The sequence below is a fragment of the Vulpes vulpes genome, chromosome 6 (genome assembly GCF_048418805.1).
Source record: "Vulpes vulpes isolate BD-2025 chromosome 6, VulVul3, whole genome shotgun sequence".
Classification (NCBI taxonomy): Eukaryota; Metazoa; Chordata; class Mammalia; order Carnivora; family Canidae; genus Vulpes; species Vulpes vulpes.
In genome coordinates, this window is record NC_132785.1 from 104,581,979 (window position 1) to 104,654,067 (window position 72,089).

The window sequence follows — 72,089 nt, forward strand, 5'->3', positions numbered from 1 at the left end:
AAAGGTGGCACTAAACCGCTGAGCCACCTGGGCTGCCCTAAAATCAGGATTTTAATACTGATACAATACTACTATCTATTTCATAGACTATATTCATCAACTGTTCCCTAAATGGCCTTTACATCTTATATTTCCCTGTCCAAAGTCCAAGAGTCAGACTCACTTTAGTTGCCATATCTTTAATCTCCTTTAAGCTGGATCAGCTCCTTAAGTCTGTCTCTCATGACAAGAATATAGAACAATCATCTTGTAGAAATCCCATCAGTTGTACTTTAATTTTTTTTAAAAGGTTTTATTTATTCATGAGAGACAGGCAGAGACATAGGCGGAGAGAGAAGCAGGCTCCATGCAGGGAGCCCGATGTGGGACCCAGTCCCAGGACTCCAGGATCACGTCCTGGGCTGAAGGCAGATGTTTAACTGTTGAGCCAGGTGTCCCAATTGTAGTTTAGCTTTAGAAGCAGCACTATAAAAGTGATGTTATGTCTTTCTCAGTCCATATTATCAGGCACAAAATGTTGGTCAGTCCTATTACTGGTTATGTTACCTTTGAACACTTAGTTATAATGCTGTCCAGTAGATGGCTCTACTGAAAAGTGACTGTATTTCTTTTTATAATTAATAGGAAGTTTATGGAGAATTACTTTTAAGATCATGTAAATTATTCTTTCCTCCATCAAATTTTTACCCAGTTGTTTCAGCATTCATTGATTACCCTCCACTGAAACAGTTAACTGTAAAGTCTGTCAAATGATCTTTTTTTACCCATTATTCCATCTACATGTATTATTTGGCATTCTGTTATAAAGAACAGCTTTCCCCTTTCCCTTATTTCATTTATTATCATCAGTATGGATTCCTGAATTTCAATATAATTAAATGGTTTATAATCTATTATTTATTTTTTAAAAGATTTTTTAAAAGATTTTTAAATTTATTTATTCATGAGAGACAGAGGGAGAAGCAGGCTTCTTGTGGGAAGCCCAATGTGGGACTTGATCCTGGGACTGCAGGATCACACCCTGAGCCAAAGGCAGGTGCTTAGCCACTGAGCCACCCAGGTGTCCCTCTCATTTATTTATTTTAAAGCTAAATTGTCTTGGATTTGACCCATGGGAGCACCTTTAAGCTTGCATCTGTGTCCTTTCAACCTATCTCTATCATTCCTCGAGCACTGCATTATTTTTTGCCACAAAATGTTTTAGGCTTCTCTTGTATTTCACTGGTGCCAGTCCTGGAATTACCATTTTCTCCAAGGATCTCTGGTGTTTTTGAGCAGACAGTATTATTTATGAGACAAGATCTGAGGACTAAGTGTGCTCATTATTACTGGGGTATAATTGCTCCTAGTCCCTCTCAGAAGACTGAATCAGAGAATACATTTATCTATTATATGGACGTTTCTATATCTTTATCTCTTGGGAGACAATTCTCCATGGATTGCTTATTACATTTGTATATATCTTACATGCAGAAGTACTGACAGATATTATTCCAGAGTTATCTTTTCAAGGGTGTTTGTATAGTGGACCAATTTGGAAAACCTGCCCTGGAAAACCTGGTTTGTTTACTGTCCAGTTTAATAAAGGTAATGTCTTCCTCCAGGGCAGAAATTGGGCAGATTCGTGAGCAACATATCATAAAAGGTGTGGTTTCCCAAAGCTCACAGTTCCTTAGCTATGTTGTAAAATCATTATATGTGCAGTATCCTCAGGACTTCTCTACATTGCCCCCATGAGACTTTGGAATACATTAAATTGACAAGAGCATGCTCTTTGCCCTGCCATGAGAAATAAAGTCCTTTGTCTCTGAACCAGGCATCTCATCTTCTGCTACTATCCATGAAACTTAGGCCACTTTTAGGCAACAAGCCTGAGCAATGGAAACCTTTAAGGTAAAAGGGCCCACAGTGGCCACCAAGCTGAATGCAAATAGGCAGTGCAAACCGGCTTGTTAAATAATCCATGCTGAAATAGCGATAGGCCCTAACTGACCAGGCACAGTTCCTAAGATTAATAAAAAAAGGGAAATTGCACATGTTCCCATACCTCCTCACTCTGCCCCCTACCTGTGGCCCCTCACTGTTGCCTTGTCCCAGTCTCCTTTGCTGTTCTGCCTACAGCTCCCTTACAGTATATTCAGTAAAATTCTATCTCCTATTTTGCCTTGGGTGAATCTTTCACCATCCCCCCCTACTGGATCCCACCCAATTGGGACACCTCACATTTGGTGGCCCACCCATCCAATCAAGTGTCCTACAAAACTGTGGCATGCTCACTTGTTAGCTTGCACATAGGGTAAAATCTTAGACTGATCACATTTCTTGACCATTTTTGGTGACAAAGATGTGATGGTAACAAAAACATGCTTTTTGTAAATGGAGAATGAAGGTCTACACAGGCCAGATTAAAGGATAAAAGAGGACTCCCCAGGATCCACTACTGAGTGCTCTGCTCTTGATCAAATAGTGGGCAAGAAGGGGGTAAGGGTTCTTCTCTGCCCTATTGTCAATAGATGCTTAGAGGCTGGGCAATGAGTTAGGATTAAGTAAGTCAATCAAATGCTCCTTCGATTGTTCATTCTCCAAAGTGGGATGGGGAAAGGATGTCATTATAACAAAAGGCGGAAATCCCTGCAGCCTTAGCCAAAATGCAGTACGGCTGTAGCTGCTGAGTCAAGGCATCCTTAAAGCAGAAAAAAAATGATGTCCACAATGAAGATTTAGAAATTGAGTGGCCAAGAATATTAGAAGCTAATTTGGTTGAGCCTTAAGCAGAGTGGTCAGGGTTTATTTAGCGCAGGTGCCTCTATCCTCTGGTGTAGTTTTGAAAGAGGACTTCAACTACCTCCACTCTGACCTCAACCTTTCTAACTGATCAAGTTCTTTCCAGCTTATCTCTTAAATCTGGCAAAAGACTTGTGGGCAAAGTGTCACAACTATGCCCTCAAGTAGTAAGGGCTGCCCTGAGCCAGCAAGACCCCACCCATGACAATGATGATCTGCACTGCCCACCTGCATGTACCCACTGACCCCTATCCCACATTTTCCTTGTATAAACCTAAGTATTTTCAGTACTTGGGAAACTGTCTTTGAGATGCTAGGCCGCTGTCTTCCTAGTTTTGGCCTCACTGAAATAAACTACTTTCTTGTTTCACCATCATTTGTCTCTCTGCCTTTGGATTTCATCAGCAGAAAGTGGCTGAACCTAGTTTGTTTGGGATTGCTCCCCCTTTCCCCCCACCTCCTTCGCCAGAGCTGGTGCTCTTACACCTCTGTGCCTTGGCTATTCTTCTCTTGATTCTTCCCTATCGCCAATGGCCTGGCTGTTTGCTACTTAGAAACACAACAGACTGGCACATTAATGACACCCCTTTGGGGCCATGAACCCTGGAAACAAATTGTAGGGACTGAACCATCCAGGTCACTCATGTAGATGTCCTTGGTAAAGATTGGTTTTCTAATGAGACCAACAGGAATAAAACTGATGGAAAACTTTGTACTACTATCGTGGCAAAACCTGTACCATCATATATTGAGCACAAATTTATGGTTCAGGAATTACAAGCATATAGCATCAATTTCTACTATATGACCCGCCTCTTCCTCTCTCCTTGCGGATCCTGCGCCGGAGGAGACGCGCGCAGCTAACCCGGTCTCCTTCACGCAACCCTTACAGCCGCTGGTCTCGGGGCACAATGGCAACTCTTAAGGAAAAACTGATTGCACCAGTTGCAGAAGAGGCTGCAATCCCAAACAATAAGATCACTGTAGTGGGTGTTGGACAAGTTGGTATGGCATGTGCCATCAGCATTCTGGGAAAGTCTGTGGCTGATGAACTTGCCCTTGTGGATGTTTTAGAAGATAAACTCAAAGGAGAAATGATGGATCTACAGCATGGGAGCTTATTTCAACAGACACCTAAAATTGTGGCAGATAAAGATTACTCTGTGACTGCCAATTCTAAGATTGTGGTGGTGACTGCAGGAGTCCGCCAACAGGAGGGAGAGAGCTGCCTCAATCTGGTGCAAAGGAAAGTTAATGTCTTCAAATTCATTATTCCTCAGATAGTCAAGTACAGTCCTGATTGTATCATAATTGTGGTTTCCAACCCAGTGGATATTCTTACATATGTTACCTGGAAACTAAGTGGACTACCCAAGCACCGTGTGATTGGAAGTGGGTGTAATCTGGATTCTGCTAGATTTTGCTATCTTATGGCTGAAAAACTTGGCATTCATCCCAGCAGCTGCCATGGATGGATTTTGGGAGAACATCGTGACTCAAGTGTGGCTGTGTGGAGTGGAGTGAATGTGGCAGGTGTTTCTCTTCAGGAACTGAATCCAGAAATGGGAACAGACAACGACAGTGAAAATTGGAAGGAAGTGCATAAGATGGTGGTTGAAAGTGCCTATGAAGTCATCAAGCTAAAAGGATATACGAACTGGGCTATTGGATTAAGTGTGGCTGATCTCATTGAATCCATGTTGAAAAATCTCCAGGATTCATCCAGTGTCAACAATGGTGAAGGGCATGTATGGTATTGAGAACGAAGTCTTCCTGAGTCTTCCGTGTATCCTGAACGCTCGGGGCTTAACCAGTGTGATCAATCAGAAGCTGAAAATGATGAGGTTGCCCAGCTCAAGAAAAGTGCAGATACTTTGTGAGATATCCAGAAAGACCTAAAAGATCTGTGACTTCTGACTTCTAGGCTGTAGAAATTTAAAACCATGATGTGATTAACTGTGAGCCTTTAGTTTTTCATCCATATACATGGATCACAGTTTGCTTTTATCTTCCTAAATATGTGAATCTGGGCTCACAGAATCAAAGCCCATGCTTGGTTTAATGCTTGCAATATGAGCCTTGAACAAATAAAATTAACTACCGTAAAAAAAAAATTCTACTATATGAGGCAGAAAATAAGACTTTCTGATGCAGAGCCTGCCACTGCCTGCTAGGTTTGTGATTCCTGCCAAAAGCTTATGTTTCAAGGTAAGAGAGCCCAGGTTGCATGGGTGCTGCCTCTGCAAGCTCCTGGCCAACTGACATCAGAACTTTGATCCTTTTTGGGGGCCACCAGTGGTACTTTGCCACTGTTGACACTTTCTGAAGCTACAGTATTGCTGTTTTAATCTGATCAACCAACCTCAGCCGCACAGTTGGGGCCTTTGAAACTAATATGGGTCATGTGTTCAGCTTTCTGAACCATTTGTAGCCTGACAATAGTACACATTGTAGTTTAAGTGCCTGACAGTAAACTTTTGATTGCTGAGCCACTCACTTCAAAGATATCCATCTCAAATAAACATATTCTTAGCTACACAAATAGATAAAGAGCCAGGCCACTCTACCCATCATGTTCCCCTTTTGGAAAGCCCTGGGTAATCTAGATAACTGATCCCTTGAATGCTTTTCCTTTCCTGCACTTTTATTCCCACTCTTTTGTTTTAAATTCACCAATAAAGAGTAAACAGGACACCCTCAACCCCAATAAAGATAGAACCCGAGATACATGCACTGTCCCTCAATCCTAACCTGGCTATGTGGTCCCAGTTGTGCAACGTACCCCTGTAGGACTTGTGAGTAATAAACCTTGCTTTTTCAACGTTTCCTGATGCTTGTTGCTAAGGTGTGTCTTGTGGTCATAATAAGAACCACCACATTGGCTCTGGTGGGGGAAATGTAAAGTCACCAGAAGTGGTACACGTGCAAGTGAGTGCCCCCAGGCATTCCTAGCTAATAGTATCAATAGGGACAGACCAAGATCTACACAAAGCACACATTTTATCCCTAAAACCACTCAATGATTAGCTGACAGTAAAGGTAGTCCACAAACCTTCAACATCCATAGCCATGGTAGTATTCAAGTTTTGGAAGCATCTCCAAGAATTCAACTCAAAAAGATGGATGCTTCTGCCTCCCTCACCTATTGACTTGCACACAGTGTAAGATGATTTCATCACTCAATGAAGCTATTTCTAAAAAGGGATCATTGCCTTTTTGTTAGAGTTGGCAGTTAATTAGACTTTAACAGGACACCTGGAGGCCAGCCAAGGGGCGGGGGGGGCGGGGAGCCCTGGCCCGCTATTGGGAAAGTCAAGTGCTGGCAGCACTCCCAAAGACAAAGCTACAAGAAGCTGGACTGTTAAACAGGCAGGCCGAAGGCAAGGGACAAAACCCTGCTCTCGAAAAGCTCTCCTCTCCAAGTAATAACTATTCCACCCCATAGTTAACAACTATCAAGAAAAGATAGAAACCCACACCCGGGGGTATGCAACTTGCCCTTGAGAGAACATGTCTCACATCTCTGGAGTGTACTCCCACTTTAAAAAAATGCTTCACTTGCATTGCTTGTTTAGTCTATCATCATCCTTTTTTCCACAAGACAAAGAGCCTCCAGCAACACTGGGGACTGGTTGGCCAGAGGAGGCCTTAGGGCCTCGGGGTCTCCCTAGTCTTCACAGCACCATCTTGGCTATTTCTTTCCTTGGTAATGATAAGGACACAAGGGGTGGGAAGTAATATAGCACTATTTTAAAAGTTCTGGATTCTGCTGTGACCATTCCTAGGCATGATGCATCCTTTATTCCCCTGGTATATATATCACCATGGCAGTACATCCTCTGGAAGGCAGCCTGACTAGAAGGAGGTTTAGGGAATTTAAACCAAAATCTTTTTAAAATTTTTTAAAAATATATTTTATTTATTCATGAGAGACACAGAGAGAGGCAGACACACCGGCAGAGGGAGAAGCAGGCTCCATGCAAGGAACCAGGCGTAGGACTCAATCCTGGGTCTCCAGGATCAGGCCCTGGGCTGAAAGCAGATGCTCAACTGCTGGGCCACCCAGGCGCCCCCCTTAAATCGAATTCTTACTGAATTTTATGAAAGTGCCATGGAATCACCCGTACCAGTCCCTTCCAGAGCCAAGGGCTAGTTACGAGTAGGAGATTTTAGAAAGATTTTAGGGGTACCTAGAAGTCTTAGATGGTAGATCATATGACTCTTGGTATCAGAGTCATGAGTTTGACCCCATGTAGGCCATAGAGCCTACTTAATTAAAAAAAGAAACATGTTATGGTGCCTAGGTGGCTCAGTTGGTTAAATGTCTACCTTTGGCTTAGGTCATGATCCCAGGGTCCTGGAATCCAGTCCTGTATCAGGCTTTCTGCTCAGCAGGGAGTCTGCTTCTCCCTCTCCCTCTATGCCTCCCCACTGCTCGTTCTCTCTCTCTCTCTCAAATCTTTTTTTTTTAAACAAAGAAACATTTTTAAATGAAATTTTTTATCTACAGGGATGACAAATAACAATTTTGTGGCAGCAGAAAGAGAAAACCCTGGAACTGGAGGAGGGAATACCTCAGACCTGGGGGAAAGAGGGACATTAAAGATTTTTTTTATCTTTCAGAACTTCACTGGAACCTTCCTCATGAAGGTCATTGCCCTGATGCAGCATTGCCAAACTCCTGCAGGCATCTAAAATTTAACCAACTATTGAGTCTGGCGTCCTCTATCAGACAGCTCTGGCCATGATTTGACTATCTTACTTAACCTTACTGTGAAGTAATTGGAAAAAAAATAGGAGTGGCCCCAGTTCCTGCACCATGCAAAACACTGAAGAAACCTTCAGGTGCCTTTGTCATCCGCATTCTATAGCTAGCCCTCATTCTTGGAGGTGGACGAATACCACCTGACTGATGGGGTAGACAAATATGACAAATCAGAGAGCTGTCTTTGATCCCTGTAAGTACAAGGGCTATATTATTTTATTTGAATGGAATGCAGAAACACAAGGCTATCAGCTTTTAGAAAATCATACTGGAGCTACTCTCAACCTATACGCTATGATTGATTGAAGTACCTCAATGGTCCTTTTACACAATGCAACATTTTGGGGGCATTTTGTGTACCTTCCTGGCATAATTTTTGTGAATACCAGGCATAACTGTCCTGTCACCTGAAAACACGTTCATCTTAGGAATACTCATAAGGGGTCTCCAAGTGTTTAAGGATACATGACCAGTAGACCAGGTAGCCTTCAAATGACTGCAGAGCTTTCCCCAAAATGAGGAAAGATTACCAGAGAGATAACTGACTCATTACTGCACATATTAAAGGCAGCTTCTATACAATGCTGAGAAATTTGTTCCAACTTTTAGCTAAAGTGAGCAATGACTGGGCAGCCCGGGTGGCTCAGCAGTTTAGCACCACCTTCAGCCCAGGGCCTGATCCTGGAGACCCAGGATTGAGTCCCACATCGGGCTCCCTGCATGGAGCCTGCTTCTCCCTCTGCCTGTGTCTCTGCCTCTCTCTCTCTCTATCTCTCTCTCTCATGAATAAATAAAATCTTTTTAAAAATTAAAAAAAAATAAAGTGAGTAAGGACACCACCAAAGCACTGGAAGATAAAACCCACCAGCTGGATATGTTTCCTAGGACGGCCCAGAGGTACTCTACTGAATTGGTAAGGAACGGCTGGTGAAAGGGACACTGATACCCCTGAGCAGCTCTGTCATGGCTGTCTTCTAGCAGATCTGGGTTGATGCTGCCACAGACCTGGACTCCATCTCTCACTGGATATGACAGGATTCCAGAATGGCAGGGTCCACAAGGCAGCATTGAGCCATCGGAGGCAAAGTGTCTGTAATTAATGTGACATTGCTCAAATTGGAATGTCCACCCAGTAACCTTTCAGCCACAGGGGAAGAAGATGTCTCTAGAACATGTTGCTATGAGAGAGACAGATGAGTATCTGAGGGCAAGCACGATTTGTGCAAGCAAAAAAGCTGTCAAGAACAATGTTAGTGGCTGCAATGGGAAATTGTGACCCTCTCACCCCAGTGTCCAGACCAGGACCAGTTCTCAGACCCAGACTCACTGACTGAAGTGGAAGTAAGATCACCTCAAGCAAAGACTCTGAAGGCAATCGTACATGTATTCATAGAACCCATTCCCTCACTCCTTCCTCAAATGATACTGAGATCCTGAAGAAAGGGAAGTACTCCAATATTAGCAGCAGTTCTCTGATACAGGGTCTGCTGAGCTGCCATTGATAACAGAGCAGATAATGTGATGGTGATCATCCATTAGCGCGGGGACAGACAGAGGCAAGGTAACAAACATTGCTGGCACACGTCCTCCTCGTGACTTATGCCATGCATGGTGTCCTCTTCCTGGCCCTTGGCTGAAGAATCAACAGATCAACTAAGCAGCTGGCGGAATCCTCTCACCGGTTCCCTGACAGAGGGAGACGGAGTCACTACAGTAGCCAAGGCTACTCCTAACTGCCTTCCGTCAAAAGCCCCTCTCAACTGTCTTCTCCACCAACACAGGAGCAATACACAACTAAGGTAGGAACAGAAGTAATGTTTACCCAAAGGACTTAAGAATGGTGGGCCACGTTTCTTCCCAATTGAGATCCCTTTGTGGGCCCCTGAAAAATCCTTCCTTACTATGGCAGTTGCTTGTTCTGTGACCTCGGGTCACCCTTCAGGGGAATCATCTGAGACAGGGAGCAAGGCTCATCGACACCCTCCAGTTATCTTACCTTTGTGGCTGTAAGAAATTCACCCCAGGCCATGTTTCTTTTGGGAAGCTCCAGCCCATGTTTGAGCGTGGTGGCACTAAACCAGGGCCACACTGCTGCCCAAAGTAGGAGGCTGTAAAAGGTCGCTGTGGCTCCAGGGCTCCCCACTGGCCTGGGTAAACCAGATTCACACCTACTCTGTTGTCTGAGGCTCTTATAATATGATCGTATCTTTCCTCTCTCCTTTAGCATGAGAGGTATGGTGGCTTAAAGTCTCGCTCAGTCTACTCTTAACTCCTCCCCCTTTATCCTTACAAACTTTCCTTCCATGAACCTCCCGAAGGTCTAATCCTGTCTTGACATCCACTTCTCCAAAGACAGTGGTGCTGATAGTGATCTGCCAAAAGAGCAAAATGAGCTTAGGGCCATGCTCAGTCAACACTCAGCTGTCAAGGAGGACTCTCTCCCAAGAAGAATGTGAAGAAAAGGCAATCCCTGGCACAAGGTGGTAGTTAGCCTAATGCTGAGGAATTTACCAGCGGTGACCCAGGGAAAAGTCCTGACAGGGCAACACTCTCTCATGTGCAATAAATTAGGCATTTGAACCACATGCAAGCTGTAATGTCTCCAAGGATGGCAGATTTGGTGGGTTATGACCAAGTTGTGTTGAGGCCCTGTCAAAGGTAATGAGAAAAAAGGGAACTGGGGGACTCTCCTAGGTTACTAAACAGTAAAGGCCTTATATGAATGCCAGAAAGCTTCTTTAGTTGCTTACCAAAGGGCCCTTATCTCCTGGCATGGAAGAGAAATCATAGCTGAGGAGCAATCTCAGTATCAGAGGGCCCAAGAGCTGCAGGGACTTTTCCATAGTCCTCCAGAGCAAGTATATAATTATGCTAGGGAAACCAGGTGTTTTAAACAGGAGATTGTGACCTCTGGGTATATATCCCTGAAAATATGGGCTCCACAGGATCATATGAATTCTCAGAGCTTGTCTTCCCACAAGGAACCGTCCCCACTCCTCCTGGCTGCCCTCCCTCACATGGGGGCTGCTGTGCCATACCTGGCATAACCTGGCTGGATAAGTCCCAAGCCCCACTCTGAGAAGAATAGGATCACACCAAAGTAGATGCAAGAATCCATGTGAGGCAAGGACAATGGTCCCAGGGAATGAGGCCCATGCACTTCTTTTTTTTTTTTTTTTTTTTTTTTTTTTAAATTTATGATAGTCACAGAGAGAGAGAGAGGCGCAGAGACACAGGCAGAGGGAGAAGCAGGCTCCATGCACTGGGAGCCCGACGTGGGATTCGATCCCGGGTCTCCAGGATCGCGCCCTGGGCCAAAGGCAGGCGCCAAACCGCTGCGCCACCCAGGGATCCCGGCCCATGCACTTCTAGGGGAACTCTTAGAAGCAGGTAGAAAACAATAGCCTGTCCTGGGCAAAGTCGAAATGCTTCATTTACCATGCTTGTTGGCAGAACAAGGCTGAGAGAGATAGGCATGCTACCCTGCATATATGATGTGAGCCCAGAGGACCCATCGGAATGTACTTGGTAAAGACCCAGAACAGACCAGTGGTTGCCAGAGGAAGAGGCAGAGGGGTGAGCAATATAGGAGTGGGGGGGGGGGGTCAAAAGGCACAAATTTCCAGTCGTGTCATCAATAAGCCCTGGGGAGGTAGTGTACAGCATGGTGACCATCGTTAATAATACTGCATTCTGTATTTGAAAGTTATTGAGAGAGTAGATTTTCAAAGTTCTCATGGCAAGAAAAAGCTTTCCTGTAACAATGTATGGTGACAGATGCTAACTAGACTTATGGCTGTGTCGATTGCCATATGTACACACGTTGAACAATTACACTGCCAACTTGAAACGGATATGATGCTACAGGTCAATATGCTACAGGTCAATTATACCTCAATGAAAGGAAAACAACCAAACTGCTGGTGCAAGGAGAAATATCACCTCTTAGGAGTTCAATTGTGTCTCTCCTCTACAGGCCAGTCTGATGATAAGACAGATTGGCACGGAACCCTGTTTTTTAGCACCTATGGCAATAATGAGGTCTCTCTAAGTAACAGAGGCCAGGTGGCCACAGCCAGGGACCCACGATGACCCTAAAACTGGTCAAGATTGGAGAGGTAGCGAAGAGGATTCACCTATAGGGACTTTTGTGGTGGTCAAAAGCACAAGATCTCCAGTGGCAAACAGAGCGCTTCGTAACATCTACAATGGAAGAAGGCAAAACTGGCAGAGGAGGAGGCTGAGAATGGTTGCAACGATAAAAAATCATGATGCTTGTGCAGTTCCTAGAGCAAAGATGATTTGCAAAGGCAGACACCTATGAACTGAACAGACAGATGACTGTGTCCCTAGGAGGAAGGACCAGTCAACATAATGGGACACAAGGTAACCTATCAATTCTCCCAGTCCCACGCCTACACTAGCTTGATGGCCATTACCCTGAGAGCCTGTACACTAGGAATAGAGAAATACTTCGGATTCTTAGACACTGTCTCAGCATTGACATTAATACTCAGAACTCCAAAGCATCATCATAGACCATGTTAAGGTGGAAGCTTATGGGCATCAGGCAGTAAGTGGAGTCCTAGCTGATACACAGCCCACAGTGAGTTCAGTGGTCTGCAGCCCAAGCCCGGGGTCGCTTCCCCAAGTCTCCAGGTATATGACTGGCCTTGGTGTCTTTGGCAGTTAGAACAACATGCCCACAGGGTGCTTGGCATGTGGAGTAACAGCTCTCATCGTCACACTGCAGGTGGAAGACTCTTCGTTGTAGTTGTTATTTTTAAAGGGAGATTTCTTGAGGTATAACTGGTATAGAATATAATCCGCCAAATGTATGGGGTCATGACGCCGCTACCCCAGTCAAGACATGGAACACATAACCTTTGCCCCCAGGACCTTCCCTGTGCCCCTTTGCAGTCAGCCCCCTCCCTCCAGTCCCTGACGACCACCAATCTGCTCTCTGTCCCCACAGTTTTGCCTTTCCCCCGATGTCATAGGAAATAGAGCCACACAGTCCTGCAGTCAGTCTACTGGATCTGACTTTGTTCACTCAGCACGATTTTGAGATCCACCCCCATGTTGTTGCGTGAGTCAGTAACTGGTTCCTCTTTATTGCCAAGTAGCAGTCCATCGTGTGGCTATACCACTCTTGGTTGATTCATTCGCCGCTGATGGACATTTGGGTTGTTTTCACTTTGGGGCTATTGTGAACAAAGCTGTTGTGAGCATCTGCCTGCAGTTCTTTGTACGGACCCATGTTCTCCGTGCCATTTAGAAGGAGGATCGCTGAGTGTGTAGTCCAGTGTGTGCTGACCTTGGTAGGAAACAGACAAACTGTTTTCCAATGACCTCTATAGTTTTGCATCCGACCCCCCCTCCCCCGGCAATAGAGGAGAACTATGGTTGCTTCATATCCTCCTTGGCCCTTGGTATTGTCAGTCTTAACATTTGTTTTTGCCACCCCAGTGGCTGTGTCTGGCATCTTACTGTGGTTTAAAATGTTTCTTTATTTGAGATAGCTGACACACAGTGTTACATTACTTTCAGGTGTACAATACAGTTGATTCGATTTCTTCCAGTAAGTCCTGCTCTGCTCGCCACAAATGAAGCTACCATCTGTCACAATGCTGTTGCAACATCATTGACCTTATTCCCTAGGCTGTGCCTTTTATTCCCGTGATTTATTCATTGGCGGACAGTAGATCCTGGTGCCAAGTGCCAATGCAGAAACACATGTTTGACAAGGACATAGTCAACAGGGGCTCAGACCTGTCGTGGATGAAGATCCAGGCCACTCTACCACGTAAGCCACCTGGACGAGAAGGTAAGAGAGCTCTAGAAAACACGGACGGATCACAATGGCTCAGAGTGGCACTCCTGTTGATTCTCTCTTGCTGTGTCCTTCCTCGACCCTTTCGTGCTATTCTCACCTGGACTCCATACTTTCAGCAAGAACTTGGATCTGAGGCCTGAGGCATTTCCATAGCACTAATGTACCACATGTCCCTTATGGGACCCTCTTCTTCTCTTGCACGATTTCTGAAGCGATCTCTTCCTGTTCCCTTTTGTGTAAATGTTTTGTCCGTACACGTATCAGACGGTCAGTTCTGCCTCGTACTTTACAGACAGCCTGTGCTCAGGCAATTCCTAAGGTATGAAATGTGAGTTCCTACGGCTCCAACAGCCAGGGGCCTTAAGCCGTGATGTATCAGTCAGGGATGGACAGTTCCTCCTGTGATGGTTTTATAATCAAGACGCAATGGGGGCACATGGGGGGCTCAGTCAGTTAAGTGTCTGCCTTCAGCTCAGGTCATGATTCCAGAATCCTGGGATGGAGCCCTGGGTCAGACTCCCTGCTCAGCAGGTGAGTCTGCTTCTTTCCCTCTCCCTCTGCCCCTCTCCCTCCCTGCTCGTGCATGTGCACCCTCTCTCTCTCTCTCTCTCTCTCTCTCTCTCTCTTTCACTCAATTTCACTTCACTGTCTCTCTCAAATCAATAAACGAACTCTAAAAAAAAAAGTGATAAAGATACAACGGCAAACTCATTCTGCTGGAATACCTCAGGTTTAGCATAGCCCAAGAGGAATAATGAGAATAGCGAGAATAATGGCATATATTAAGTGCCTAACGTGTTCCAGGCCCTTCTTGGGTGCTTTCCTCTGATCACCACAAAATCCTGGGAAAGTGCATTGCATCTCCCAATGTAACATGGACCTTGAAACTCACGGCCTGAGCCTTTGTCCAAGAGCCCGTACTTGGCAGGCGGTAGGTAGATCTGTTGGCACCCACGTGCCTTGACAGAAAAGTTCTTACCATCCTACCATATCTTCCAACTGTCACTTTAAGTGCCATTTGTTTAACAGGAGCAGTAAAATGAACAAATAACAGAAATCTAGTATATGGCAATTGGGAAATGGTCCAAAAACTTGTTAAATATGGTGCGTACCCATGCCAACAAGGTTTGCTTACCCAATCATTTGTAAAACGCTGGATTCCACACTTAACAAACACACAGGTTACTTTTTTTTTTTTTTTTGCCAGGACACTTTATTTGAAGATGACAAGCTCAGGATAAATACGGGAATGTATAATTATAAGAGTGATTATTGATCATTTTTGCCGCGGTCAATGTTATTTTGTCCATTTTGTGCATATCACTGGTATTAACTAACTGAAATATTGATGCTTCGAAGGTTTATGTTTTGTGCTCCTCAGTACCTTTTTTTTAATTGGAAAAGGAGTCCAATGATTAACCCAGTCAGGAAAAGTAATGTACGAATCAATATTAAAGCTAGTGCCATGTTTACACTAACAGTTACTTTGCCTCTTAGAACATATTCTCTGTCCGGTGGAGGGCCACTATCTATACTACCACCTGCTCCTTTCTCTTCACATGTTGGGGGGTTCCAACCTCTCATACAGTGACAGTGTTTCTTGCTGTTACACACCCCTCTGAAATTGCATGTACTGACATCACAGTCAAAACCCAAATCTTGATAAAAAGTACAATTCTGATTCAAGCAGTATTTTCCTGGGCCACATGTTGCCCCATCCACGACAAGCCCCATTTGTGGCAATTCTGTTCCATGGTGTGCATCATATCCAAAGCATTTTTCTTGATTAATATCTGTTACTACTATGTGACGAAATGTAACATGGTCACCTCCACCAGGAACTTGTTCAACATCACGACAGTGCAGCATTCCACAAAGAACATCATCTTCTTCACAGCTAACAGTTTTTCCTCCTCCTCGTACCAACCTCACCCCACAGTTCCCAAATCGATCACCTAATACGTTCAGTTTTTCATAGCATGCTGGTGCAGCATCTTTTATTCCATAGCCAAAAAGGGATTGACACTGCATATCACGATCAGTACAGTTTCCTCTCACACAGACAGCTAACGTTGAACATGGGGTTCCATCCTGGGTGTAAACGTCATTAGGGCAATTATGCGATCTCCCATCACAGTATTCTGGGAGATCACAAACTCCGAGTATGTCTCTGCAAAGCAGTCCAGGTTGAGCATATTTGCAGTTAACGCAACAGGATCCTTCACTGCATTCACTCCCAAGGGAAAGGGCACAATTGGTCTCACAACATTTATTGTCATTGCAGTCTTTAAGGGAGCCACAGTCACATTCTTCCAACTGATTTCTAATCTTGTCACCACAACGAGGAGCTACATAAGGAAAATTAGTGTATGGTACATTTGGTATGCTCATACAAGGATCCCATCCACTAACCCGACGGTGCAGGTTGTCATAAGAACAATTACTCAACATATCCATTAAACCAGGCTGTTCAGTCATGACACAGTGGCTTCTTCTAAAACATTTACAACCAAATACATCATGGACAAGGTTTAAACTGTGACCTAAGGTGTGTGCTGAAATACCCCCAGCCAAGAATATGTGATAATTTGCTACATACACAAACATTGCTCCCCAGTTGGGGTTGCATGTTCCACCGTGGTGGGCAAAGTATATACTTCCTACAATCTTATGTCCTGTAAGAAGTAGGGAAGTATCATGTACAATCTTATAGAAAAATCCATAATATTTCCACAACCCAAAGTCTTCTACAGCAGAATATGCTGATTTTTTATTTGTTATTTCTACATGATCCCGATCATTCCATATGCACAAAAGACGTACATAGACATTTATAAGAGATTGTTGGTAAATTGTGTGAAGTATGCTGTTTATCATTACCACACCCTCTATTGCCTGTGTGATATTAGGCCTCATCAAATATAAAGAGTGAGAAATTGTATAGTGAATTTTTAAGTATTTCCTATGTGGCCACCACAAATACACAGGGCCTGCTCTAGGAGTTCCAGCAAGTATTGCCTCCTCATATGCTTGACCTGTATCTTGCTCTCCAATCTTACACTTTTGAGCCTCTGATGATCTTCCTTCTGTCACAAGCAGGGAAACCACGTGCTCAAATGTGGAAGAAGCCTCCAGCGGTTTTATTTCATACGTGAAGTCATCGACCTGCAGCATGCCACGCAGACCCCCATTGCAGGTGTCCAGCGTGCCCATGGACCCAGGGACCCCTTCCAGGTAGCTGTAGTAGTAGCAGTCTCGGGGGACAAAAGGGTAGTCCTCCTGCATGGCACCCTGATCGTTATCAGTGATCACAGGAAAATGTCTGGGCAGCAGGTTCTTCTTAACTTTCATGTGAACCACATGTCTTTGCCCCCTGAAGTGAATCTTATAGGAGAGGTGGCCTTGTCTCTCCATTCCACCCACCCTGTGGGACACCTTCCTGGGGATCACGACTTCAGAGGAAGTGAAGCGCCATCCTGGGAGGGCACGGGAGCAGCAGCCTGGGGACAGGAGTAGCCAGAGCAGAGGCAGCCAGAGATTACCTGTCAAGTGGGCCTGGGCCCAGGCAGGCCCCATAAGTGAAGGAGCCTGTGACCACAGAAGATGTAATCAGGCGGGAGGTAGGCAAGATGATCCCTGAAACAGCAACTTTTCTAGCGGTGGAGTCCTGAGGAGAGCAGAGAGGGACTGGGGACTAGGCCTCCCCAGGGGGGGGTGGGGGAGTGGGGGGTGGGGGGGAGGCAGAGAAGCTGTTACATAATAATGATGTGCTCAGTAGGGGAGGCTGTGCTCAGTGAGCTGGGTGTCTGAGCACAGGGGACCTAGAGAAGAGAAAAGATGGGAGGCACTGGGAATAGTAGTGTGTGTCCCTGGGCCAAAAGGTCCCACGGTCTCTTGGAGAAGGCACACGGGAAGAATCAGTGCACTTGGTGGAAGTTCAGTGAGGGAAGGACTTCTCTTTCTCAAACTAAATGGCATAAGCGATCGACACATAGTTAACACGGAGGTTGGAGAGGACAGTGGGAGTTTCTTCAAATAATGCTGAGGAGAGAATTAGATTCGCTCACACTTTACAACACTTGAGTGCACTTGGCGATGATTGATGGAAAGAAATTGTAAATGGAGGTCATGAGCAGAAAAGTTAGCGTGTATAATAAAACAAGTCAGTCCCCAGACTTTTAGAGCCACTCATACATTGTTTCAGCCCACAACAGCCATAGGCACAGGGAGAACTGTGGTATGGGTGTCCCACCCCTGTCTGGCAAAGCTGCGGAGGTAGGATCGCTACCGCGGTGTATCTGGAAGGCAGGCCTTCCACTCTAGTGGGTCCAGGAGGTGGAATGGGATCCCCAGAGAGAGGAGCATGGAGCCAAAGAGGATTACTCTCTTGCCTTAAGGTTCTGGACTTGCTTGGGATCTGTCACTCCTTTCTTCCCTATTTCTTCCTTTTGGAATGGCAGTGTCCATCCTTTGCCTGTCCCGCTGTTGTATCTTGGAGGCATCTAACTTATTTTATTTTACTTTTTTTGTATTTTTTTTAATTGGAGTTCGATTTGCCAGCATATAACACCCAGTGCCCATTCCGTCAAGTGCCCCCCTCAGTGGCCGTCACCCAGTCACCCCATCCCCCTGCCCACCTCCCCCCTTCTGCTACCCCTTGTTCGTTTCCCAGAGGTAGGAGTCTCTCATGTTCCGTCACCCTCTCTGATTTTTCCCACTCATGGTCTCTCCTTTCCCCTATAATCCCTTTCACTATTTTTTTATATTCCCCATATGAGTGAAACCATATAACGTTTGTCCTTCTCGATTGACTTACTTCACTCAGCATAAAACCTCCAGTTCCATCCACGTCGAAGCAAATGGTGGGTATTTGTTGTTTCTAATGACTGGGTAATATTCCATTGTATACATAGACCACAGCTTCTTTATCCATTCATCTTTCGACGGACACCGAGGCTCCTTCCACAGTTTGGCTATTGGGGACATTGCTGCTATAAACATTGGGGTGCAGGTGTCTCTGCTTTTCACTGAATCTGTATCTTTGGGGTAAATCCCTAGTAGTGCAATTGCTGGGTCGTAGGGTAGCTCTATTTTTTAACTCTTTGAGGAACCTCCACACTGTTTTGCAGAGTGGCTGTACCAGTTCACATGCCCACCAACGGTGCAAGAGGGTTCCCCTTTCTCCACATCCCTTCCAACATTTGTTGTTTCCCGTCTTGTTCATTTTCCCCATTCTCACTGGGGTGAGGTGGTATCTCATGTGGTTTTGATTTGTATTTCCCTGATGGCAAGGGATGCGGAGCATTTTCTCATGTGCTTATTGGTCATGTGTATGTCTTCTTTGGTGAAATTTCCGTTCCTGTCTTTTGCCCATTTCATGATTGGATTGTTTGTTTCTTTGCCGTTGAGTTTAATAAGTTTTTTATAGACCTTGGATGCGAGCCCTTTATCTGATACGTCATTTGCAAATATCTTCTCTGGTTCCGTTGGTTGTCTTTTAGTTTTGTTGTGCAGGAGCCTTTTATCTTGATCAAGTCCCAATGGATCATTTTTGCTTTTGTTTCCCCTGCCTTCACAGATACATCTTGCGAGAAGTTGCAGTGGCCAAGTTCAGAAAGGGTGTTACAATTGAACCCAAAAGCATAAGTATCTAGGAATAAACCTAACCAAAGAGGTAAAGGATCTATACCCTAAAAACTACAGAACACTTCTGAAAGAAATTGAGGAAGACACAAAGAGATGGAAAAATATTCCATGCTCATGGATTGGAAGAATTAGTATTGTGAAGATGTCAATGCTACCCAGGGCGATTTGCACGTTCAGTGCAATCCCTATTAAAATACCATGGACTTTCTTCAGAGAGTTGGAACAAATCATCTTAAGATTTGTGTGGAATCAGAAAAGACCCCGAACAGCCAGGGGAATATTGAAAAAGAAAACCAGAGCCGGGGGCATCACAGTGCCAGACTTTAAGTTATACTACAAAGCTGTGATCATTAAGACAGTGTGGCACTGGCACAAAAACAGACACAAAGATCAATGGAACAGAATAGAGAACCCAGAAATGGGCCCTCAACTCTGTGGTCAACTAATATTCGACAAAGCAGGAAAGACTATCCACTGGAAAAAGGACAGTCTCTTCAATAAATGGTGCTGGGAAAATTGGACAGCCACGTGCAGAAGAATGAAACTAGACCATTCTCTTACACCAGACACAAAGATAAACTCAAAATGGATGAAGGATCTAAATGTGAGACAAAAATCCATCAAAATCCTAGAGGAGAACACAGGCAACACCCTTTTTGAATTTATTTATTTATTTTTATTCAGAAAATATCCACGTATTATTGAAAGATCCAGAGTGAGGCTTGGTCGGAAGGTGCTCTGAATTCATCTGGGCCATCATGTGGCCAATGTCACATTTCACTCTCTTTTCTCCCCATTTGCTCCAGGCATGATCTCCTAGGGTCCAAGTAGCATACCATTCACCTCTAGAGTGATTAAAGCTCTGGAAGGGGATGGAGTCTAGAGGGGAATGCCAGCTTGGTCCTGTTCTGAGAGGAGCCCTCTTCGGGGCTGCAGACTGCTGGATTCTGAAGGCTTAAAGAGACGTGTGTGTGTGTGTGTGTGTGTGTGTGTGTGTGTGTGTGTGACTCATAAACAGTTTATGGTGTCTTCAGGATGCAGTGTAGACAGAGAACGGTCTCTCAGAGACAGAGAATCTTTATCCCAGTGAGTTGGCTCATTTGTTGTTTTCATAGGCAGCTGGAGTCTTCCTCTGGGAATACTCAGAACTCCTCGGTCCCCACGGTGTACACAATACACTACAGATGGTGGTGTCACACAGAGGATGGACACCAGGTGCAGTGCCGCATGCTGGGGATGCCTTTGTTGAAGTAGGACAGGAAGGTGTGCTACTCCACAGGGTGTCAGGCTGTAGGCGACCACATGCTCTGTCTGCATCAGATTCCCCAGCTCACGGGGGCCCATGGTCCCAGCGGCACCAGGGTCACCCTGTTGTCCACAACTATGGGACCGACCTTTAAAGTCACAATTAGTATTTTTAAAGATTTTACTTACTTACTTATTGATTCATTTTTCTATCTATCTATCTATCTATCTATCTATCTATCTATCTATTTATTTGAGAGACAGAGAGAGCACAAGCGGGGAGCAGGAGGAGGGAGAAGCAGACTCCCCAGTGAGCAGGGAGACTGACAAGGGGCTCCATCCCAGAACCCGAGATCACAACCCGAGCCGAAGGCAGACGCTTAACTGACTGAGCCACCCAGGCGCCCTAAGTTGTTATGACATATCTTCTTTTCCACCTTTGAGCTAATCAAGAGAGGAAAAGAGAGAAGTTGCTATGCAATGTATTTTGTTGAATAATTTACAGAATTCATAGTCTGGCACCGTGTCACCTTATATATGAAAGGATGTTGTAATGAGACATAGTGAATACTCCTAGGAAACTACTGGGATGATAATCTCTCCTAAAGGACTTAAAGGCTTCCCCCCCCCCTGTAATTTTTATTTACAAAAATAAACAGCATTTGAGTACTGATCTCTTTTTCTCCTCGTACCAGAAAGGAAACAAAGAACATGAACAATCTACCGCCTAGCCAGAAAAAAAGTGTTTTATAACCTCAAAACAAATGTTTACTCACCAAGAGCCGTAAATGGCTCAAATTGGAGATTTTGGTGGGATTTTCATCAGTAACTAAACTACTGAAGCTGCAAACCATCAATTGTCTCTCTCCTACACTTCTGAAAACCTTTGTGTTGGAATCAATCTTTTGTTCTAATTTTTGAAGCATGACCACTGTAAAATGACCATATTCATTCGGCTGGCACCTTAAAAACATGGAGCATGAATTTGTAGAATGAACAAATGAGCAATTTTTCCTGTGTGCTTAAAGTCCGATATGGCTCTGTCACTGAAGTGCAGGGTGCAGAAAGCATAAACCCCTAGTGTGAATCCACCCGCACTCCACAAATGAGGGCACTGAGGTCCAGAGAAGGACAGTGACTTGGCCAAGGTCACACGGCAAGCAGAACCCAGGTCTCTGACTCTCAGTTCAGAGAGGCCTGGGACTCTAAGATGGGCATCCTCCATGCTGGATCTCCAGTGCCCCCAGCCCCCATCGGGCAGAGAAGGAAGCATGTGAACCTCAGAGGGCAAGACAGATGCCAGACCTGGGGTGGTGGCAGACGTGCATGTTTTGGAAGTTCCCTGAGGGCTCTGACTGCCTCACACACACACAGCCTGGAATAGAGAGGAGCAGACTGGGCCTGAGGGAGCAGCCATGCCAGGAGTGGGAAGTGGCTCTTGCCCCACGGCCCAGGAGAAGGGACATGGAGATGGCCTGGCAGGGCTGCTGGGTGGGAGTCGGAGGAGCAGGCGGCTGCTGGCCTTTTGGCCACCACCACTTGCTCAAATTCCCCTACCCAAGTGTGACTGGGAGCCACTGAGCCAGGGGTCACATGTCCCCCAACCCCTGTTTCTTTGCCTCATCCATCATAGCAGGCCTCACCTGCTGTGATTGGCTGTGTCCCCTGCCTTGTGCATCCCTGTTCTCAGACTGAGAGTTTTCCAAGTCAGATTAACCCTGTGTTCCCAGCGCCCAGCCCGGGTCCCAGCCCAGATAGGCAGATACCCAGTGACCGTTTGGGACAAGCCAGAGGGATGAGTGCTAATGGTGGAGTTTCAGGCCCACAGATATGGCTAGCCCTCATCAAGACAGTCCCCTTCAGCAGGACCACACACAGTTCTGGGCTTGCCTGATGCAGAGTTAATAGGCATGGCTACCCCCATGGGGATGGGGCCGAGGTGAGGGAAAGGGTGCCCGAGGGCTGTGACAGGGTCTTGGGGGAATGTGAAGACGACTGCAGTCGGGTGACTGGTGCTCCCCTGGGTGGAGAGCAAATTGGCTCGGGCTTGGGGCTGGGGTTGCAGCAGGGAGCAGGATGGGTGGGTGAGATTCCTACAGAACTCAGTCCAGTGGAGGGGACAGAGGACAAATGAGAAAAGCAGCCAACAGAAGATGCCAGGTGTCAGGGAGGATCTCCTGAGGAGAGGACATTTCAGCAAGACTCCGGGTTGAGAAGAAGCTGCAGTGCAGGGTGGGGACAGCCCCCAGGTCGAGGGCACAGAGGCCGGCGTGCCGGGAACCCCCAGTGCAGTGGTAACGAAGTGAGTGGGAGAGTGGGCTGAATCCTGCAAGGGACAGGTAGGGCTTCTCAGAGGTGGCAGGAATACCCCGCCCACACACGCGCGTGCCCGCGCGCACTTCAGGGATGCTTGGCAGAGCCTGGGCGCCCTATCTTGGTCACCGTCCTTTGGGTCAACAATGCTGACACAGCCACACCCTCTTACCTGGGCAGGGTGGGGCAGGTTGGGGGAGCAGTGGGCCTGGACCGTTCTACGGAGATGGTACCCCATCACCATCACCTTCTTTGTGGCAGCTACCCTTACTGAGGCGCCCAGGGGGCAGGCGCTTTGTGAACTCACCTTACTCCATTATCCTCACAGTGACCAGGTGGTGAGGAGTCAGGCCCAGGGGGCCCAGAGACCTGCTAAAACTCATAGCCGGCAGCGGCAGAACTCACACACCTACACAGGATTTGGGGGCAATGTCTAGGCTACCCCCTTCAGCTCTGCCCAGAGCAAGGGCTCCCCGACCCCCTCCCCGGCTCTGGCAGGTGACTGAACCAGCCTCGAGAGCCCAGTGGCCCGGAGAGCTGCACCTGCCCAGACCCCAGTACTTGAGGATCCCCCTCTCCAGCCTGTGACACTGTGAGCCCCCCAGGAGGTACTCTGCAAGGCTGGGCTTCAGTGACTCGATATTATTGTACTGGAGTATAGTTGACATCCATGTGACATAGTTTCTGGTCCACAACAGTGAGTGGGCCAGTGTAAACATCACCACAGCTATGCCTCTCTGACAAGTGCAGCTACCATCTGTCACCATACGTGGGACACAGTGATTGGATGAATGGATGGGTGGATGGATGGATGGGTGGATGGGTGGATGGGTGGATGGGGTGGATGGGTGGATGGGTGGATGGGTGGATGGGTGGATGGATTGATTTTTTCACCGTCCTCTTTAGATCACGTTTCCCAAAACCTAGGGTTTCTTGAGAGGCTGAGTAAGCCCCAGAGCGGCCTCTCCCAGCCCTTGACCTTACTCCCATGGCAATGGATCACCCTGGACAGGGTCCTGGGTGTCATTCATTGTCTGCAATAGTTTGAAGGGGGTCTGAAGCTCTAAAACGTTGGCAAGTTCAGAGCTGGAGAAGAATTGGCTCCAGCAAACCCAGCCTTCCCATGCCCCCACAAAGAGCAACAGTTAAACTGCTACCCACAGACAAAAACAGCTCTGCAGATGTCTAGAGTTCACTTAGAGCGTTTTAGCAACACGGTGGAACAAAATCACCCAGAACAGTCAATCGTACCAGAAGAGAGGGAGGCCTTCATTTTGCCTGCATCATCCCATGCCCAGCCCAGCATTGTTGAGCACCGAGACAGAACTTCCCAGCTAGAAATTTTCCCTCTTACCAGGAAAGGAAGAGCAGAGTGAATGAACAGCTTCTTCAGCCTTGTGGGGGTGGGGCACTGCACAAAGGTACCATGTCAGGCAATAAGTGGAGTCCTAGCTGATACACAGACCACAGTGGGTTCAGTGGTCTGCAGCCCAAGCCCGGGGTCGCTTCCCCGAGTCTCCAGGTGTGTGACTGGCCTTGGTGTCTTTGGCAGTTAGAACAACATGCCCACAGGGTGCTTGGCATGTGGAGTAACAGCTCTCATCGTCACACTGCAGGTGGAAGACTCTTCGTTGTAGTTGTTATTTTTAAAGGGAGATTTCTTGAGGTATAACTGGTATAGAGTATAATCCGCCAAATGTATGGGGTCATGACGCCGCTACCCCAGTCAAGACGTGGAACACATACCCTTGGCCCCCAAGACCTTCCCTGTGCCCCTTTGCAGTCAGCCCCCTCCCTCCAGTCCCTGACGACCACCAATCTGCTCTCTGTCCCCACAGTTTTGCCTTTCCCCCGATGTCATAGGAAATAGAGCCACACAGTCCTGCAGTCAGTCTACTGGATCTGACTGTTCACTCAGCACGATTTTGAGATCCACCCCCATGTTGTTGCGTGAGTCAGTAACTGGTTCCTCTTTATTGCCAAGTAGCAGTCCATCGTGTGGCTATACCACTCTTGGTTGATTCATTCGCCGCTGATGGACATTTGGGTTGTTTTCACTTTGGGGCTATTGTGAACAAAGCTGTTGTGAGCATCTGCCTGCAGTTCTTTGTACGGACCCATGTTCTCCGTGCCATTTAGAAGGAGGATCGCTGAGTGTGTAGTCCAGTGTGTGCTGACCTTGGTAGGAAACAGACAAACCGTTTTCCAATGACCTCTATAGTTTTGCATCCGACCCCCCCTCCCCCGGCAATAGAGGAGAACTATGGTTGCTTCCTATCCTCCTTGGCCCTTGGTATTGTCAGTCTTAACATTTGTTTTTGCCACCCCAGTGGCTGTGTCTGGCATCTTACTGTGGTTTAAAATGTTTCTTTATTTGAGATAGCTGACACACAGTGTTACATTACTTTCAGGTGTACAATACAGTTGATTTGATTTCTTCCAGTAAGTCCTGCTCTGCTCGCCACAAATGAAGCTACCATCTGTCACAATGCTGTTGCAACATCATTGACCTTATTCCCTAGGCTGTGCCTTTTATTCCCGTGATTTATTCATTGGCGGACAGTAGATCCTGGTGCCAAGTGCCAATGCAGAAACACATGTTTGACAAGGACATAGTCAACAGGGGCTCAGACCTGTCGTGGATGAAGATCCAGGCCACTCTACCACGTAAGCCACCTGGACGAGAAGGTAAGAGAGCTCTAGAAAACACGGACGGATCACAATGGCTCAGAGTGGCACTCCTGTTGATTCTCTCTTGCTGTGTCCTTCCTCGACCCTTTCGTGCTATTCTCACCTGGACTCCATACTTTCAGCAAGAACTTGGATCTGAGGCCTGAGGCATTTCCATAGCACTAATGTACCACATGTCCCTTATGGGACCCTCTTCTTCTCTTGCACGATTTCTGAAGCGATCTCTTCCTGTTCCCTTTTGTGTAAATGTTTTGTCCGTACACGTATCAGACGGTCAGTTCTGCCTCGTACTTTACAGACAGCCTGTGCTCAGGCAATTCCTAAGGTATGAAATGTGAGTTCCTACGGCTCCAACAGCCAGGGGCCTTAAGCCGTGATGTATCAGTCAGGGATGGACAGTTCCTCCTGTGATGGTTTTATAATCAAGACGCAATGGGGGCACATGGGGGGCTCAGTCAGTTAAGTGTCTGCCTTCAGCTCAGGTCATGATTCCAGAATCCTGGGATGGAGCCCTGGGTCAGACTCCCTGCTCAGCAGGTGAGTCTGCTTCTTTCCCTCTCCCTCTGCCCCTCTCCCTCCCTACTCGTGCATGTGCTCTCTCTCTCTCTCTCTCTCTCTCTTTCACTCACTCTATTTCACTTCACTGTCTCAAATCAATAAACGAACTCTAAAAAAAAAAGTGATAAAGATACAATGCAAAACTCATTCTGCTGGAATACCTCAGGTTTAGCATAGCCCAAGAGGAATAATGAGAATAGCGAGAATAATGGCATCTATTAAGTGCCTAACGTGTTCCAGGCCCTTCCTGGGTGCTTTCCTCTGATCACCACAAAATCCTGGCAAAGTGCATTGCATCTCCCAATGTAACATGGACCTTGAAACTCACGGCCTGAGGCTTTGTCCAAGAGCCCATACCTGGCAGGCGGTAGGTAGATCTGTTGGCACCCACGTGCCTTGACAGAAAAGTTCTTACCATCCTACCATATCTTCCAACTGTCACTTTAAGTGCCATTTGTTTAACAGGAGCAGTAGAATGAACAAATAACAGAAATCTAGTATATGGCCAATTGGGAAATGGTCCAAAAACTTGTTAAATCTGGTGCATACCCATGCAAGCAAGGTTTGCTACCCAAACATTTGTAAAACGCTGGATTCCACATCTTAACAAGAGTACTACTGGTCTCTTGCTAATGAATCGAAGAGTCTTCTACTATCCCCGGTAGGAATAGTAAGAGTATGGCTAGTAAGGAAATGTTACATGTATTAAAAGAGACGACCTCATGTTTAATGGCCAAGTCATTTTATTTTAGGATGAGAACTTCAGAGTGGCCTAAGGACTATGTAATTATCAGAGTGATTCTTGATCATTTCTCCTAGTGTGTGCCAGTATGATTTTCTTCATCTGTCCATTCCTGTCAGTATTTACCCTTATGGAGGTAAATTTTCTTTTTCACCCTCTTATTCCCTGTCTTCAAAATAGCAAAAGGTCCCAATAATGCCTGTAATCAGGAAAATAATTAAGCGAAAAGTCATTAGAAATAATCCTTGGTTTATGCTATACATTATTTTGCGTGTGAATCTATATTCTCTGTCAGGTGGAGGGCCACTATCTATACTACCACCTGCTCCTTTCTCTTCACATGTTGGGGGTTTCCAACCTCTCATACAGTGACAGTGTTTCTTGCTGTTACACACTCCTCTGAAATTGCATGTACTGACATCACAGTCAAAACCCATGTCTTGATAAAAAGTACAATTCTGATTCAAACAGTATTTTCCTGGGCCACAGTTTGCCCCATCCACAACTAGCCCCATTTGTGGCAATTCTGTTCCATGGTGTGCATCATATCCAAAGCACGACTCTTTCTGAACATCATGTACTATTATATGACGAAACGTAACGTGGTCACCTCCACCAGGAATTTCTTGAACATCACGACAGTGCAGCATTCCACAAAGAACATCATCTTCTTCACATCTAACAGGTTTTCCTCCTCCTCGTACCACCCTCACCCCACAGTTCCCAAATCGATCACCTAATACGTTCAGTTTTTCATAGCATGCTGGTGCAGCATCTTTTATTCCATAGCCAAAAAGGGATTGACACTGCATATCACGATCAGTACAGTTTCCTCTCACACAGACAGCTAACGTTGAACATGGGGTTCCATCCTGGGTGTAAACGTCATTAGGGCAATTATGCGATCTCCCATCACAGTATTCTGGGAGATCACAAACTCCGAGTATGTCTCTGCAAAGCAGTCCAGGTTGAGCATATTTGCAGTTAACACAGCAGGAACCTCCATTGCAGTCACTGCCAAGGGAGAGGGCACAAGTGGTGGTGCAACACTTATTCTTAGAGCACTGTTTTAAGGAGCCACAGTCACATTCTTCCCTCCTGTCCACGACCAGGTCACCACAACGAGCAGCTACGTAAGGATAATTGGTGTATGGTACATTTGGTATGCTCAAACAAGGATCCCAAATATTGAGCTTGTTATGCAGCCTGTCATAAGTACAATTGCTCATCATATCCAATAAATCAGGCTGAGGAGCCATGACGCAGTGCTTTCTTCGAAAGCAAATACAACCTGGTGTATCATGAACGGCGCCTAAAGTATGACCTAGGACATGTGCTGAAATAGTCGCAGCCAAAAATAAGTGGTATCTTGCTATATATACGTATGCGACGCCCCAGTTAGGATTGCATGCTCCATTGGGTTGGCCATAATAGGAGGCCTGCAGTATTGGTTCTGCTGAAAGAACCAGTGAAGTGTCATGAGGAATTTCGTAAAACCATCCCCAGTATTTATTCACACCAAAATCAGCCATGAGATCTTGAATGTTCAAGAAGCTCTCCAGATCCCACTTATCGGCTCTATCCCATATGCACAAAACACGTAAGTAGACATCCAGGCGGGCTGGTTTGAAGATGGTATGTATTATGTTGTTCAAAATTACTACATCCTCTACAATACGAGTGTAATTTCTGTCAATCACAAATACTGAGAGAGTAGTGGTGTAATGGATTTTAAAGTATTTCTTATGTGGCCACCACAAATACACAGGGCCTGCTCTAGGAGTTCCAGCAAGTATTGCCTCCTCATACGCTTGATCTGTATCTTGCTCTCCAATCTTACACTTTTGAGCCTCTGATGATCTTCCTTCTGTCACAAGCAGGGAAACCACGTGCTCAAATGTGGAAGAAGCCTCCAGCGGTTTTATTTCATACGTGAAGTCATCGACCTGCAGCATGCCACGCAGACCCCCATTGCAGGTGTCCAGCGTGCCCATGGACCCAGGGACCCCTTCCAGGTAGCTGTAGTAGTAGCAGTCTCGGGGGACAAAAGGGTAGTCCTCCTGCATGGCACCCTGATCGTTATCAGTGATCACAGGAAAATGTCTGGGCAGCAGGTTCTTCTTAACTTTCATGTGAACCACATGTCTTTGCCCCCTGAAGTGAATCTTATAGGAGAGGTGGCCTTGTCTCTCCATTCCACCCACCCTGTGGGACACCTTTCTGGGTATCACGACTTCAGAGGAAGTGAAGCGCCATCCTGGGAGGGCACGGGAGCAGCAGCCTGGGGACAGGAGTAGCCAGAGCAGAGGCAGCCAGAGATTACCTGTCAAGTGGGCCTGGGCCCAGGCAGGCCCCATAAGTGAAGGAGCCTGTGACCACAGAAGATGTAATCAGACGGGAGGTAGGCAAGATGATCCCTGAAACAGCAACTTTTCTAGCGGTGGAGTCCTGAGGAGAGCAGAGAGGGACTGGGGACTAGGCCTCCCCAGGGTGGGGTGGGGGAGTGGGGGGGGGGTGGGGGGGAGGCAGAGAAGCTGTTACATAATAATGATGTGCTCAGTAGGGGGAGGCTGTGCTCAGTGAGCTGGGTGTCTGAGCACAGGGGACCTAGAGAAGAGAAAAGATGGGAGGCACTGGGAATAGTAGTGTGTGTCCCTGGGCCAAAAGGTCCCACGGTCTCTTGGAGAAGGCACATGGGAAGAATCAGTGCACTTGGTGGAAGTTCAGTGAGGGAAGGACTTCTCTTTCTCAAACTAAATGGCATAAGCGATCGACACATAGTTAACACGGAGGTTGGAGAGGACAGTGGGAGTTTCTTCAAATAATGCTGAGGAGAGAATTAGATTCGCTCACACTTTACAACACTTGAGTGCACTTGGCGATGATTGATGGAAAGAAATTGTAAATGGAGGTCATGAGCAGAAAAGTTAGTGTGTATAATAAAACAAGTCAGTCCCCAGACTTTTAGAGCCACTCATACATTGTTTCAGCCCACAACAGCCATAGGCACAGGGAGAACTGTGGTATGGGTGTCCCACCCCTGTCTGGCAAAGCTGCGGAGGTAGGATCGCTACCGCGGTGTATCTGGAAGGCAGGCCTTCCACTCTAGTGGGTCCAGGAGGTGGAATGGGATCCCCAGAGAGAGGAGCATGGAGCCAAAGAGGATTACTCTCTTGCCTTAAGGTTCTGGACTTGCTTGGGATCTGTCACTCCTTTCTTCCCTATTTCTTCCTTTTGGAATGGCAGTGTCCATCCTTTGCCTGTCCCGCTGTTGTATCTTGGAGGCATCTAACTTATTTTATTTTACTTTTTTTGTATTTTTTTTAATTGGAGTTCGATTTGCCAGCATATAACACCCAGTGCCCATTCCGTCAAGTGCCCCCCTCAGTGGCCGTCACCCAGTCACCCCATCCCCCTGCCCACCTCCCCCCTTCTGCTACCCCTTGTTCGTTTCCCAGAGGTAGGAGTCTCTCATGTTCCGTCACCCTCTCTGATTTTTCCCACTCATGGTCTCTCCTTTCCCCTATAATCCCTTTCACTATTTTTTTATATTCCCCATATGAGTGAAACCATATAACGTTTGTCCTTCTCGATTGACTTACTTCACTCAGCGTAAAACCTCCAGTTCCATCCACGTCGAAGCAAATGGTGGGTATTTGTTGTTTCTAATGACTGGGTAATATTCCATTGTATACATAGACCACAGCTTCTTTATCCATTCATCTTTCGACGGACACCGAGGCTCCTTCCACAGTTTGGCTATTGGGGACATTGCTGCTATAAACATTGGGGTGCAGGTGTCTCTGCTTTTCACTGAATCTGTATCTTTGGGGTAAATCCCTAGTAGTGCAATTGCTGGGTCGTAGGGTAGCTCTATTTTTTAACTCTTTGAGGAACCTCCACACTGTTTTGCAGAGTGGCTGTACCAGTTCACATGCCCACCAACGGTGCAAGAGGGTTCCCCTTTCTCCACATCCCTTCCAACATTTGTTGTTTCCCGTCTTGTTCATTTTCCCCATTCTCACTGGGGTGAGGTGGTATCTCATGTGGTTTTGATTTGTATTTCCCTGATGGCAAGGGATGCGGAGCATTTTCTCATGTGCTTATTGGTCATGTGTATGTCTTCTTTGGTGAAATTTCCGTTCCTGTCTTTTGCCCATTTCATGATTGGATTGTTTGTTTCTTTGCCGTTGAGTTTAATAAGTTTTTTATAGACCTTGGATGCGAGCCCTTTATCTGATACGTCATTTGCAAATATCTTCTCTGGTTCCGTTGGTTGTCTTTTAGTTTTGTTGTGCAGGAGCCTTTTATCTTGATCAAGTCCCAATGGATCATTTTTGCTTTTGTTTCCCCTGCCTTCACAGATACATCTTGCGAGAAGTTGCAGTGGCCAAGTTCAGAAAGGGTGTTACAATTGAACCCAAAAGCATAAGTATCTAGGAATAAACCTAACCAAAGAGGTAAAGGATCTATACCCTAAAAACTACAGAACACTTCTGAAAGAAATTGAGGAAGACACAAAGAGATGGAAAAATATTCCATGCTCATGGATTGGAAGAATTAGTATTGTGAAGATGTCAATGCTACCCAGGGCGATTTGCACGTTCAGTGCAATCCCTATTAAAATACCATGGACTTTCTTCAGAGAGTTGGAACAAATCATCTTAAGATTTGTGTGGAATCAGAAAAGACCCCGAACAGCCAGGGGAATATTGAAAAAGAAAACCAGAGCCGGGGGCATCACAGTGCCAGACTTTAAGTTATACTACAAAGCTGTGATCATTAAGACAGTGTGGCACTGGCACAAAAACAGACACAAAGATCAATGGAACAGAATAGAGAACCCAGAAATGGGCCCTCAACTCTGTGGTCAACTAATATTCGACAAAGCAGGAAAGACTATCCACTGGAAAAAGGACAGTCTCTTCAATAAATGGTGCTGGGAAAATTGGACAGCCACGTGCAGAAGAATGAAACTAGACCATTCTCTTACACCAGACACAAAGATAAACTCAAAATGGATGAAGGATCTAAATGTGAGACAAAAATCCATCAAAATCCTAGAGGAGAACACAGGCAACACCCTTTTTGAATTTATTTATTTATTTTTATTCAGAAAATATCCACGTATTATTGAAAGATCCAGAGTGAGGCTTGGTCGGAAGGTGCTCTGAATTCATCTGGGCCATCATGTGGCCAATGTCACATTTCACTCTCTTTTCTCCCCATTTGCTCCAGGCATGATCTCCTAGGGTCCAAGTAGCATACCATTCACCTCTAGAGTGATTAAAGCTCTGGAAGGGGATGGAGTCTAGAGGGGAATGCCAGCTTGGTCCTGTTCTGAGAGGAGCCCTCTTCGGGGCTGCAGACTGCTGGATTCTGAAGGCTTAAAGAGACGTGTGTGTGTGTGTGTGTGTGTGTGTGTGTGTGTGTGTGACTCATAAACAGTTTATGGTGTCTTCAGGATGCAGTGTAGACAGAGAACGGTCTCTCAGAGACAGAGAATCTTTATCCCAGTGAGTTGGCTCATTTGTTGTTTTCATAGGCAGCTGGAGTCTTCCTCTGGGAATACTCAGAACTCCTCGGTCCCCACGGTGTACACAATACACTACAGATGGTGGTGTCACACAGAGGATGGACACCAGGTGCAGTGCCGCATGCTGGGGATGCCTTTGTTGAAGTAGGACAGGAAGGTGTGCTACTCCACAGGGTGTCAGGCTGTAGGCGACCACATGCTCTGTCTGCATCAGATTCCCCAGCTCACGGGGGCCCATGGTCCCAGCGGCACCAGGGTCACCCTGTTGTCCACAACTATGGGACCGACCTTTAAAGTCACAATTAGTATTTTTAAAGATTTTACTTACTTACTTATTGATTCATTTTTCTATCTATCTATCTATCTATCTATCTATCTATCTATCTATTTATTTGAGAGACAGAGAGAGCACAAGCGGGGAGCAGGAGGAGGGAGAAGCAGACTCCCCAGTGAGCAGGGAGACTGACAAGGGGCTCCATCCCAGAACCCGAGATCACAACCCGAGCCGAAGGCAGACGCTTAACTGACTGAGCCACCCAGGCGCCCTAAGTTGTTATGACATATCTTCTTTTCCACCTTTGAGCTAATCAAGAGAGGAAAAGAGAGAAGTTGCTATGCAATGTATTTTGTTGAATAATTTACAGAATTCATAGTCTGGCACCGTGTCACCTTATATATGAAAGGATGTTGTAATGAGACATAGTGAATACTCCTAGGAAACTACTGGGATGATAATCTCTCCTAAAGGACTCAAAGGCTTCCCCCCCCCCCTGTAATTTTTATTTACAAAAATAAACAGCATTTGAGTACTGATCTCTTTTTCTCCTCGTACCAGAAAGGAAACAAAGAACATGAACAATCTACCGCCTAGCCAGAAAAAAAGTGTTTTATAACCTCAAAACAAATGTTTACTCACCAAGAGCCGTAAATGGCTCAAATTGGAGATTTTGGTGGGATTTTCATCAGTAACTAAACTACTGAAGCTGCAAACCATCAATTGTCTCTCTCCTACACTTCTGAAAACCTTTGTGTTGGAATCAATCTTTTGTTCTAATTTTTGAAGCATGACCACTGTAAAATGACCATATTCATTCGGCTGGCACCTTAAAAACATGGAGCATGAATTTGTAGAATGAACAAATGAGCAATTTTTCCTGTGTGCTTAAAGTCCGATATGGCTCTGTCACTGAAGTGCAGGGTGCAGAAAGCATAAACCCCTAGTGTGAATCCACCCGCACTCCACAAATGAGGGCACTGAGGTCCAGAGAAGGACAGTGACTTGGCCAAGGTCACACGGCAAGCAGAACCCAGGTCTCTGACTCTCAGTTCAGAGAGGCCTGGGACTCTAAGATGGGCATCCTCCATGCTGGATCTCCAGTGCCCCCAGCCCCCATCGGGCAGAGAAGGAAGCATGTGAACCTCAGAGGGCAAGACAGATGCCAGACCTGGGGTGGTGGCAGACGTGCATGTTTTGGAAGTTCCCTGAGGGCTCTGACTGCCTCACACACACACAGCCTGGAATAGAGAGGAGCAGACTGGGCCTGAGGGAGCAGCCATGCCAGGAGTGGGAAGTGGCTCTTGCCCCACGGCCCAGGAGAAGGGACATGGAGATGGCCTGGCAGGGCTGCTGGGTGGGAGTCGGAGGAGCAGGCGGCTGCTGGCCTTTTGGCCACCACCACTTGCTCAAATTCCCCTACCCAAGTGTGACTGGGAGCCACTGAGCCAGGGGTCACATGTCCCCCAACCCCTGTTTCTTTGCCTCATCCATCATAGCAGGCCTCACCTGCTGTGATTGGCTGTGTCCCCTGCCTTGTGCATCCCTGTTCTCAGACTGAGAGTTTTCCAAGTCAGATTAACCCTGTGTTCCCAGCGCCCAGCCCGGGTCCCAGCCCAGATAGGCAGATACCCAGTGACCGTTTGGGACAAGCCAGAGGGATGAGTGCTAATGGTGGAGTTTCAGGCCCACAGATATGGCTAGCCCTCATCAAGACAGTCCCCTTCAGCAGGACCACACACAGTTCTGGGCTTGCCTGATGCAGAGTTAATAGGCATGGCTACCCCCATGGGGATGGGGCCGAGGTGAGGGAAAGGGTGCCCGAGGGCTGTGACAGGGTCTTGGGGGAATGTGAAGACGACTGCAGTCGGGTGACTGGTGCTCCCCTGGGTGGAGAGCAAATTGGCTCGGGCTTGGGGCTGGGGTTGCAGCAGGGAGCAGGATGGGTGGGTGAGATTCCTACAGAACTCAGTCCAGTGGAGGGGACAGAGGACAAATGAGAAAAGCAGCCAACAGAAGATGCCAGGTGTCAGGGAGGATCTCCTGAGGAGAGGACATTTCAGCAAGACTCCGGGTTGAGAAGAAGCTGCAGTGCAGGGTGGGGACAGCCCCCAGGTCGAGGGCACAGAGGCCGGCGTGCCGGGAACCCCCAGTGCAGTGGTAACGAAGTGAGTGGGAGAGTGGGCTGAATCCTGCAAGGGACAGGTAGGGCTTCTCAGAGGTGGCAGGAATACCCCGCCCACACACGCGCGTGCCCGCGCGCACTTCAGGGATGCTTGGCAGAGCCTGGGCGCCCTATCTTGGTCACCGTCCTTTGGGTCAACAATGCTGACACAGCCACACCCTCTTACCTGGGCAGGGTGGGGCAGGTTGGGGGAGCAGTGGGCCTGGACCGTTCTACGGAGATGGTACCCCATCACCATCACCTTCTTTGTGGCAGCTACCCTTACTGAGGCGCCCAGGGGGCAGGCGCTTTGTGAACTCACCTTACTCCATTATCCTCACAGTGACCAGGTGGTGAGGAGTCAGGCCCAGGGGGCCCAGAGACCTGCTAAAACTCATAGCCGGCAGCGGCAGAACTCACACACCTACACAGGATTTGGGGGCAATGTCTAGGCTACCCCCTTCAGCTCTGCCCAGAGCAAGGGCTCCCCGACCCCCTCCCCGGCTCTGGCAGGTGACTGAACCAGCCTCGAGAGCCCAGTGGCCCGGAGAGCTGCACCTGCCCAGACCCCAGTACTTGAGGATCCCCCTCTCCAGCCTGTGACACTGTGAGCCCCCCAGGAGGTACTCTGCAAGGCTGGGCTTCAGTGACTCGATATTATTGTACTGGAGTATAGTTGACATCCATGTGACATAGTTTCTGGTCCACAACAGTGAGTGGGCCAGTGTAAACATCACCACAGCTATGCCTCTCTGACAAGTGCAGCTACCATCTGTCACCATACGTGGGACACAGTGATTGGATGAATGGATGGGTGGATGGATGGATGGGTGGATGGGTGGATGGGTGGATGGGGTGGATGGGTGGATGGGTGGATGGGTGGATGGGTGGATGGATTGATTTTTTCACCGTCCTCTTTAGATCACGTTTCCCAAAACCTAGGGTTTCTTGAGAGGCTGAGTAAGCCCCAGAGCGGCCTCTCCCAGCCCTTGACCTTACTCCCATGGCAATGGATCACCCTGGACAGGGTCCTGGGTGTCATTCATTGTCTGCAATAGTTTGAAGGGGGTCTGAAGCTCTAAAACGTTGGCAAGTTCAGAGCTGGAGAAGAATTGGCTCCAGCAAACCCAGCCTTCCCATGCCCCCACAAAGAGCAACAGTTAAACTGCTACCCACAGACAAAAACAGCTCTGCAGATGTCTAGAGTTCACTTAGAGCGTTTTAGCAACACGGTGGAACAAAATCACCCAGAACAGTCAATCGTACCAGAAGAGAGGGAGGCCTTCATTTTGCCTGCATCATCCCATGCCCAGCCCAGCATTGTTGAGCACCGAGACAGAACTTCCCAGCTAGAAATTTTCCCTCTTACCAGGAAAGGAAGAGCAGAGTGAATGAACAGCTTCTTCAGCCTTGTGGGGGTGGGGCACTGCACAAAGGTACCATGTCAGGCAATAAGTGGAGTCCTAGCTGATACACAGACCACAGTGGGTTCAGTGGTCTGCAGCCCAAGCCCGGGGTCGCTTCCCCGAGTCTCCAGGTGTGTGACTGGCCTTGGTGTCTTTGGCAGTTAGAACAACATGCCCACAGGGTGCTTGGCATGTGGAGTAACAGCTCTCATCGTCACACTGCAGGTGGAAGACTCTTCGTTGTAGTTGTTATTTTTAAAGGGAGATTTCTTGAGGTATAACTGGTATAGAGTATAATCCGCCAAATGTATGGGGTCATGACGCCGCTACCCCAGTCAAGACGTGGAACACATACCCTTGGCCCCCAAGACCTTCCCTGTGCCCCTTTGCAGTCAGCCCCCTCCCTCCAGTCCCTGACGACCACCAATCTGCTCTCTGTCCCCACAGTTTTGCCTTTCCCCCGATGTCATAGGAAATAGAGCCACACAGTCCTGCAGTCAGTCTACTGGATCTGACTGTTCACTCAGCACGATTTTGAGATCCACCCCCATGTTGTTGCGTGAGTCAGTAACTGGTTCCTCTTTATTGCCAAGTAGCAGTCCATCGTGTGGCTATACCACTCTTGGTTGATTCATTCGCCGCTGATGGACATTTGGGTTGTTTTCACTTTGGGGCTATTGTGAACAAAGCTGTTGTGAGCATCTGCCTGCAGTTCTTTGTACGGACCCATGTTCTCCGTGCCATTTAGAAGGAGGATCGCTGAGTGTGTAGTCCAGTGTGTGCTGACCTTGGTAGGAAACAGACAAACCGTTTTCCAATGACCTCTATAGTTTTGCATCCGACCCCCCCTCCCCCGGCAATAGAGGAGAACTATGGTTGCTTCCTATCCTCCTTGGCCCTTGGTATTGTCAGTCTTAACATTTGTTTTTGCCACCCCAGTGGCTGTGTCTGGCATCTTACTGTGGTTTAAAATGTTTCTTTATTTGAGATAGCTGACACACAGTGTTACATTACTTTCAGGTGTACAATACAGTTGATTTGATTTCTTCCAGTAAGTCCTGCTCTGCTCGCCACAAATGAAGCTACCATCTGTCACAATGCTGTTGCAACATCATTGACCTTATTCCCTAGGCTGTGCCTTTTATTCCCGTGATTTATTCATTGGCGGACAGTAGATCCTGGTGCCAAGTGCCAATGCAGAAACACATGTTTGACAAGGACATAGTCAACAGGGGCTCAGACCTGTCGTGGATGAAGATCCAGGCCACTCTACCACGTAAGCCACCTGGACGAGAAGGTAAGAGAGCTCTAGAAAACACGGACGGATCACAATGGCTCAGAGTGGCACTCCTGTTGATTCTCTCTTGCTGTGTCCTTCCTCGACCCTTTCGTGCTGTTCTCACCTGGACTCCATACTTTCAGCAAGAACTTGGATCTGAGGCCTGAGGCATTTCCATAGCACTAATGTACCACATGTCCCTTATGGGACCCTCTTCTTCTCTTGCACGATTTCTGAAGCGATCTCTTCCTGTTCCCTTTTGTGTAAATGTTTTGTCCGTACACGTATCAGACGGTCAGTTCTGCCTCGTACTTTACAGACAGCCTGTGCTCAGGCAATTCCTAAGGTATGAAATGTGAGTTCCTACGGCTCCAACAGCCAGGGGCCTTAAGCCGTGATGTATCAGTCAGGGATGGACAGTTCCTCCTGTGATGGTTTTATAATCAAGACGCAATGGGGGCACATGGGGGGCTCAGTCAGTTAAGTGTCTGCCTTCAGCTCAGGTCATGATTCCAGAATCCTGGGATGGAGCCCTGGGTCAGACTTCCTGCTCAGCAGGTGAGTCTGCTTCTTTCCCTCTCCCTCTGCTCCTCTCCCTCCCTACTCGTGCATGTGCTCTCTGTCTATCTCTCTCTCTCTCTCTCTCTCTCTCTTTCTCTCTATTTCACTTTACTGTCTCTCTCAAATCAATAAATGAACTCCAAAAAGAAAAGTGATAAAGATACAATGCAAAACTCATTCTGCTGGAATACCTCAGGTTTAGCATAGCCCAAGAGGAATAATGAGAATAGCGAGAATAATGGCATCTATTAAGTGCCTAACGTGTTCCAGGCCCTTCCTGGGTGCTTTCCTCTGATCACCACAAAATCCTGGCAAAGTGCATTGCATCTCCCAATGTAACATGGACCTTGAAACTCACGGCCTGAGGCTTTGTCCAAGAGCCCGTATACTTGGCAGGCGGTAGGTAGATCTGTTGGCACCCACGTGCCTTGACAGAAAAGTTCTTACCATCCTACCATATCTTCCAACTGTCACTTTAAGTGCCATTTGTTTAACAGGAGCAGTAGAATGAACAAATAACAGAAATCTAGTATATGCCCAATTGGGAAATGGTCCAAAAACTTGTTAAATCTGGTGCATACCCATGCAAACAAGGTTTGCTACCCAAACTTTTTGAAACACTAGATTCCACTTCTTAACAAGAGTACTACTGGTCTCTTGCTAATGAATCGAAGAGTCTTCTACTATCCCCTGTAGGAATAGTAAGAGTATGGCTAGAAAACAAATGTTACATATATTAAAAGAGACGACCTCATGTTAAATGGCCAACTCGTTTTATTTTAAGATGGCAACCTCAGAGTGGCTAAAGGACTATGTAATTATCAGAGTGATTCTTGATCATTTTTCCTGGTCCTACCAATATGATTTTCTTCATCTGGCACATCAAGTTAGTATTCACTTGAGTCTAGGTCATTTTTGTTCTTCATCCTCCTCTTTTATATCTTCTAAGTGATGAGAGGCACCAGTGATGCCTGAAATCAGAAAAAGACCTAAGCGAATTATCAGTAGAAGTATTGTTTGGTGTATACTAAAAATTATTCTGGTTCGAAAACCATATTCTCTGTCAGGTGGAGGGCCACTATCTATACTACCACCTGCTCCTTTCTCTTCACATGTTGGGGGTTTCCAACCTCTCATACAGTGACAGTGTTTCTTGCTGTTACACACTCCTCTGAAATTGCATGTACTGACATCACAGTCAAAACCCATGTCTTGATAAAAAGTACAATTCTGATTCAAACAGTATTTTCCTGGGCCACAGTTTGCCCCATCCACAACTAGCCCCATTTCTGGGATCTCTGTCCCATGGTGTGCATCATATCCAAAGCATAACTCTCTTTGAACATCATGTACTATTATATGACGAAATGTAACGTGGTCACCTCCACCAGGAATTTCTTGAACATCACGACAGTGCAGCATTCCACAAAGAACATCATCTTCTTCACATCTAACAGGTTTTCCTCCTCCTCGTACCACCCTCACCCCACAGTTCCCAAATCGATCACCTAATACGTTCAGTTTTTCATAGCATGCTGGTGCAGCATCTTTTATTCCATAGCCAAAAAGGGATTGACACTGCATATCACGATCAGTACAGTTTCCTCTCACACAGACAGCTAACGTTGAACATGGGGTTCCATCCTGGGTGTAAACGTCATTAGGGCAATTATGCGATCTCCCATCACAGTATTCTGGGAGATCACAAACTCCGAGTATGTCTCTGCAAAGCAGTCCAGGTTGAGCATATTTGCAGTTAACACAGCAGGAACCTCCATTGCAGTCACTGCCAAGGGAGAGGGCACAAGTGGTGGTGCAACACTTATTCTTAGAGCACTGTTTTAAGGAGCCACAGTCACATTCTTCCCTCCTGTCCACGACCAGGTCACCACAACGAGCAGCTACGTAAGGATAATTGGTGTATGGTACATTTGGTGCACTCAAACAAGGATCCCAACTATTGAACTTGTGTTGCAGTTGGTCGTAAGTACAGTTGCTCATTATATCCAATAAATCAGGCTGAGGATCCATGACACAGTACTCTCTTCGAAAGCAATGACAACCAGGTTTATCATGAATGACTCCCAGAGTATGACATAGGGCATGTGCTGCAATAGTCGCAGCCAAAAATAAGTGGTATCTTGCTATATATACATATGCCACGCCCCAGTTAGGGTTGCATGCTCCATTGTGTTGGCCATAGTATAAGGCCCCACACAGTTTTTGTCCTGTAAGAAGCACTGAAGTGTCATGAGGAATATCATTATACAAACCCCAGTATTTCCACAAACCAAAATCAGTCATGAGTCTTTCAATACTTCCATATTCATTAAAATACAATCTATCCATTCCATCCCATATGCACAAAACACGTATGTTGATATCCAGGAGAGTTTGTGTAAAGATGGTATGTAATATGTTGTTCAAAATCACTACATTCTCTACTATACGTGTGAAATTTCTGTTTATCAGAGTTAATGAGTTCGCAGATGTGTAATGGATTTTAAAGTATTTCTTATGTGGCCACCACAAGTACACAGGGCCTGCTCTAGGAGTTCCAGCAAGTATTGCCTCCTCATACGCTTGATCTGTATCTTGCTCTCCAATCTTACACTTTTGAGCCTCTGATGATCTTCCTTCTGTCACAAGCAGGGAAACCACGTGCTCAAATGTGGAAGAAGCCTCCAGCGGTTTTATTTCATACGTGAAGTCATCGACCTGCAGCATGCCACGCAGACCCCCATTGCAGGTGTCCAGCGTGCCCATGGACCCAGGGACCCCTTCCAGGTAGCTGTAGTAGTAGCAGTCTTGGGGGACAAAAGGGTAGTCCTCCTGCATGGCACCCTGATCGTTATCAGTGATTACAGGAAAATGTCTGGGCAGCAGGTTCTTCTTAACTTTCATGTGAACCACATGTCTTTGCCCCCTGAAGTGAATCTTATAGGAGAGGTGGCCTTGTCTCTCCATTCCACCCACCCTGTGGGACACCTTCCTGGGGATCACGACTTCAGAGGAAGTGAAGCGCCATCCTGGGAGGGCACGGGAGCAGCAGCCTGGGGACAGGAGTAGCCAGAGCAGAGGCAGCCAGAGATTACCTGTCAAGTGGGCCTGGGCCCAGGCAGGCCCCATAAGTGAAGGAGCCTGTGACCACAGAAGATGTAATCAGGCGGGAGGTAGGCAAGATGATCCCTGAAACAGCAACTTTTCTAGCGGTGGAGTCCTGAGGAGAGCAGAGAGGGACTGGGGACTAGGCCTCCCCAGGGGGGGTGGGGGGGAGGCAGAGAAGCTGTTACATAATAATGATGTGCTCAGTAGGGGAGGCTGTGCTCAGTGAGCTGGGTGTCTGAGCACAGGGGACCTAGAGAAGAGAAAAGATGGGAGGCACTGGGAATAGTAGTGTGTGTCCCTGGGCCAAAAGGTCCCACGGTCTCTTGGAGAAGGCACACGGGAAGAATCAGTGCACTTGGTGGAAGTTCAGTGAGGGAAGGACTTCTCTTTCTCAAACTAAATGGCATAAGCGATCGACACATAATTAACACGGAGGTTGGAGAGGACAGTGGGAGTTTCTTCAAATAATGCTGAGGAGAGAATTAGATTCGCTCACACTTTACAACACTTGAGTGCACTTGGCGATGATTGATGGAAAGAAATTGTAAATGGAGGTCATGAGCAGAAAAGTTAGCGTGTATAATAGAAGTTTCTTATAAAGTTATACTGCCCTGCAATCCAGCGATCCTGCCCTAGGGAATTACCCGTGCATACTTAGTGTATGAATGTTCAGTATAATTCATGAATTTCTTCCACAACCTGGGAATAAACAGCCGGAATTTAACAGATGAGTGAGTAAACAAAACTGGCTTAATCACAGTGAGATAATCCCTTCTAAATCAGAACTAACTTCTGATCATGTAGGAACAAGGATTTATCTCCAAGGTATTGTGATGACAGAACGAGTTAGACCAAACGAACCCAATGTAGGTTTTAATTTGGATGAAATCTGGTATAGTCTAGAATGGGCTTAGTTTATGAGACTAGGATTTAAATCTGTAGTTTCCCGATGTGGCAGTGGAGGAATGGAGGGAACTTTCCGAAGGAAAAGTGACAGGAAATTTATGTATATTGATGAGGGTGTGCTGTGGAGTGAATGTTCGTGGCCCTGCAAAATTCAGAGGTTGAAATGCCAAGCCCCAGGTTGGTAGTATCAGGAGGTGGAGCCTGTGCAAGGTGATCGTGTCATGAGGGTGGAGCCCTCAGTAATGGGATTATTGTCTTGACAAAAGGTGCCATAGAGAGATCTCTTGCCTCTCCTGCATGTGGGTTTTCAGCCAGAGGTACCATCTCTGAAGCAAGAAGCGGCTCTCACTAGAAAATAAATCTGCCAAGCTGGTGACTTGATCTTGACCTTCCTGTTTCCACAACAGTGAGAAAGAAGCCAGCCAGTCTATGGTATTTTGGTACAGGGACTAAAAGAAGTTAAATTCATAGTGTTTACACATCAAAAGTCATCAATCTCTACCTTAAAATCTAGGTATATTATTGTATGCTATGTATACCTCAAAAAAAGTTAATATTTTTCATTGAAGAATAATTAACATACAACATTTTATTTGTTTCAGGCATACAACATAGTGACTTAACGTAATATACATTGCAGTATTGTCACCACAATAAGCCTTGTTAGCATCTATCACTGTACAAATTTATTTCAATATTATTGACTATATTGCCCATGTTGTACATTACATCCCCGTGATTTATTTATAATGTTTCTTTGTAGCTGTTAATCCTCTTCACTCATTTTGCCTTGCCCCCAACCCCTCCCCTTTTGCAAGGACTAATCTTTTCTCTGCATCTAGGAGTCTGTGTTTTGTTTTGTTTTGTTTGTTTGTTTGTTTTGTTTTTGAGATTCAACTTGTAAGTGAAATCATGAAGAATTGTCTCATCTGACTTACTCAGCCTCAAGGTCTATCCATACTTTTGCAAAATTTCATTGTTTTTTATCGCTGAGTAGTATTCCATTTTATATACGTGCCACATCTTCCTTATCCATTCCATCCATGGGTGGACTTTGAGGTTGTTTTTGTATCTTGGTTATTGTAAATAATCCTGCAACAAACATAAGGGTGCACATATCTTTTCAAAGTATGTTTTTGTTTTCTTTGGATTAAAACACCCAGAAGTGGAATTTCTGGTTATATGATTGCTCTGTTTTTAATTTATTAAAACGATTTTATCTATTTATCTATTTCTTTATTTGAAAGAGAGAGAAAGCTCAATCGAGTGGAGGGAGAGGGAGTGGAAGAGAATCTCCAGAAGACTCCATGCTGACTGCAGAGCCTGATGTGAGGCTCAAATCCTCAGATCATGACCCAAGCTGAAACTAAGATTCAATCTGTAAACTGACTGAGCCACCCAGATGTGCCAATATTTTTAATTTTTGAGGAACCTCCATACTGCTTTCCATAATAGCTATATCAATTTATGTTTCCATGTACAGCATGCAAGAGTTCCGCATCCTTGTCAACACGTGTTTTTCATCTTTTTCATAATAGCCATTATTACAGGTGTAAGGTGTATCTCAGTGTGGTTTTGATATGAATTTTCCTGATATTATTAATGTTGAGCATTTTTTCATGTGCTTGTAGGCCACCTGCATGTCTTTAAAAAATGTCTATTCACATCCTTTGGCTATTTTTAATGATTGTTTATTTTGTTTGTTAATAGATTATATGAGTTCTGTTTATATTTTGGATTTCAACCCCTTATTAGATATTTGCAAATATTTCCTTCCAGTCTGTAGTTTGTTTTTTCATTTTGTTGATGGTCTTCTTTCCTGTGCAGAAGCTGTTTAATTAGAAATATTCCATATGTTTAATTTTGCTTTTGTTTCCCTTGCCATTGGAGCCACAGACATAAAAAAAAATTGCTAAGACCAATGTCAAAGAACTTACCACTTATGTCTTTTTCTAGCAGTTTATGATTTCAGGTCTTACATTCAAGTCTATTTTGAGTTGATTTTTTTAAGAGAGAGAGAACTTGAGCAGGGAGAGGCGGAGGAGTAGAGGGAGAGAGGGAATCTTTTTCTTTTAAAATTTTATTTATTTATTTATTTTTTAGAGAGAGAGAGAGAATGCATGCCCATGAGGCAGGGAAGGGCAGAGGGAGAGGAAGAAAGACAATTTCAAGCAGACACCCTGCTGAGCCTGGAACCCAATACAGGACTCGGTCTCATGACCCTGAGATCATGACCTGAGCTGAAATCAGGAGTGGGATGATTAACGCTTAAGCCACCCAGGTACCCCTTTTTTGAGTTGATTTTTATATACAGTGTAAGATAGTGGCCCAATTTCATGCTTTTGAATGTAGCTATCCAGTTTTCCCAACACCATTTATTGAAGCCATTGTCCTTTCTCTATTGCACATTCTTATCTCCTTTGTCATACATTAACACCATATATGTGTGTGTTTACTTCTGGGCTCTATTCTGTTCCATTGATCTATGTGTCTATTTTTATGCCAATACCACACTATTTTAATTACTATAACTTTGTAAATGGGTTGAAATTTGTGGGAGTGATTCTTTTGGTTTTGTCTATCTCTCTCAAGATTGTTTTGGCTATTTGAGGTCTTTTGTGATTCCACAGAAATTTGATATTGTTTGTTCAAGTTATGTGAAAAACATCATTAAAATTTTTATAGGGATTGCATTGAATCTGTAGATTGCTTTGGGTAGTATGGACTTTTTAATACTATTGATTCTTCTAATCCACTGGCACACAATAACTTTCTATTTCTTTCTTTCTTCTTCAGTTTTTTTCATCAGTGTTTTATAGTTTTAAGAATACATCTTTGGGCAGCCTGGGTGGCTCAGCGGTTTAGCGCCGCCTTCAGCCAGAGCATGATCCTGGAGACCCAGGATCGAGTCCCATGTTGGGCTCCCTGTATGGAGCCTGCTTTTCCCTCTGCCTGTGTCTCTGCTTCTCTGTATCTCTCTCTCTCTCCCTGTGTATCTTATGAATCTTATGAATAAATAAATAAATAAAATCCTTTAAAAAAAGGAATACAGATCTTTCATCTCCTCGGTTAAATTTATTCCTAGGCATTCTCTCTCTCTCTGGTATTCTCTTTTTTTGATGCAATTATAAATGAGATTGTTTTCTTGATCTCTCTTTCTGGTACTTGATGATTAGTGTATAAAAATGCAACAGATTTTTCCATAATGATTTTGTATCCTGCAAATTTATTGAGCTCATTTAGTGGCTGAGTAGCTTTACAGTAGATTGTTTAGGATTGTCTATATGTAGTATGTCATCTGAAAATAGTGAATTTTACTTCTCCCTTACCAATTTGTGTGCCTTTTATTTCTTTTTCTTACTTAACTGCTGTGGCTAGGATTTCTAAACTATGTTGAATAAAAGTGGGGATAGTAGGCATCCTTTTCTTGCTCCTGGTCTTAAAGGAAAAGATTTCAGTTTTTCACTGCTGAGTATGATACTAGCTGTGGGTCTGTCATATATAGCCTTTATTATGTGGAGGTATGTTCCCTCTATATCCAGCTTATTGGAGTTTTTATCATAAATGTGGATGTTGAATTTTGTCAAATGTTTTGTCTGCATCTGTTGAGATGATTATGATTTTTATCTTTTTCTAATTGATTTCCTGTTTCATACCACTGTGGTCAGGAAAAATGTTTTATATGATTTCAGTCCTCTTGAATTTATTGAGACTTGGCTTTTGGCCTAATATGTGTTTTATCCTGAAAAATGTTCAATGTGCACTTGAGCAGAATGTGTATCTTGTTACATTTGGATGTAATTTCTGTACATAGCTGGCCTGTTATGTCATTGAAGATCAGTGTTTCCATACTGATTCTGTGTCTGATCTACCTATTGATGTAAGTGCAGCGATAAAATCACCCACTATTATTGCATTTCTGTCAATTTATCCACTTAAGTCTGTTAATATCTTCTTTATATATTTTGGTGTTCCTATGTTGGCTGTATATATATTTATAAATGTTATATCTTCTTGCTGGATTGATCACTTTATCATTATTTAGTGTCCCTCTTTGTCTTTTGTTACAGTGTTTAAAGTCTATTTTGTCTGAGTATAGGTATACCAACTTTCTTTTCTTTTCCATTTTCATGGAATATATTTTTCCATCCCTATACTTTCAGTCTGTGTGTGTCCTTACTTCTGAAGTGAGCCTCTTACAGTCAGAATATAGATGGCTTTACAGCCACTCTATGATTCTTAATTTGAGAATTTAGTCTTCTTATATTGAAAGTAATTATTGATAGGTATATATGTATTGACATATTGTTAATTGTTTTTAGTTTAACTCTAGTCTCTTTTTCTTCTCTCTCTTCCCTGTGGTTTGATGACTTTCTTTATGTTATGTCTAGATTCCTTTCTAATTTTCTTACTATAAAGTTTTGCTTGGTTACCATGAGGTAACAATAGATAATAGTCTATTTTAAGTTGATAGAAACTCAAATTAGAACATATTTCAAAACTCTACATTTTGACTTCTCCTCTAAGTGTTTTGTTTTTCATGTAACTTTTTACTCCTTTTTATTTTGTATATCCCTTAATTGATTATTGTAATCTTATCTTTGTCTTTTAGCCTTCTTAGCATCATTATGAGTGATTAACTCACTACCTTTACTATGTATTTACCTTTTAGTTTCTAGCGTGATTTTTACTTTCATGTTTTCCTACTAATTAGTGTTATATCACTTCAGCTTAAATAATTTTTAATTTCTGTAATATTTCTTTTAAGGCTAATGTAGTTATAATGAAATCATTTAGCTTTTGCTTATCTGGAATACTCTTTATCTCTCCTTCAAATCTAAATATACTTTGACAAGTAGAATATACTTCATTGGTAATTTTTCCTTTAAGAAGTTTGAATATGCCATGCCACCCTCTCTGGCTTGCAAAGGTTCTTCTAAGAAGTTTGCTGATGACCTTATATGGTTTCTCTTGTATGTAACAATTTATTTTGCTTTTGCTGCTTTTTAACATTCTCTCTTTATATATAACTTTTGACATCTTAATTATAATGTGTTGATGGGGCTTATTTTGGCTTCCTCTAATCTGGGACTCTATGGCATTCCCAGACCTAGATGTTTCTTTCCTTCCTTAGGTTAGAGAAAGTTTCAGTCATTATTTCAAAGACGTTTTCTGCCTCATGCTCTCTCTCTTTCTGGAACCTCTATAATGCAAATGTTATTCTGCTTGATGCTGTTCTAGAGGTCTCTCTGCTTGGCAAGAAGCCTGCTTCTCTCTCCCCATCTGCCTGCCACTCCCCCACTTGTGCTCTCTTTCTGTCAAATAAATAAGTAAAATCTTAAAAAAAAAATCAAACATATAGTAAAGGTAGCAGATCAGTCACTTATAAAGCTAGTATGAAGGTTAAAGGAAAAAAGTAATAAAATCAATTGTATCTAAAAAATCAGTAAAGGGATTCCAAAATAAAAAGATGCAAAATTTGGTATCATATAGGTCAAACACTGAAGAAATAAGTAAATGTAGTGCTTTTAGGATGTGTTCAAACTTAAGTGACCATCAACTTAATATAGATTGCTATATACTTAGGATGTTATCCACAAACCTATAATAGATTCACAAAAAATAAAGAAAAAGGAATCCAAACATAACACTAAAGAAGTTCATCAATCAAAAGAAGATGTGGTCTATGTATACAATGGAATCTCACTCAGCCATTAAAAATGACAAATACCCACCATTTGCTTTGACATGGGTGGACCTGAAGGGTATTATGCTGAGTGAAATAAGTCCATCGGAAAAGGACAAACATTATATGGTCTCATTCATTTGGGGAATATAAAAATTAGTGAAAGAGAATAAAGGGAAAGGAGAGAAAAATGAGTGAAAATATCAGTGAAGGTGACAAAACATGAGACACCTAACTCTAGGAAATGAACAAGGGGTAGTGGAAGGGGAGGGGCAGGGGGTTGGAGTGACTGAGAGATGGGCACTGAGAGGGACACTTAGCGGGATGAGTACTGGGTGTTATGCTATATGTTGGCAAATTGAACTCCAATTAAAAAATTTTTTAAAAAGTTCATCAATCACAAGGAAAGAGAGTAACAGAAGAAAGGAAGGGAGGAAAACTACAAAAAAAAAAAAACCTGGAAAGTAATTAACAAAATGGCAATCCTTTAAAATTTAGGTGTTCTAAATGCTCCAATCAGAAGACATAGGGTAACTGAATGGATTGAAAAATATCGAGACTCATCTTTTGCTGCCTACAAGGGATTGACTTCAGACCCAAAGTCACATACAGAATGAAAGTGAGGGAATAGAAATGAATAATCCATGTGAATGGAAGCAAACAAAAAGCTGGGGTAGCAATACTTAGATCAGACAAAATAGACTTTAAAACAAAGACTATAATAGACAAAGAAGGACATTACATAATGATAAAAGAATCAATCCAACAAGAGGATATAATTGTAAATATCCAAATGCATGCAACATAGCAGCACCTAAATATATAAAGTAAAATGAACAGATATAAAGGGAGAAATTGACAGTAATAAAATAATGATAGGGGACTTGGGCACCCCACTTATATCAATGGATAGATTATCCAGTTAGAAAATCAATGAGGAAAAAGTGGCATTGAATGAAACGTTAGAACAGATGGATTTAACAAATATATACAGAACATTGCATCCGAAAACAGAGTACACATTCTTTTAAAGTGCGCATGGTACATTTTACAGGATAGATCATATGTTAGGACACACACAAAAAAATCTCAGTAAATTTAAGAAGACATATTAAGCATTTTTTCTGACCATGATACGAAAGTAGGAATCAATTACAAGCAAAAAAACTAGAAAAAACCCAAACATGTGGAGACTAAACAACCAATGGGTAAAGGATGAAATCAAAGAGGAAATTTTAATAATACTTTGAGTCAAATGAAAATGGAAACACAATGGTTCAAAATCTTTGAGACACAGCAAAAGCAGTTAAAATGAAAGTTTATAGTGAAATAAGTCTACCTCAAGAAAAATAAGAGATCTCAAATAGACAATCTAACTTTACACCTAAAATAACTAGAATAACAAAAACAGCCCAGAGTTAGTAAAAGGATGAAAGTAATACAGATTAGAGTGGAAATAAATGAAAGAGAAACTTAAAAAAATATAAAAGAAATAATGAAACAAAAGTTACTTTTTTGAAAATAAATGAAGTTGATAAACCTTTAGCTAGACTCATTAAGAAAGAAAAGAAGACTAAAATAAATAAAATCAGAAATGAAAGAAGTGAGGGAGGGGCAAGATGGCAAAAGAGTAGGGTCCCCAAGTCACCTGTCCCCACCAAATTACCTAGATAACCTTCAAATCATCCTGAAAATCTACGAATTCGGCCTGAGATTTAAAGAGAGAACAGCTGGAATGCTACAGTGAGAAGTGCTTCTATCAAGGGGAAGAAATAAAGAAACAAAAGGCCTCCAAGGGGGAGGGGCCCCGCGAGGAGCTGGGCTAAGGCCGGGGCGAGTGTCCCAGGACAGGAGAGCCCCACCTGGAGAAGCAGGAGCTGCACCAACCTTCCTGGAGGGAAAGGCGCTCGCAGGGAGTTGGAGCAGGATCCCAGGAGGGGCGGGGATGACCTCAGGCTCCCGGGGGCACTAACAGGGAACTTGCGCCCCGGGGAGAGTGCGCCACACCACGCGGCCGAACTCCCTAAAGGGCTGCAGCGCGCATGGCTGGACCCGGGAGTAGCTCGGAGGGGCTCGGGCGGAGGCTCCGCGGAGGGGGCTGCGCGGCCGGGAGCGCGAATCCAACAGCGCAGGCCCCGGAGCACTGGGCACCGGGACACAGCCCAGGATCCGGCCACCCCCTGGGACAGGCAGAGGCCAGGAGGGCCCAGGACAGCAAGGACGCTCCTGCCCCGAGCTGAGCAGATCAGCGGCCCCGCCCCGGAGCCTCAAGGCCCCTGCAGACCAAGAGCTCTGTAGTTCCTGCGGGGGCTGAATCCAGGGCTCTAGAGCTGGCCGCTGCCACTGGGGTTGTTCCTCCTGGGGCCTCACGGGGTAAACAACCCCCACTGAGCCCTGCACCAGGCAGGGGGCAGAGCAGCTCCCCCAAGTGCTAACACCTGAAAATCAGCACAACCGGCTACTCCCCCAGAAGACCAACTAGACGGACAAGTTCCAGGGGAAGTCAAGGGACTCAAAGTATACAGAATCAGAAGATACTCCCCCGTGTTGTTTTGTTTTGTATTGGTTTTTTTGCTTTTTGATTTCTGTTTGCTTCCCTCACCCTTTTTTTCTTTCCCTTTTTCTTCTCTCTTTTTTCTTTTTTTCTTCCTTTTTTCCTTTTCTCTTTTCTTTCCTTCTTTCTCTCCTCTCTTTTTCTCCTTTTCCCAATACAACTTGTTTTTGGCCACTCTGCACTGAGCAAAATGACTAGAAGGAAAACCTCACCTCAAAAGAAGAATCAGAAAAAGTCCTCTCTCCTACAGACTTACAAAATTTGGATTACAATTCAATGTCAGAAAACCAATTCAGAAGCACTATTATAAAGCTACTGGTGGCTCTAGAAAAAAGCATAAAGGACTCAGGAGACTTCATGACTGCAGAATTTAGATCTAATCAGGCAGAAATTAAAAATCAATTGAATGAGATGCAATCCAAACTAGAAGTCCTAACGATGAGGATTAACGAGGTGGAAGAACGAGTGAGTGACATAGAAGACAACTTGATGGCAAAGAGGGAAACCGAGGAAAAAAGAGACAAACAATTAAAAGACCATGAGGATAGATTAAGGGAAATAAATGACAGCTTGAGGAAGAAAAACCTACGTTTAATTGAGGTTCCCGAGGGCGCTGAAAAGGACAGAGGTCCAGAATATGTATTTGAACAAATCATAGCTGAAAACTTTCCTAATCTGGGAAGGGGAAACAGGAATTCAGATCCAGGAAATAGAGAGATCCCCCCTAAAATAAATAAATACCGTTCAACACTTCGACATTTAATAGTGAAGCTTGCAAATTCCAAAGATAAAGAGAAGATCCTTAAAGCAGCAAGAGACAAGAAATCCCTGACTTTTATGGAGAGGAGTATTAGGGTAACAGCAGACCTCTCCACAGAGACCTGGCAGGCCAGAAAGGGCTGGCAGGATATATTCAGGGTCCTAAATGAGAAGAACATGCAACCAAGACTACTTTATCCAGCAAGGCTCTCATTCAGAATGGAAGGAGAGATAAAGAGCTTCCAAGACAGGCAGGAACTGAAAGAATATGTGACCTCCAAACCAGCTCTGCAAGAAATTTTAAGGGGGACTCTTAAAATTCCCCTTTAAGAAGAAGTCCAGTGGAAAAATCCACAAAAAACAGGGACTGAATAGATATCATGATGACACTAAACTCCTATCTTTCAATAGTAACTCTGAAAGTGAACAGGTTTAAGGACCCCATCAAAAGGCGCAGGGTTTCAGACTGGATAAAAAAGCAGGACCCATCTATTTGCTGCATACAAGAGACTCATTTTAGACAGAAGGACACCTACAGCCTGAAAATAAAAGGTTGGAGAACCATTTACCATTCAAATGGTCCTCAAAAGAAAGCAGGGGTAGCCATCCTTATATCAGACAAACTAAAATTTACCCCAAAGACTGTAGTGAGAGATGAAGAGGGACACTATATCATACTTAAAGGATCTATCCAACAAGAGGACTTAACAATCCTCCATATATATGCCCCGAATGTGGGAGCTGCCAAATACATCAATCAATTAATAACCAAAGTCAAGACATAGTTAGATAATAATACGCTTACACTTGGTGACTTCAATCTAGCGCTTTCTACACTTGATAGGTCTTCTAAACACAACATCTCCAAAGAAACAAGAGCTTTAAATGATACACTGGACCAGATGGATTTCACAGATATCTACAGAAAACTTTCCTAATCTGTCCCTGTCCCCCAAGTCACCTGTCCCCACCAAATTACCTAGATAACCTTCAAATCATCCTGAAAATCCACGAATTCGGCCTGAGATTTAAAGAGAGCGAGCGGCCCGGCAGCAACATCCAAACTCAACTGAATACACATTCTTCTCAAGTGCACATGGAACTTTCTCCAGAATAGACCACATACTGGGTCACGATTTGGGTCTGAATCGATACCAAAAGATTGGGATCATCCCCTGCATATTTTCAGACCATAATGCCTTGAAATTAGAACTAAATCACAACAAGAAGTTTGGAAGGACCTCAAACACATGGAGGTTAAGGACCATCCTGCTAAAAGATGAAAGGGTGAACCAGGAAATTAAGGAAGAATTAAAAAGATTCATGGAAACTAATGAGAATGAAGATACAACCGTTCAAAATCTTTGGGATGCAGCAAAAGCAGTCCTGAGGGGGAAATACATCGCAATACAAGCATCCATTCAAAAACTGGAAAGAACTCAAATGCAAAAGCTAACCTTACACCTAAAGGAGGTAGAGAAAAAACAGCAAATAGATCCTACACCCAGCAGAAGAAGAGAGTTAATAAAGATTTGAGCAGAACTCAACGAAATCGAGACCAGAAATGCTGTGGAACAGATCAACAAAACCAGGAGTTGGTTCTTTGAAAGAATTAATAAGATAGATAAACCATTAGCCAGCCTTATTAAAAAGAAGAGAGAGAAGACTCAAATTAATAAAATCATGAATGAGAAAGGAGAGATCACTACCAACACCAAGGAAATACAAACGATTTTAAAAACATATTATGAACAGCTATATGCCAATAAATTAGGCAATCTAGAAGAAATGGACGCATTCCTGGAAAGCCACAAACTACCAAAACTGGAACAGAAAGAAATAGAAAACCGGAACAGGCCAATAACCAGGGAGGAAATTGAAGCAGTCATCAAAAACCTCCCAAGACACAAAAGTCCAGGTCCAGATGGCTTCCCAGGGGAATTCTATCAAACGTTTAAAGAAGAAACATACCTATTCTACTAAAGCTGTTCGGAAAGATAGAAAGAGATGGAGTACTTCCAAATTCGTTCTATGAGGCCAGCATCACCTTAATTCCAAAACCAGACAAAGACCCCACCAAAAAGAAGACCAATATCCCTGATGAACATGGATGCAAAAATTCTCAACAAGATACTAGCCAATAGGATCCAAAAATACATTAAGAAAATTATTCACCATGACCAAGTAGGATTTATCCCCAGGACACAAGGCTGGTTCAACACTCGTAAAACAATCAATTTGATTCATCATATCAGCAAGAGAAAAACCAAGAACCATATGATCCTCTCATTAGATGCAGAGAAAGCATTTGACACAATACAGCATCCATTCTTGATCAAAACTCTTCAGAGTGTAGGGATAGAGGGAACATTCCTCAACATCTTAAAAGCCATCTATGAAAAGCCTATGGCAAATATCATTCTCAATGGGGAAGCACTGGGAGCCTTTCCCCTACGATCAGGAACAAGACAGGGATGTCCACCCCCACCACTGCTATTCAACATAGTACTGGAAGTCGTAGCCTCAGCAATCAGGCAACAAAAAGACATTAAAGGCATTCAAATTGGCAAAGAAGAAGTCAAACTCTCCCTCTTTGCTGATGACATGATACTCTACATAGAAAACCCAAAGGCCTCCACCCCAAGATTGCTAGAACTCATACAGAAATTCGGGAGCGTGGCAGGATACAAAATCAATGCCCAGAAGTCAGTGGCATTTCTATTCACTAACAATGAGACTGAAGAAAGAGAAATTAAGGAGTCAATCTCATTTACAGTTGCACCCAAAAGCATAAGATACCTAGGAATAAACCTAACCAAAGAGGTAAAGGATCTATACCCTAAAAAGTATAGAACACTTCTGAAAGAAATTGAGGAAGACACAAAGAGATGGAAAAATATTCCATTCTCATGGATTGGCAGAATTAATATTGTGAAAATGTCAATGTTACCCAGGGCAATTTACACGTTTAATGCAATCCCTATCAAAATCCCATGGACTTTCTTCAGAGAGTTAGAACAAATTATTTTAAGATTTGTGTGGAATCAGAAAAGACCCCGAATAGCCAGGGGAATTTTAAAAAAGAAAACCATAGCTGGGGGCATCACAGTGCCAGATTTCAGGTTGTACTACAAAGCTGTGGTCATCAAGACAGTGCGGTACTGGCACAGAAACAGACACATAGATCAATGGAACAGAATAGAGAATCCAGAACTGGACCCTCAACTTTATGGTCAACTCATATTCGATAAAGGAGGAAAGACTATCCATTGGAAGAAAGACAGCCTCTTCAATAAATGGTGCTGGGAAAATTGGACATCCACATGCAGAAGAATGAAACTAGACCACTCCCTTGCACCATACACAAAGATAAACTCAAAATGGATGAAAGATCTAAATGTGAGACAAGAATCCATCAAAATCCTAGAGGAGAACACAGGCAACACCCTTTTTGAACTTGGCCACAGGAACTTCTTGCAAGATACATCCACAAAGGCAAAAGAAACAAAAGCAAAAATGAACTATTGGGACTTCATTAAGATAAGAAGCTTTTGCACAGCAAAGGATACAGTCAACAAAACTCAAAGACAACCTACAGAATGGGAGAAGATATTTGCAAATGACGTATCAGATAAAGGACTAGTTTGCAAGATCTATAAAGAACTTCTTAAACTCAACAGCAAAGAAACAAACAATCCAATCATGAAATGGGCAAAAGACATGAACAGAAACCTCACAGAGGAAGGCGTAGACATGGCCAACATGCACATGAGAAAATGCTCTGCATCACTTGCCATCAGGGAAATACAAATCAAAACCACAATGAGATACCACCTCACACTAGTGAGAATGGGGAAAATTAACAAGGCAGGAAACCACAAATGTTGGAGAGGATGTGGAGAAAAGGGAACCCTCTTACACTCTTGGTGGGAATGTGAACTGGTGCAGCTACTCTGGAAAACTGTGTGGAGGTTCCTCAAAGAGTTAAAAATAGATCTGCCCTACAACCGAGCAATTGCATTGCTGGAGATTTACCCCAAAGATGCAGATGCAATGAAACGCCGGGACACCTGCACCCCGATATTTCTAGCAGCAATGTCCCAAAGAGCCAAACTGTGGAAGGAGCCTCGGTGTCCATCGAAAGATGAATGGATAAAGAAGATGTGGTTTATGTATACAATGGAATATTACTCAGCCATTAGAAACGACAAATACCCACCATTTGCTTCGACGTGGATGGAACTGGAGGGTATTATGCTGAGTGAAATAAGTCAATCGTAGAAGGACAAACATTATATGTTCTCATTCATTTGGGGAATATAAATAATAGTGAAAGGGAATAAAAGGGAAGGGAGAGGAAATGGGTAGGAAATATCAGAAAGGGAGACAGAACATGAAGACTCCTAACTCTGGGAAACGAACTAGGGGTGGTGGAAGGGGAGGAGGGTGGGGGGAGGGGGTGAATGGGTGACGGGCATGAGGGGGCACTTGATGGGATGAGCACTGGGGTGTTATTCGGTATGTTGGCAAATTGAACACCAATAAAAAATAAATTTATTATTTAAAAAAAGGCAGATATTACTAATGATTATAATACTACTAATAATTATTAATACTTATATCTGTTATAAATATTATTAATTAATATGCCTAAGTTGCTTTTTAGAAGTGAGAAAACAGGGGCTCAGAGAGGTTGAATAACTTGCCGGAGATCACACAGCTTAGAAGTAGTAGAACTAGGATTTAAATCAGCATTTGTCTGGCTCAGCCATCTCTGTGCTTACCCACTAGGTTCTACTGCTTCCCCCTTATCACACCTTTCTGAGGCACAGTTGAGGCGCTGTGAAACATGCAAATATACGCAATGATAACTACCTTCAAAACCCGTCAACCTAGTTGGGAAATAAATGGGTAGAAATATATGTAACTAATTATAATTATAGAACAAGTTCTGTTGTTGTTGTTGTGTTTGGGTTTTTTTTAGAATAAGCTCTGTTAAAGAAGAATGATAAATATGGTAAAAAGAGATATGGAGTGAATTGGAGGTAAGAAAACCAATTAAGAGACCATTGCATTAGTCAGGGCATACTCAAGATAAAGTGAAGGAGTTAAATAGTACAGATAGTGGAAATAGGAAGAGGCATAGAGGAAGAACAGTCCGTATTCAGAGACCATTTGCATTTAGGGAGAAAGAAACAGGGAAGTGTAGTTGCCAGTCTCTAAGATGAGTCCCCTCCCTATAGTGATCCTTGCTTTCTGGTATTCATGCTTTGGTGAGTCCCTCTCATGTTAGAGCTGACCTGTGTGACCAGTAGGATGTGGTAGAGATGATGGCATGTGACTTCCAAGGGTAAGTCATAAAAGCAGCTTTCACCACCTCTCTTGGTTTGCCTACTCTGTGGGTGGCCAGCCACCATGTTATGAGGCTACTTAAAAGTCCCATAGGGAGGTCCACATGGGGATGAAACTCGAAGACATAATAAGCTCCTATTATTGTTTTTAGCTACTACATTTTGGGATGATTTACTATGTAACAATAGATAGCTAATAGAAGAGGTATCGGATTATTTTATGATTTCAGACTTGGGTAATGATGGAGCTAATTATTAATTTTCCGTCTTTTCAAAACATAATCCATATAAGCAAGCCACTTTGTGATCCAATCCCATGTGGACTTTCATTCAAAGGAACAATTGTCTGGCAACTAAAAAGTAGATAGACACTATTTAATCTTTTACAACCATCTCTCCTGAATGTGCTGGAGGTGGACTACTTTCAGAATACTTAGTTACATTTCTTTTTTTTTTTTTTTTTTTAAGATTTTAATCTTAAAATCCCCTACAGGGAGCCCAACACAGGACTTGATCTCAGGACCCCGGGATCAGGACCTGAGCTGAAGGCAGACAAACTCTGAGCCACTCAGGTGCTCTAATTAGTTACATTTCTTTAAAACCTAATTTCCCATCTGATCCTCCATATTGCCTTGATACCAACTTAGCTCCAAAATTTGTCTTTAAGATCTTCCAAAAAACTGAGCCATAAATTCAAGCAAGGTAGGCTTTTGCCACTCTCTTCATTGGTCAGAGTTTTATTATGTGGATCTATATTAACCTCTGTCTTTTCAGCTTTTCTATCCTCTCAGTATTTGCATTCCATACAACAAAAAGAAGAGCTCAAGAACTATCCGCAAAAGCAAAGAATCCTCTTTTAGAAGGAAAGAGTGGGCAAGAGAGTGAGATTATCCATGTTGCAACTACAAATAAGAAAACAAAAATTCTCTGCAATTTTTTTAGATGTATGTTTACCAAAGAAACAAGTCTTAGGATGTAGCCTGTTACAAGCAAGTTCATTTACCTATCTGGTTGACACTGAGGATGTTAGATAGCATTTCTGTATCTCAGTTTCCTAATTTGCAGAATGATAAGATCTTTTTGCTGGCTTGTGAAAGGATAAAATGAGTGAAAGCACCAAAAATACTTCATACAATAGTATCTACCAGGTTGGAAGCCGGCAATAGCTACTAAAGTCTAAAATATCTCAATTCTTGGAAATTCTGCGTCCTGAAATGTTACACAAAGGGTAAATTATTTCAGATGCTAGTACTTGAGTATCCCTTCTAAATCATGCTTTGTTTGCCTCTTCTCATATTTTGAGATCGCTGCTTCTATCATTGTTAGGACAACAGGTGGCTGCAGTTCTGGTGTGCATTGAATAACATTCATCATGTCTGGACCCAAAAGCTGTAAGCACATTAACTCTGATTATATCATGTCCCATATGACCAATACCTTCTACAACTAAGTTTTTTCATATCTTTTGCACATTTGTTTCTGATTCTGAATACATATAATAGAGCCCGTTATACTGCAATTGCTGAATCTCACTATGTTTAACTCCACAACTATTTTAAGGGTCCTTACTATGTGCCACAGTTAGGACCACAGTCTAGGTATTTTATTTGCATTAAGGTACAGAGAGCCAAGACTTGCCCCTGTGGAGCTTACATTCCAGTGGGAGATACAGAAAATAAACAATAAACATAGCCTATTAGTAAATTATAAAATATTAGAAAGTGATATTACAACAACAACAACAAAAAGAAGTGAAGATCTTGGATAAAATACTTATGGCCATGACTTCTCTGAGGATAGTACCTGATACATCCAAAGACAGATTTATCCCTAGAGTATGCACAGCCAGAGTAGTAAAGTGGATGAAGCTGTGACTTAGAGATAGAAGTCTTTTTTATTTTTTATTTTTTATTTTTATTTATGATAGTCACAGAGAGAGAGAGAGAGAGGCAGAGACACAGGCGGAGGGAGAAGCAGGCTCCATGCACCGGGAGCCTGATGTGGGATTCGATCCCGGGTCTCCAGGATCGCGCCCTGGGCCAAAGGCAGGCGCCAAACCGCTGTGCCACCCAGGGATCCCAGAGATAGAAGTCTTAATGAAAGTCCCTGCTGGGACACCTGGGTGGCTCAGTGGTTGAGTGTCTGCTTTTGGCTCTGGTTGTGATCCTGGGATCCTGGGATAGAGTCCCACAACAGGCTCCTCACAGGGAGCCTGCTTCTCCCTCTGATTATGTCTCTGCCTCTCTCTGTGTGTCTCTCATGATAAATAAATAAAATCTTCAAAAAAAGAAGGAAAGAAAGTGAGTTCTGGGAGCATCTGAGTGGCTTAGTTGGTTTAGCGTCTGCCTTAAGCTCATATCATGGTCTCAGGGTCCTGGGATCCAGCCCTGCATCAGGCTCCCTGCTCAGCAAGGAGCCTACTTCTCCGTCTCCCTTTACTGTTCCCCCTACTTGTGCTCTCTCTGTCTCTGTCAAATAAATAAATAAATAAAAGAAATCTGAAAGAAGGAAGGAAAGAAAGAAAGAAAGAAAGAAAGAAAAGAAAGAAAAGAAAGAAGAGAGTCCTGCATTGGGAATAAGAACTTCCCTAGATATCTGAGTTCTCTAGATTAATTCAGTGCTTCTTCCATGCTTTTGAGAGCCTTTGGGCAGGGGGTCTTTTCAAGAACTTTAGATATATGTCTTTAGCTGTATTTTTTATATTCTTCATATACATCCATGTAGTTCATCTCCAAACCAGTGGCCCGGAAACCTTCCATCATTTTCTTCCCTTATTCCCCATACTGACCACGGTTCCATTTAAGAATCAGAACCACTGTGGACATTAAGGACTAAGGAATTCATTGTAGAAATTAGACCTCATACAATTATTGGGGAATCTAGGGAAATAAAGGTCTGAAAGGATCAGAGAAAAATCACTAACCAGTTGCTCGAGTGGAAAAAGAAATAAAAATCTTTGCATATACATTAGAAAATTTTAGCAATCAAGGGTTATTTTGGATTTGACTAATATTGTTACTGGAATTAAACTATAAGAAAACACAAATTCTTGACCATTTCACCCCGCAAGGATGAACAGTAACTTTTAAATGAACCTCAAAATAAGTATTTATAAAGTCACCTATAGAGCAGTAGTGACTTAATTCTCCTCTTTATCTACTATTTATTTTAAATATCAGGAAGTCAAAACTTAGTAAAATGTCTCCTACAAGAAAGTCTTAAATGAAAACTCCCTAAAACAACTTCCTGAGCTCAATATTTCAAACAGGGAAATGTGAAATAAGCTAAGAACTCTTCATGTTACTGATTTTACAGTAAATAGAAGAAAGAATAAAGACAGAGTTTTCCTACCTATTCCTGACCCTTGACTGGGTCAAATGCAGTCTGCATCATAATAAATCAAGATGCCTCATTTGATCTCAGTATTATTTCTCCATGATTTTTTTTCCTCCATATGCATGTCCCCTACTTAGCCAACATTTATATATAAAGGCAACTTCCTAGGTTATTTATAAATATTTTAAAATGTATATATATTTGAAACTTGTTTTTTAAAATGTTACATAGATGAAAATGCCCTATAAACAGTAAATAGCCAACTCCTAACAAACCATAAGTAAATTTACTACACTGAGATATGTCCATAGCAAATTTTGGCCTTTAGGTATTTAAGGATCTTCTGCTTAGATTCCATTGCTTAGGTCTTCTGTTGAAATAACAGATTTTGTGGTAGTGCAAGTAGTGAAAGAGGGAGCCATTTGTTTTGGAACACCTAATTATCTCATACTATCCTTATGTGACATATGAGAGTGTATGTGAACTAGTTAAATTTATGTCTTACATCCTTACCCAATCTATAGTGGGCAAAAATTAGGCTACAGGAAGTATGTTTAGCTTCCTCCTCTGCATCTTGCCTTCTCAAATGAATTGACTTTTTCCTTTTGAGTTTCTATGGATCTTGTGAATTTTCAGTTTACTTATATTTAAATGCAAATGAAGAACACATTTTCAAGCCAAGTATACATGATTTTAGGTTTAAGTGTACTCCAGAACACTTCAAGTCCAAATTAAAAAACAAAAACAAACAGAAAAAGTAGTGAATTCTGAATTAAGTATTTGTGGTTGGCACAACAACCCTACCTATCTAGAGAGCATATATATACCTCAACCATGAGGAGTTACAAGAAAAGCACCTGGCATTCATCATATTGCTTAGGAGTATGTAAATTAAAGCTTTCCCTTAGAACTGATAAAACCCTGAAAGCAGCTAGAAATGATAACTGACAATAGAATTCTTCAGACTATGTCCATATTAGAGCAATTCTGTCTTACAACACAACAGATTATCCTTGAGGATGAGCCAAATTACCTAAGTATTGAAATTATTTTCTTTAAACTCTGTATTTAGGAGTGTATATATCTTAGGAATACAACCATCACAAATGTGCACACATTCCTATTAGCTCTTGAGTAGTAAACTCTAGTTAACTGGGAAACACATTTGTTTGGAATCCTTCATTCTTTGATAATACTAGGTAAATGAAGCACTTAAAATATTAAGGGGGGGCATATACAAAATAGAATACAATCTTCAGGCTTTAATATAATACCGTAATAGTACAAAAGTATCTACAAGGTTAAAAACAGAGAAATGCCTTTCTAAAATATCATCATTACCATCGACAGGAAGAGAATCTCCTGCATGGTCAAAGACCAGAAAGCAGCAGGGGGTCTGTTCAGAGCTCATCAGTGCACCAGAATCAGAGGGAAAGACCAGGGAAATCGACATTCTGCAGTTTTTCCTATTTTATTTCAACTTGTTAAATATTACAAACTAGAAATAACAAAATAAACTCCATTCCACTGTCCTGTAACTAAACAAAAACACTGTGACATATTTAAACATATCTCTCAGCAAAAAAAAAAAAAAAAAAAAACCCGAAAACTTCTTGTTTTTTCCTACGTTCCTTAAACATATAAAATAGTAAATGTTATTTCACTTGAGCTTACAGTATGTTAAATATAGGTACAACAGAATAAAGCAGTTTATCTGGATAACAAAATTTAAATTCATGGCAAAAAAGCTGTGGGGTAAAGATTTCCATTTTGAGGAGGAAGGAGTCACTCATACCCTGGATGCAAAAGCACTTATATACCCAATCAATGTTTAGTCCATAATATGTTGATTCAAGTTAAACTGATCAAACTACCCAGGCAGTGCTGATTTCTAATCAACAGCTCAAGTGACTGCTGAGTAGGGTAGATTCACTCACTAGTCTGTCCTGTGCCTCCATGATATATAAAAAAGGCTAGATTCTGACTGAAATGCCAAATTCTTGATTAGTGGTAGTAAGAGTTTAACAGAACCCCCATGGTTATTTTTTTAAAAGTGATGACAGAGTAAACATTTCAAGAATAGTTAAATTGTAAATATCATTTGCTGATTTCACTTAAGACTAGTGACACAACCTGTAACAAATTTAATAAACATCTATTGTATTCCCAGCTGAAGATTATCTTTCTTAAGGAAGATTCTCCTTTTATTCACATAAATTCTTTTTTTAATGTTTTTAGTTTAAAACAGTAATTTCAAACCATGTTTAATCTATGGAAAATCTCAAGGGGAAGTCAGCATGTAATTCAAAATGGTGGACAAATGTCTTACATTTTAGAACACTTTGTTTTTCCTGTGCATATTGCTATAGCTGTTTCTTAGAAAACAAACATGAGCTTATGTAGGCAATTGTTAAGACAAGGCAATAGTCCAACTACAGGAAAATTGAGATGTTTTCCCTTGATTTCTTCTTCCTTACCTATTCTTCACCAGTATAATTTTCTATTTGACAAACAAGGAAATAGAAACACTGAATAGAGGTGTTTGAACAAAAATCTATGCCTGTGACAATTGTGAAATTGGGAAGCTTCTAAGCAAACTTAGCAAAGAAGGCAGCTTTTTAAAGAGTTTCTCATAAACACTTTAGGAGACACTGACAAAGCATCACAAAATTAGAGAAAGCCCATTTAGGGGGTTCTTCTGGAGATTTAGAAAAAGCAACCACAGAAATATTAATGGTGATCAAAATCCTGTCCCAGAAATTTGCATAATATTGAAAAATCAAGCTTATAAAATGTGAAATCCATGTTGTATTATAAAATTCTGTAAATTGCAAGCTTTTCTTTTCTTTTCTTTTTGACACTTTTGATAAAATAGTTCTTTGGAATCTCAAGAAACGAAAGGGAATGCCAAAAATTACTACTGGGATTCCCCTGACAGAATAATTAGGGGAGCATGACAAAATGGTTATAAATGAAACTCTTCTATGACTTTAGAGGCTTGACAGTCCCACCCAAAATCACCAGGAAGGTTTTGAACTTTTCACAGCTCAGTACATTCTGCAGCTCTACAGACTTTTGTAAGGAAGAATGAATCAATTTTTCTCAGTACTGATATGTATAAATTTAGGCAGTTTTGATGGATGATCACAAACAGGAAATAATGAAGAAATATGTAAGAGTGTTAACGGCAAGAACCTGTGTTTTCAACTTTTGGGAAATAGAGTCAGAAGAGATTAAAAATGTGACCTCCAAGATATACATACCAGGTGGGTAAGCCTACAAATAGCAGCCAAAGAAATATTCGCTATTTCAAAAGCTTCTAAGATGTATAGTTGTAAGAAAATACTTTAGTATTTCAGGATGTCCAGAAGGCAAAGAGTTTATGTTGAAGTTTTGCTTTTCAACCTTTGGATAGTGCTACTTTATCTGAAAATCTTTGGTGATTAAAATTCTCAAAATGTGATCCTTTGGGGATCACAGAAGTTTGAGACACAGCAGTTCGAGAAGTTTTTGAAGAGACTGGTATAAAATCAGAGTTCAAGTTCCTCCTGAGCATTCGGCAACAGCATGCCAATCCTGGAGCTTTTGGGAAGTCAGATATGTATATCATCTGTCGCTTAAAGCCATATTCATTCACCATAAATTTTTGCCAGCATGAATGCTTAAGGTGTGAATGGATGGATCTCAATGACCTGATCAAGACTGAAAATACAACTCCCATCACCAGCAGAGCGGCTAGGCTGCTGCTCTATGGGTACAGAGAAGGGTTTGACAAGATTGATTTCACCACGGAAGAACTTCCAGCAGTTTACACAGGCTTGTTCTATAAACTATCACAAGGAACTGACAGACAATTACAGAACTATGACAGGAATGGATTAAATCCATATTTGCATATTTTAAAAAATCTTAAGTAAATTGTACGTGCAGAATAATGTGTGCCATATTATAAATAGTGGACATTTGGGGGTTAACTAAATATCTGATTTTAATTTTCTCAGAAAACAATTTACAGAGTATAATTTACATGAAGAAAACTTACTTGAAGAAAATGTGCAAATTTTAAAAGCCTCTTTTCAAATGAAGCAAATGTAAGGAAGAGAGTGTAGCTCTAAGTAAGCTTTACTAGATAAAGGCAAATGCAATATAAAAGGTGGAAGTCTATACATTTTCCAGGCATTTTTGTTACCTTTTCTTTAGTAAGGCAATGATTAAATATTTACTCTTAGATAAAAGGTTATCTGACCATTTATCCAAACCGAGCAGATAACTGTACACATTTTTTCTTTTCTTTCATTAACAAATTTCTAAAACATACGTCTTCTTTCATGTGAAATGAGATCAGATGCTGCCATTTAGATCAGCTCTTAGCAGACATTGGAAGAAAAGGTATAGCGTTCTGCCCAGGTCCTGTTTTTGGTCCAAGTTTCTACTGCCCAGTTCGTTCCAGCGCCACATGCGACTGGAGCATTTCCTTGACCGGTAGGTGTTGGAGGTCTTCGATTCCAATCGCTCAAAAAAGAAGCACTTGTCGGTAACACATCGAGAAGCCAGTAACCTTCCACCTTCCTTCGTAGCAGGATAGCGATTTGCACGTACTCCTCTGACGGACACAACGCCTCTCTCTTCTAGTTGAACTTGCAATTTGACGTGAGGATCGCTCTTCTCCCGGACCCGTCCACCCGGCCCTCGGGGTGGATCCGCAGGAAGAAGCCCCCGTTTTTGCAGTGCAGCCTCTTGGGGTCCTTCAAGTGGCCGGGCGGGAAGGCGCCGGCAGGGCGGACGGCGTGGTGATGCTCCCGGCTGCCGTGCCCCACCCCGGGGGGGCTCTGCCGGGGTGTCCGCGCCCCCAGAGCCGCGCGAGGAGCCGCCGCCGCCCCCGGGCCCGGGCCGACCCGGTCCGGGGCGCGGCCACGACCCCGGCCCCCCAGCCTCCCGCCCGGCAGCGCGCGGCAGCGCCCGCGGGCCCCCAGCCTCGCGCCGTCCTGCCGCTCCCCTCGCCGGCTGCCCTCGCGGGCCGTGAGCTGGGCGCGGGGCCGGGGAGCTGAGCGCGGGGAGCTGCACTGGGGCCGAGGAGCTGAGCGCGGGCGGGAGCTCCCCTCGGGGCCGGGGAGCTGCGCTCAGGCTCGAGGAGCTGCGCGCGGGCCGGGGAGCTGCGCCCGGGAGGAGGAGCTGCACTCGGGCCGGGGAGCTGCGCGCGGGCCGGGGAGCTGCACTGGGGCTCGGGGAGCTGCGCGCGGGCCGGGGAGCTGAGCGCGGGCGGGAGCTCCCCTCGGGGACGGGGAGCTGCGCTCGGGGACGGGGAGCTGCACTCGGTGCCGGGGAGTTGCATTCGGGGCCGGGGAGCTGCACTCGGGGCCGGGGAGCTGCACTCGGGGCCGGGGAGCTGCGCGCGGGCCGGGGAGCTGCACTCGGGCTCGGGGAGCTGCACTGGGGCCGGGGAGCTGCACTGGGGCCGGGGAGCTGAGCGCGGGCGGGAGCTCTCCTCGGGGACAGGGAGCTGCGCTCAGGCTCGGGGAGCTGCGCGCGGGCCGGGGAGCTGCACTGGGGCCGGGGAGCTGAGCGCGGGCGGGAGCTCCCCTCGGGGACAGGGAGCTGCGCGCGGGCCGGGGAGCTGCACTGGGGGCGGGGAGCTGCACTCGGGCTCGGGGAGCTGCACTGGGGCTGGAGAGCTGAGCGCGGGCGGGAGCTCCCCTTGGGGACGGGGAGCTGCGCTCGGGCTGGGGGAGCTGCGCGCGGGCCGGGGGAACTGCACTCGGGGACGGGGAGCTGCGCGCGGGCCGGGGGAGCTGCACTCGGGGACGGGGAGCTGCGTCCGGGCTCGAGGCCTGGGAGCTGTGCTCCTGGAGATCATCTTTGAATGCTGACTACTACGCAAGGCATCTAAGGTATAAGGGGAAGTACCAAGAACTGCTTGGATGAAGCAGTTTTGAAATATCTGAAGCCCTGCAAGGAGATAGACAAGGAGCTATTGTACACTGTGAGAGCCCTTGAATGTTCATCACTCTTTTTGTAGTGCCTAGCATGGTGGTTGGCATAACAACCAATAAACAGTTATTGAATTAGTAGACAATGAATAAATAAGAAACACTCTTGCATCAGGGAGTGGAGAATGGGAGAATACACCAAAACCCAAAGTCACAGGGATGTCAAAATCAGGTGTTCATTGGAAGTGATAGGAACCAGGACTAGAAATCAGTAATAACGTAGATGAATGAAAATGGACCAGCAGTTCAGCTGAATAAGAAATCAATAGGCAACCAGGGAAGAGGGAGTAAGGAGATGAGATTAAAATGAATATTTTGCAAGAAGATATATGGAATAGATTTTGGTGAGAAAGAAAAGGAGCAAAAGCAGATGAGGCCAAGTCCCTCATAATTTAAGAGGGATTCGAAAATAGCTTTGAACCAAAAAAAAAAAAAAAGTAAAGAAAATAGCTTTGAAACTGACGAACTGGGATCCTGGGCCGCTCACTCCGCAGGCCTCGGGAGCGGTCGTCCCGCCCCAGCTGCGGCCCCGCGACCACAAGTACAGGTGCCCCGCGGGGACCCTGCCGAGCCCCGAAGACCCGGAAGTGCCTGACCACGCCTACCCACTGCGCCTGCGCGAGGCGCCGCTCTCCGGCGGGCGAGGAGACAGGCGCTGGGCGGGCCGAGAGGCTCGTCGCGCCTGCGCGGAGGGCCCGGGGCGTGCTGCGTCGTTATTTTCCAAACGAGTGGCTGGGGGATCCGTTGGAGGCGGTGGCGTCGCCGTCTGCCGGGTCGCAGCCGCTCCCTCGTCCGTAGGCCTGGCCATGGCGCTGCAGCTCTCCCGGGAGCAAGGCATCACCCTGCGCGGGAGCGCCGAAATGGTGGCCGAGTTCTTCTGTAAGTCCCCCTCGCGCAGGCCAGAGGGCGGGGAGAGCTGAGGCCCGGCGGCCCTGGAGGCCCCGGCCCGACCCCGGAGGCGGGGGACGGGGGTGGGGGGCCGGCTCTCTGCTGCAGCGCCCCCCTGGCTGGAGAATCTAGGCGCCTTCTCCTGGTGCAGCGGGAAGCCCAGGTGCTGCCCAGGCCTGCCTCGCGCCGGCCCCTCCCCCAGCAGCCTGGCTTTAAACTGCGGGTCCGACGGGCTTCCCAGCCCCGGCCCCAGCCCCACCCCCACCCCCACCCCCACCCCCACCCCCACCCCCACCCCGAGCGGGTGGAGCCCCAGTACATTTTGCACACCCCATCCACCAAGCTTTGATTCCGGCGCTGACGGCGATGGACTAGATTTAGGAAACTCTGTCCTGGACCAGGCCATGTTTGTACCCTCTGATAGACTCCGTCAGGAGAAGAGGAGGGAAAAGTGAGGGAGAGGCTTGCTCTGGAGCATTGGACCGGTTAATTAGTTGCTAATCCAGACGCAAAAGCCTATTTCAGCACCTTGTGGTCACATAACCTGAATTGGGGCTTGCATTACCTGTGAGCTTGTAGTTCTACTTTGACCCTAGGTTAATGCAGTTTGGCATTTTTATTTCTGCATAAACGCAGGTATCGTGTTCTTTTCACTTAGAAGCAACATTTTTAAGGATTTTCAGTGGCACTTTTCACCTACTCTGCTTTCAGCAAGACACCCACAAACGTACATTTAGCTTTTTTCGGTTTGATACCATGAATGAAACCGCAGCCACATCTAAATAGGTTTTATTTTCCAGAGTTACAAAGTGAAAATGACTTTAACATTCCTTTTGTTTTCAGTATTTGGCATCAACAGCAATTTATATCAGCGTGGCATATATCCATCTGAAACCTCTACCGGAGTGCAGAAATACGGACTCACCTTGCTTGTAACAACTGATCCTGAGCTCATAAAATAACTCAATAATGTAGTGGAACAACTGAAAGGTATTTAATTGTTGAAAACCATTTTGAGTTTTGCAGGCCTTCTTGGACCCATAATTTCTGGCATCTTGATGTTCATTTTTCAGCTCTATACAAAGAGGTGTAAAACACTGCAATCACAAATATAGTGATTCTCAATCGGAAGGAAGCAAATAATAAGTTGAAAGAAAGTCCACTCTTCCCTACCACATTTTGAGTGGGTTAAATACGTTGATGTTAGGAATCTGATCTGGCTTCACAAAACTGTCTCTATCAACTCCCTTTGATTTTTGCATTTCTTGTAGGCAGGTGGAACAAGTTGGAATTTTACATAACTATGATGGTGTTTATTATTGGAGAGAAATCCACTATATATTTTTAACATGATATGTTTTTTATAGCTGTCTAGAGATTAAAACCATCATTATTTTATAATAAAAGAAAATGAAATTGGATCCAGCCTGGGAACTAAACTTAAAAAAAAATACTACTAATAGAGTACCCAATAAAGTTTTCTAATGTCTTACTGTCTTCATTTGTCTTTGTTAAAATCCTGCCAGTAAGTTAGCCATTTCTATCTGAACATTCTTTGTTTTTTCTTAGCTCAAGAAATTACTGAATACTTGTTGAATGAATACTTGTTCTCCATCTATTCTTTTTTCCCCCCATGTTTTTCTCTACTTAGGAGTCTCACTTCTAATTTTTCTGTGTTATAGGGTGTTTCTCCCTGGCTCCTCATTTGACCTTCCAAAACTAGTTCCAAAAAAACATTACAGTAATTTTTTTTAATTTCTGAGTCATATATATATATTTTTTTTTCTGTTTCATTTTTTAAATTCTATTAATTGTATTTTTATCATCTTCAGGGCTAAATCACCCAGGGCTATACTCAGATTATTTAGCCTGAAACGTAGAAGTAACTAAGAATCTATGTCACCTTCATTTGATGAAGAAGCAAGCCCTGCCTAAGCTACTGGTTTTTAGGTTGTCTCCTTTAAGACTACACTGATGACATTTCACCTCAGTTGTATGTAGACCTCCCTATTTAATCTGTCCCTTTTATTTTAGTTAGAATGGAGGAATTGCTCTTCTTAGAGGCAAATTGTTCGCTCTCTGTAACCTTTTGCATATTTAATGGTATTTACTTGCAGAACTGAAGACAAGTGAGAATTCCCTGAGTCAAATTTTCCAAATATTCTCTCATTGGATCATACACTGCACCTTCTTAGCATTTATTACAATTAAAATTTTACATTTATTGCTGCAGTGATTAGATTAATGCTCATCTTCTGCAGTTTACCTTGGATTAGAGTATACTGCATGTTCACTACTCTGTCCTTAGCCTTCAGTACTAGCTACATCTGGTACAGATACTGAGAATTGGAAAACGGGAGCTAGGTTATGGTGAGGCAGGTTTTCTGTACAGGTTGGAGGAGTTCCAAAATACCAGTGGCAGGAATTTGCTAAGGGTAGAAAGTAAGACCTGGGAAGAGTTATTTTGGAATGCAGTGAACCTTAAAAGATGCCTTGTTATGTATTGCAGATTGGTTATACAAGTGTTCAGTTCAGAAACTGGTGGTAGTCATCTCAAATATTGAAAGCGGTGAAGTCCTTGAAAGGTGGCAGTTTAATATTGAGTGCAACAAGACTGCAAAAGATGACAGGCAAGTATGAATTAAATTGCTTCCACTTTCATAGATTTTTTTTCCAAAACTTGTTCTCTTGACTAAATGAGTTCTAACTATATTGAACTAGTTTCGTATAAGGTAGTTTGTTTCTAACTATGTTAGATTCAATCTTTCATCTTCCGTGGAGAAGGATTAGACTCACAAACTGTGCTCACAAGAGTCGTGCCTATTATGGACTTGTATAGTGTACTCTTAACATAATTGCCCTTAGTCTAAAATCCAAAAATTTCAACCTTTAGTATTTATGGTGCTATATGTAAGCTACACATGATGTATTAGGTGGGCCATTTTATGAATTGTGTCAAGGTACTTTTAACCATGAAGTATTATCCTAGACTTTCTCCTAGCTTGATCTGCAGATCTACTGTATTTCATTTAATGCTATGAACTTCCTAAGACACTCTTAACTGAGGTTCTTAGATCCTCTGGATGGGAAATGCCCCTCATTAAATGCTAATTCTTAGCATTGTCCTAAGCATGCTTACTTGTAAACTCAACTCTCTCTCATAATGATATGTAGTTTGTTCCTGAAGCCTTTGGTCTATTTTAGAAAATGTTTAATTATAAAAACAACTTGATATAACATCTTATTTGAAGCACTACAGAATTAGACATTTAGGTATTACTAAAAATGCCGAAAGGATTATGCCATTTAAAGATCTTAGATACTACTTGTTATCTTTATTTTACAATATGCTGAATGTTTCCTGAGTTGAAGCACTTGACAGGTTTTCTAGTCATCTGTTATTTAATGACCTGATACTAAGATCAGCCTTAAAAACTGGAATAATAAATGAAATTATAATCGTTTTTTAAAAATTCCTTTTGAATGCATTACTTAATTTGAGTTTTGAAGCATTTAATCAAACAAATAATCTTACCAGTGTTTTAAATAACTTGTTAAAACTTAAAATGAATCAACTCATTTGGTTTCTTCAGTAGCACACCCAGAGAAAAGTCTCAGAAGGCTATCCAGGATGAGATCCGACAGATCACAGCTACTGTGACGTTTCTGCTGCTGTTGGAAGTCTCTTGTAAGTATTATATGACTTCATGTTGGTTCAGATTTGTTGTGGAAAGACTAAACTATTTAAGAATTAGTTTTGTTGAATTTTTTCTTAATTATCCATGTCATGGTATATAAGTGAGAAAAATGTCATGAATCTAAAGTAATGCTGGTTGCATTTATTTACAAGTGCTGAATAGGGAAAGAATGAAAGTTTCCTACAGTACTCCTGAATATTTTGATGTAATTTCGTCCATTACTTTTATTTTCTACATATTTCCTTGTATATAATCAAGACTTACAGGTATAACTGTGTCTTTCTTTTCTAGCTTAGTTACTCCTTCATTCATCAGATATACCCTAAATGCCTACTGTATGCCTGACACGGTTCTGGGCATTGGGATACAGCGGTCACAGAACCAAGATGTTCTCTTTCTCTGGCTTAGATTCATGCTGCCTCATGATTAATTATATACTTTCTGCAAATATCTTTAATGGCTTTTCTCTTTGAAGAAAAAAAACCTCGAGTTTTTTCATTAAGTAAAAAGGAGTACAATATTTTCTGTACTAAAATTTCCATTGAAGAAGTGCAATTAGCTAATATAACTGATTAGAGATCAAGCTAAACTAGCTTTTCTGACATGATAGGTGGCTCACATGTGAGGGACACAGGAAGGATAGTTGTACCTTTCAAAAAATAATTGTACTTTAATGATCTTATCCCCAATTTAGGTTCATTTGACCTACTGATTTATGCAAAGATTTGGTTGTACCTGAAAAATGGGAAGAGTTGGGACCTCAGTTTATTACCAATTCTGAGGAAGTCTGTCTTCGTTCATTTACTACTACTACTATCCACAAAATAAATAGCATGGTGGCCTATAAAATTCCCACCAATGACTGAGGATGAGATAAGGACAGTGATGTACTTGTAGTTCTCAGATGCGGTTTTCCTGAAACCAAGTCAAGTATAGTTGATAAATTATGTTTCACTGGTTAATCTTTAGACTGGGAAAACAACACAACATTATACATCTATTGAACTGTGCATAATTGTTCCATTTTTGGTACCTGTATGACTTTATACAGGGTAGGCATAAATTATTGCACGTTGTTCAAAAGGGAACTAGCAGATCACATCAGTATTGTTGTCAAGTCCTTGAAAGTAGTAACTGTAGATGGATAACTTTTGCCATAAAGCTAAATGCCTTATTAAATCAGACCTTTTGGTCAAGTACTTTGACTCTGGAATATAGGTAGGGAGATATTAAATGTAAAATACAGGAAAAGAAGTCTGAATATTGAGAGTCTTTGTTTAGGTTCTGAAATTATCTAATCATAATCTGCAAGTAATGAAACATTGCTTCTAAGAGGTCTCTGCCATTTATCTCATTTGTATATTTTCCATATTGAAAACATTTCCAATTATTTGATTTTAATTTGTTGGAGAACTCGAACTTGCAAAGCTATGTATATTGCCACTGTTTAAATTCCTGTGACACAAAACTCAAATTTTTTTTATGTTTTATAAAATCAAGCTTTATTATTTATTTTTTATTTTTTTTAATAATAAATTTTTTTTTATTGGTGTTCAATTTGCCAACATACCGAATAACACCCAGTGCTCATCCCGTCAAGTGCCCCCCTCAGTGCCCATCACCCATTCACCCCCACCCTCCTCCCCTTCCACCACTCCTAGTTTGTTTCCCAGAGTTAGGAGTCTTTATGTTCTGTCTCCCTTTCTGATATTTCCTACCCATTTCTTCTCCCTTCCCTTCTATTCCCTTTCACTATTATTTGTATTCCCCAAATGAATGAGAACATACAATGTTTGTCCTTCTCCCATTGACTTATTTCACTCAGCATAATACCCTCCAGTTCCAACCACGTTGAAGCAAACGGTGGGTATTTGTCATTTCTAATGGCTGAGTAATATTTCATTGTATACATAAACCACATCTTCTTTATCCGTTCATCTTTCGATGGACACCGAGGCTCCTTTCACAGTTTGGCTCTTGTGGACATTGCTGCTATAAACATCGGGGTGCAGGTGT

The 72,089-nt window shown here is 43.8% G+C and overlaps 2 long non-coding RNA genes and 2 pseudogenes across 2 annotated transcripts; all 4 read left to right on the forward strand.

Annotated features, from left to right (window-relative positions):
- Positions 1-3,639: 3,639 nt before the first annotated feature.
- Positions 3,640-5,610, forward strand: LOC112927225 (L-lactate dehydrogenase B chain-like; annotated as a pseudogene).
- A 5,682-nt stretch (positions 5,611-11,292) lies between these two features.
- LOC140599395 (uncharacterized) lies at positions 11,293-20,949 on the forward strand. The gene is made up of 3 exons (XR_012002220.1): positions 11,293-13,376; positions 16,485-16,619; positions 18,964-20,949. It is a non-coding gene; the product is annotated as an uncharacterized lncRNA (long non-coding RNA).
- Positions 20,950-24,850: 3,901 nt separating this feature from the next.
- On the forward strand, positions 24,851-32,929 carry LOC140599396 (uncharacterized). Its single transcript, XR_012002221.1, has 3 exons — positions 24,851-25,277; positions 28,461-28,595; positions 30,945-32,929. It is a non-coding gene; the product is annotated as an uncharacterized lncRNA (long non-coding RNA).
- A 33,364-nt stretch (positions 32,930-66,293) lies between these two features.
- LOC112927227 (mitotic spindle assembly checkpoint protein MAD2A-like) overlaps positions 66,294-72,089 on the forward strand; it is a 9,222-nt pseudogene continuing 3,426 nt past the window's right edge.